Below are 72,089 nucleotides of genomic sequence, written 5' to 3' on the forward strand. Positions count from 1 at the left end.
TTAAAACCTCTCTTCATAGTGTATAAAATTATCTACAGAATTTTAAAGAAAATTTAATGCTAAAAATGAATAGCAAACTTTTAAAAGTCTTCTATTAGACAGGTGATTTTTCCCATAGCTTGGATAGCATGGATTTCGAGACCGTGCGCCGATCCCTTTAAAATATACCTGAAGTTATGTGAAACCTTTTGCCTCAACACCGGTTTGCAAAACATGTTGACAACTACTACTTAATCGGACATGCGCCTCATGAACATTCCTCTGCGGAATTTCTATAGAATTGGTCACATGCTAGAATGTGTGTTTTGAGTATATGTGTGACCTCTAACGTATCTGTCTTGTCAGAGTTGTGATTGGTTCGTGTTCTTGTTGGTTCTGCCACCTGTCTGAAATAGTTTCGAGTGAAAATGGTAAAGATGATATATGATGAGGCTTTTTCAAATCTGAAACCGACTCATATTCGTGCCTCGAGGTCGGTAAAAGACAGAAAACGAATTTCATCCCACCTTCACTGTGGTTCGAATCTAAATCCTCACGATGGAAGAAAATCACGATGACCCCACGACTACTACTACTACTACTCCATCGTACAGGCACCATGTACTAGTTCCTCTACGGAATTTCTAACGAATCGGCACATACCGGAATGTGTGGTGTGAGTCTATGTGTGGCCCTAACGTATTTATGTTGTCCAGCTGCACTTGTTTCATGTTCATGCTGCTGTCTTTCTCCCATTTTCTGAAGCAAAGATTGAAATGCTTGAATTTTCCTGTTATGTCAGTATCTCTGCTGACCACACGATGCACAGCGGCAAAAAAAATGCATTTTGATAAAAAACGTGGAAATAAAAGAACTATATAGTGTTCGGATGAAATTCAGAAATCAATGTTAGATGATACTATACATTTTTTAAATAGAAATGCTTATGTGTGAAATCTCTTTTTTGATAGCTTTTGAATGGATTTAATGTTAAACGAATTGATTGAAATATAATTCTAGCATATATTTTACGTAACTGAATAAGAGGATAAATCACTGAAGACATATTATGTGTGCATTCGGTCCCAAGGGAAAACAATCTTATTTATCCTCTCAGAAAGATTCCGATGCACTATGTTTCATGAAATGACATGCTATTCTAATCATTGCTAGAGAGAGAGAGAATATACATTATAACGTATTTACTCCCCATATCGTTCAAATGCGCCATATCCTCGAGGCAAATGGACAAATACTGATGAATCATATATACTCGATTTGTTATAATGTCTTGCATATCTATCATTTATTGATGACATGTAAAGATTTATGTACTAAGTGACCCAAAATCCGTTCAACTGAGTGTCATTAAATATACTTCCGGTAACAAAATAAGCATAGGTACTCGTGCAATTACGGCGGGTCCTGTTTGATTTTTTTTTTCCAATGACGCTAAACATATAAAATGTCATTTGTCAGATATGATACTTTTTTCGTCATAACAAATGTTTCACACGTCAGCCCTCATTCGTTAGCAAAACTTTCAACCATAGTACAATGTTATCGGGGCAGCATTGTTAATTCAGTATGGCCCTAATTAATCGTAACATTATCATAATTTTTTTAAACAGCGTTGTGAGTATTGTCATTACTTCCTGGAGGAGTTGACGAAGTAGCTGGGAAGTTTTGGTACGGATCGTTTCATACACGTTTTACATTTCTCACCAGCTTCACCTGGTGGGACATTATTGAAATTATTTATAATTCATATATATACTCTGCTATTATTACTTAAATTATTATACCAACTACGTCCATTATAACGACTCCTCTCGTTCCATGAAAAACGGACGATATAGGTCACTATTTACATCAAACTTGAAAGAAAAAAACTCTATTGGAAGGAATATAAAAAACACTAATATGTGTTATTAATTTTGTTATAATGTAAGCAGCTGCAGTGAAAATGTATCAGGATAAAAATGGTGATGAAATTGTAATAGTTAATTAGATGTACGCGCAATAATGTGCAGAATTCTTTGATATCAGGCGTCATGGTCAAACACAATTTTGGCAAAAGAAAAACACGGATTTTGTACTTTGTTTGCAAGAAAAGAAGCGGGGCAGGGATGAGTTCGGACGTTTTGCTCGATTGAATTTCTTTTCAAGTCATTATATGGGATTGAAAATAACATGGGATGAATGCGAAAAAATGTAGAACGTATCATGTCGGTCGTTATAATGCAACCGTCACGCGCGCGCGCGTCGCAATAACACATGCAACGAGTATCGACAGCAAAATTTTTAAGGTAAAAGAAAACCGATATCATTTCGTGTGTGTGTCTCTTTAGTTTACCGTAAGTTCATTATCAAATTTTCATTATTACAGTTTTCATTATAAAGTATGAATTTATGGATATTATGTACTTGATTGATCTAAATTTTATTTATTGCTTCAAAAATAAAGCTTTTTTTTCATAAGCTTAGGAATATGCGTAAGTACTGTTTTCGTTCCGATGAGCAAAATATATACGCTCTTTCTTGAAGAATATATACAGGGTGGTCATAAAATAACTTTGCCGATATACAAGCCCCTAACAGCCGCAAAAATCAACTAATGCGAAATGAATTCGAGATATAGATATCTCAGAGCATGAGCTCGAAAAAAAAACATTGTAGCTTTGAAACGCTACCTGCTGCGCTACCTTTTCGAGTGGTTATAGTGACGGACTCGCGATGCGAGGATCCGGGTTCGAACTCCACAGTGGTGGTCGGCTGAAGTTGGTTTTCTGTGGTTCCCAACTTCAAGGCGCGAATGCGAGCCGATCTCCCCGTTAAAAAGTCTCGCCACAGAGAGCAACAGTCCTACAACGATAAATCATTCAATCATAACACTTCACTCATAGTTAGAAAAACTGGTGGCAGATGGCAGCACTACACATAACAAGCATTACAGAGAAACAAAAAAAACTTCACGTCAGGTTTCACTACACGTACACGCACATTCCCGCATGTACCGATTCGTTGGGGGGTTCCGTGGGGGGATGTGGGCGGGGTGCATGTGTGGTGTAGCAGTAGTAGGTAGGGCCTCCAAAAAATGGCTCGGGGATCCATGATGTTCTTAAGTTAGCCACCTCGTTGGGCAGTTTGCCTGTTGTGGCGTTGTATTTGTATTTGTATTTGTAAACGCCGGCGCGGGACGCAGACTAAGAAAAAAATCTGACTAAGAGGGTAGGTTCAATATAACTCCTCAGTGGGGGACCTTCTGCAAATCTGACCCAGATGCCTGACCGAGCGGTTAATGCACAAACCCCTTAGGGCCGTATCACCGACATGGTTTAAACTATAGTCACAATTTTTTGGATAAGCGATCGACACAGATTGGTTAAATTCAGGTTTTTAACCAATCTATGTTGATTTCTTATCCAAAAAATTGTGACTATAGTTTAAACCATGTCGGTGAATACGGCCCTTAGTGAGATCTTCCTTGTTTGCTTCCTGTGCCAGCGTTTATGGTGCTATTAACGCCATCCATGGTTTTTTTACTGCGCCGATCATTTCGCTATGTATAAAAATGAGTGTTGTCATTTTAATTCTTCCAAATCTTGTTGCTGTGATCGTAGAGAGAGCTTGAGCGAGAGCTACGAGATATTGTTTTTCCTTCTTTTCATTCTCGAGCACATACTCTGAAACATCTATATCTCGACTTTCGTTCGCATTAGTTGGTTTTTGCGGCTGATGTGGGATCTCGTATATCGGCAAGGTTATTTTACGACCACCCTGTATATTTCTGATCAAAACAAAACATTACTATAACGAAATGATTTTTTTCTTTTCTAGTGGAAATAGTAATTATATATAATTAAAAAAGAGGGGAATAGTTAGTGTATGTCGAGTTTCCGATGCGTGAACTTATCTCAAAAGACCGAACCCAGGCTTCGTCCCGTACATCCCAGAAATCGATGTCTTTTGCCCCTTGAGAATCACGGAATAGGAAGGAATGGACAGAGGTGGAAATAGGGGAAGGGGGAAATAGAATTTGCGTCCAGGAAAAGGGAGGAGGATATTAACGCGAAATTCGCTTTAAATCTGCTCCATTACCTCTCAACTTATAAATCATTCCCTGGTTACGCAGTTAACTTTGGTCCGTAGCTCATCCAATAGTTGATGGCAATATATATATATAAAAAAATGAAATTCGCCTAGCAGTTAATTTTAGTACGTGATTTTCTCTGCCAGAAGGGTTCGTATATAATTTATATGTGAGTTAGGCGTAGAAAAACATTCGAGTATGTTTTTTTTATTTAAAAAAAAAAGGTAATGGAAGAAAGGCCATTAACGGTATGGGAAGAGGGTGTCCTAGAAGGGTATAAAGAAGATGTATCCTCGTCAATCAAAGATGTGATCTGGGAATTCGAATTCACCGATGTCAGTTTCAAATCTGAAGCTTGCAGAAATGAAAGATAAAACTGGAAGAGACCTCTCCGATCTATCTTGCTAATACGATCATTTTTCAAAATACCTCCTTCAAAACATAATATCAGAATACAAAAAGAAGGTCTGGTATCGGTCATGATAGCCAATTCTGAAGTAAGGAATGTTAAGGCAGCGCAAGGAAGAGGTACGCGATGCAAGAATTGCGACTAGGATGGAAAAATCGCATAAAGGTGGAAGAAGAAATGTCCACAATAGTAAAGGAGGAAGAGGATAGAGAAAATCACCGGAGGGTGTGATGATGATGATCTCTTCACAGAAGCTCTTTTTTTAAAGAGGGAAAGGAAAAAAAAGAGAAACGAACCAATCAGCAGATCGAGATGAAAACGAACAGGTTTGTTCAAGTCGCGCACCTGCTTGAGTTGCCTCTTTCTTTCACTCGCCTCGCTTCTCGTGTACGTGCGGTGTAGAAAAAATCAATGCAAGTGTTTTCGTCTCTAATCTCTATTACACACACACCCGTATCTCTTCGTCACCACACTATGCGCCTAAAGTACCTAAGAAGTTTTCCCTCTTCATAAGAGACTAACCTCTTACGTGTTCAATAGTATTATATTCGTTAGCGGTTCCATGTTTAAATTGGCCATGATCTTTTTTTTTTCAAGTCAATCTTTTGTTAAACGTATGAAAAGTATTAACAGAAGAAATGAGATGTGTGCGAATTTGTTTCATAAAGAAATCCTGTTATCAGCTGCATATGATAATTTGTAATTAATCAAAAAAGAAGAAGGAAATCGAAATGTATTTCAAGATGTTATCTTTGATGATCACGAAAGTTTTAGTAGTATTCCTTACAAAAAATATAGTATATTCTTATCAAATTATTTCTGATCTTAACTTTTTCAGTATGAAGAAAAGTTATTAAATTATAATTATGGCTCAGACAAACTATACCAGGAAAACAAACATGGCCATTAAGAGAAAACCTCTTTTCAGCCCACCACATCAAGGAAATGATCTATTTTTTCGGATATTATGCCGATTTTAACTCCGAAATAAAACTAATCTGGCCTCAAACGGAAATCGAACCCAGACCCAGCAAACCGGGAAAGTGCGCTACCATATACACCACTGGAAACACGACCCTGGCTTCTTTGTTGCACGCACGGTGGCGTGAGTGGCTGAAGTGGTTTCCCGGAGGAGACCAGATGACTTTTCTTTCCGAGTTCACCTCGGCATAATATCCAAAAAGCATGTTTTCTTTAAATATGACTGTGTTCAGAACTGCACATATGTGGAAGTAATGTCGGTAAATTTATGCGGTTAAAAAAAAGTTTCAATTCTTCTGTAATTTGAACCTCTTCGAATTTGGCTCGGCATGTAAGCGCAAATCATTCATTTCACATGGGCGAAACAAACACCTAATACTGATTAAATTGAATACCAATTCGAGTCATTTCAATACAGTCAATGAATTGTCTATCAATAAAAGCTATTGGAGATTGTCACTAACAGCTATTTGCTGATGTTCGTCAATTCTTGGCATGTTTTCTGATTATGACAACAAGTTAGAATACCGTTTCTCTAAGATTGCAAAAATATTGAAATTGATTCTTGTATTGCGATTGTGAACTGTTGATAAAGTATTGATATCCAGATTAATGATTCAACTACGGACACCCAAATTTCATCAACTTCCTTCATTTCTACCCACACCTGGCTATGTTTAAACCTGCAGCACGTTGAAATTCGGACGCCAGAACGCTTGTACTTATGGCATTTTCCACTTTCTTTACCTGATCTGTTACCTTGTAAACTGCGATTCAGTGTAATGGTGGCTGAGAAACACCTCATCAATTACTTCACTGTTGAAGAATTTTTTTCGTCTTCAGCATTTTTGTCACGCAAAATAGTCTTTTATAGAAGCATTTCGTCTTTATACAGATCAGTACTTGATTCGGAGAAACGCTTTGAAAATCATACGAAAACGTGCGTTGATTTGCTAGACACCAATTCGTTTTTATTACGTATATCTATTAACCTGTTCTCTCTCTCTCGTATTTTACCTTCTCCTCTCCCCCTCCATTCTTGCAGGAGGGAGAAATATGTGAAATGGGAAGATCGATTTATTTGCACAAAAACAGATAAATACAAAAAAAAACCAGGGATTAATACCCAGCATTCATTTTATTCATACAATATCGACGAAATAATTAATTAGTTAGACAAATTAATTCGCAAAATAGAGATAATTTCAAACGAGAGTTTTTACCTCATATTTTTTCTCGAAAAAAAAAGAATTTGTGACAAAAATGTGTTTGTGTGTGCGCGCGAGCGTGCGTGCGTGCGTACACGCTTAGTCCTAACTTATTTATTTTGCTGAAGTTATGCTTGTTTCTTATTCTTGCTGGTGTGGTCATCTGTCTTCCATATTTTGATGTAAAGATGGTAAATGTTTTTTTAAGTTTTAATGTTATAAATTTCATGTTGACGGCATGCCTGCTCTCACATTTCAAAGTTGTAAAACCGCAAAAAACTATCTTCAGCTGACTTCCGCTGGACTATTAACGAGGGTTTGAACCTGGATCCTCACAACGAGCGTGCAGCATCGTGAGAATATAGGTAATTCTACTAACAAAATTTTGTTCTAAGCATTATCTGCTTTATTTTATATATGTGCCTCTCTTCCTTCCTGTAACTATAATGCCCTAAGGCAGTGTTTCTCAGAGGATGCATCGCGGCTCTCTGAGGCGTCACCAACCATCGTCAGCGATGTTGCGACGAGCTGGAGATATTGATGAGTATGTTTCTCCGTGCTTTGGAAGTGGTTATTTTGCGAATGGATAATATCTAATAGACTATTCTGGACACAGATCGACGATGGCTAGGCCAAGGGAGCTGTGAATGGTGAAACATTGAGAACCATTGCTCTGTATGATACTGGTGTATGAAGGGATAGAACTGAAGGGGGAGGGGCAGGGGGGCAACTGCACAGGGAGGCAAATTTTAAGTGAACACACAGAACAGCGTTATAAAATTATTGAATTTTGAGGGAGGGGGGCGGCGCAATCATGTTTGCCCCGGGCGGCAAGATACTACAAAAATCCTAGTTACGGGCCTGGGTGTATGTACTGTATGTACTGGGGGTGATATTTGATATTTCCCCCAAAACGTGACATTTGCGCACATGTGCGACAAACGCACATAAAAATGACTTGATTGTTCTAGTACTCTTTCCTCACCTTCAAAATTTGTCTAAGTCCTTTTAGAATATTGTGACTGTTATCAAAAACGACTGTGTCTTTTCTTGTGTATATCAAGAAAGAAACATCATAAAGAATAAAGTCAAACACACACAAAGAAAATAGCAAATACTTCAAGCGAAAAAAAAAAGATGGAGAAACAAAAATTGACCATTTCGAGGTTCTGCTCCATTAGTTCAGATGGTCGACTGAAACATTTTATACATTATATAAAAGAAAAAGTGAAGTTTCGTAATAGGCCATTGCTCACCTTTTAAAATTCAATTTATCTTTCGTCCTTCTTTAAAAGCACTTTTTTATTGCGCTGGAACATTTGCTTCCGAATGCTGGGATGTCACGATTTTTCCGGGAAATACGGTAAGATATTAATTCTCGAGAGCACGTACATTCGCTCGTATATCAAACTTGTACTTTTATACTGTATAATATATATCAGCACAAAGAAATAATATTGCCACTTTTTTTATCACTCCTTATGAGACGGCTACTGTATAAGGAGATATTTGAGATACTGGGATGGGGGTGGGGGGTAATGAAAAGCATTATATTAGATTCATGCTGGCTTTTCTTATTTCTGTATCTGATAACAGATAGGCTTTCCGTAGAATATGAAAACATACGAAGAATTCTTACTTACCCAACTTACAATCCCATTAATCAATAATTGGGAATTTTAGAAAGCAGTGTTCTTCAACCGCTGGTCCGAGACCAATGCCGATCCTGATTATGAGGCTGATTATATGTTGATTATATTATGGAGCATGAAATCTACACCAGTATTTAGCATGAAACTAAGCAATATGTGATATCATGTCCTGCACTCATGTTCATGCTGGACACCGATGCTAAAACCGATAGCTAATTTCACATGGAGATTTATAACAAAATATTTTGTTTTTATTTGATAGGTGGCAGCTGAAGGCCCAGCAAAACACTACTTTTTCTCATACATATCTCATGCATATTATTGTTATACTACTTCACCAAACACCAACTCTGGCCATATCCCTATATTGCATTTTAAATTATTGTTATACTGAAACCACTATTGTCGTCAACAAGAAATATATTTTTTTTAAAATTTACATTACAAAATATCCTATTTGTCCATTAGTTTCACATTCAACGATCATGTTCCGCACACGAAAAAGAAAATGGCGAAACTCTGTAAGAAACATGAAAACTATTGGTATTTCTGGCGCATAAAATTAACACCGATATACAGCATTAAAATGTAAAATTTATGATACTATATATCCCTTTTCATGCTGCACACCGATATTAAACCAACAACCGATTTTTCTTCGCGAATCATTACAAATACTGTGTGTTGTTGTGTTGTGTGTGTGTTTGCTTTTTTAATAGGTGGAAGCAGGATTCTCAGTTCGACATCAATTCTCGCTTGCATAACAGTAAAGTATAAATACGAAATGCTGTACAATTAATAATTCAGAAAGATCAGGAAATTTTCTTATCATTGTTTCTCTTTTCAAATGTTCGCAAATTTTATCCCCTATTAATGCTGATCCTCAAGAAAAAAAAGAATTTGAGGAACACTGTTAGACAGTATTTTTCCGAATCAGATGAAACAAGATTACACACTTTTTACAATAAAACACCGATATCTAACTTCACCAAACACCAACTTTGGCCATATCGAAATTTACTGCCATTAATGAGATGGGCTGAAAATGAAAGCGCAGTCTATCCTTGATCGCCTCAAGTCCGTTAGGTAATATATCTTATCTATATCCTCCCTTGGACTCAGGCCCGGACTTAGGCAGGTGCGAAAGGCGCGGTCGCACCGGGCCGCAAAATTTAGGGGGCCACAATTTTCCCTGAAAGAAACCTTTTTCTTCTAGAATGGGAAATATTTGTGAAAAATTTAATTTTCCCCCTGAAACTTACATTTGGTGGGAAAAGAAACAGCTTCCAGTTTCAACCCCAATACCATCAAAGAGCTGATAGCCATTACAATTAGTGGAGGAATTCCGAAGAGCATATGCGTAAACTTGTATTGGGATCAAATCCCTCCCCTTAATATTTTTAATATCAATGGAAACATTGGGTTTTATAGCCCCCCCCCTCTCTTCCCTCACAATATTTTTGAACCCTCCCAACATTTCCAATGAGGGCCGCAACTAGATTTTTGGCCAGCTGGGGGAAAGCACGCATTTTGGCTCTCCTCTCTAATATTGAAGAAGAGGTTAAAGGGTGAAATTTGTGGTCTCTCTGATCTGGCACCCGGGACACCAAAGCCGCCTACTTCCCCCCCCCCCACCAGTGGCGGCCCTGTTTCCATTACACAATGAAAATGAATATAATGATTTAAAAAAAAAAACACTTCTTTGTCACAACATTGTTTTCCTTTTAACATCCTGACTTTGATCTCCATCACACTGCCTGTACAACTTTCGTTGCACGCTGTAAAACCAAGACTGCCAAAATACTTCGGTTCACAACTCGGGAAGTTCGTATGAATCGGAAAATGATTATATATATTTTTTTAATGGGCAGCCCCAGCCCATCACCAATATAGAATGGACCCCAGCGCACCAATATAGAATGACGTAGAGATTTTGATACAGTTCGACGTAAAAATGGCATACATTTGTCGACGTAGTTCGACATAGAGAAATTTGGATTATTTCAGGTACTAATTAAGTTATGTAATATATATAATAAACGAAATGCTTATATGCAAACGAAATGCTAATTTCGAAATGCATTAAACGAAATGCTATAAAAATGAGAGTAAAACTATTTTAGAGAAAAAAGATGTTATGGCGTCTATTGAGTGAATACATTATTACTATATCATTCGATATCGGACACGTAAAAATTTCCGTTCGATATTCATCCGACGTCGGGCCGGTATCAGTACGATATCCTTACGATATCGTTGTGATAGTGGGGGGTAATTTTTCATCGAAATGTGAGTTGAGTTTCTGAAAAAAATAACACGTTGTCTTGAATGATTTAGGATCTACAGAATGTATTTGGAATTAAGAGTACTCAGGTATTTTTCAAGGGTGGGGAGAGGTCTCATCTTTGGTTTGGTTTTTTTTCTTTCAAAAATATTTTTACCGCAAACAAGCACACTCCCATTTTGCCCATCCCTTCCTATGTATGCCAGTATTAGGCATCAATCGATATCCGATTAAAATTTTAAACCAACTCATAAGGAGGGGAATTATAAATATGTCTGTTTCTTGTCATTAAATCAAGTCCTGCGTCTCATAATTTTCATCATTTCAGGCACTCTACGGAGAGAGCTGTCTTATCCACACCATTATAGGACCTGACCAAATGATTACCTACAGCGGCTTCGTGACAGCTGGAACAACCAGGACCAGCCCAATACACAAACACACTCTGGAAGATCATCGAACCAAATCTACTTATCACAGGGGTTCTTAACCTTTCTTGTTCCATGAGCTTTTTGTGCCGGTAAGACAATGCCAAAGGACTCTCTTATCAATAAGATAAATCATCAGGCTTCTTTACACACTATACAGTGCATAATAATAATAATAAACATAATGTTTCCTCATCCAAGCTCATGGACCCCCCCCCCCCCTCTTAAATCTCTTCAAGGTCCCATAAGCGGTCCGTGAACCCCTGATAAGGAGTTATTCAAGTATTACGTCATCATGGGGGGGGGGAGTTACGGATTTGCTGACAAGGGGGGTAGGGGGCCTTGAAAGTTGCTTACGTCATCAACTACCCCTTTTTGAAGATATGAAATATTCTAAGCTGCTGATGAAATTTTTCTGAAAGGGGGGAGTGTGCTCAGTGTTTTGCTAACAAGGGGGGGGGGGTCAAAAATGGCTGAAAATCTGCTCACGTAATGCTTGAATGGCCCCTAATAACTGTTGTGACATCTTGAGTTTTCTGTATGCATTGGAGGTGAAATAACTTTATAAAGTTTGTACGAAAGGTTATAAATGGTTAGATAAGTTAATGCAGATGCATAACATAAACTCAATTTGAATTTCGCGCCTTTAAAAAATAAATTTTCATCAAAGCAGAACTACTGCTGCCGTCTACTGAGTAGTTTAATAAACTTCAATCTGTGTTATCTTGATCAGTCGCGAGATGGCGGCATAAGTATTGTATCGAGAATGTGACACCTCTGTGTTCCGTCATTTTTTCACTTATAATTCTCATTCTTCAGTAAAATCAAGAACTGAAATTATTTTTTAAACTTATAAATTATAATATGATAATCATGACTAAAGATATGAATATCCCTTTCCCATATTTGTGATGTTTTTCATGTGGTGTAATTCATTTAAATCCATTTCGATTCGCATTGGTGCTTTATTTGCCAATAATTGGCGTGACGTTATTTCTGTAGACAACTGGTGATTTCCTTTTTCAGAATGTATGGTCAGCTACACAATACTATTTAGTTCACAGGTACTAATCCAGTAATTAAAAGACCTGTATAAAATAAGTCGAAGTACACAGTTTCACGACGATATCTCCTCCTCTTTCTCTACTCGCTTCAATCTTGAGCTTGAACTGTAAACAAAAACACACCACTCGGCTATATTCCTCTGATTCACCGGTGCCAAAGTATTTAAACCGTCCAAGTGGAAATGGCAAATGTTTTAGTAACCGGTGCCAATCGTGGTATCGGACTCCAGTTTGTGAAGCAGCTCGCCGGACTCCCGAAGACGTCCAAGGTGTTTGCGATTTGCCGCAGTCCCGACCAATCCCAAGTAATTATCCGGTCGCTTTCGATGAGCTCTATTCGTTGTATCATGTTTGTAGGGAAAAATTCAGTTCAGATTTGTTTGTAAAACCAAGTTTTTTTAAGCCGGGTTTTCCTAGGAGGAGGTTTCCTCTGCCGCGCGCAACGTGATTCGCCGAGCGCGACACGCCGTCCACTCACCAGTAAGAAAAGCAGCATGACTGTTTGCCTACAGAGCGCAATACGCCTCACGACAGCGCTTTACACGTCGGGCGTGATTGGCCGACTGCTTCTGGAGGAGTCAAATGCGTCGCGTTTCGCCAATGTTCTCTTCACTCTTGTGTGTTTTCTTTCCCTTCCCTTCAAACCGGAGCATGCAGACGACAGAGTAGCCGATGCCAAGGCCATATACTATTTATATAGCCGCTCTGATCTGATACGCCTCGCTAGGAAAACACAAACGCGTAGCGTTATTATGTAACTCGTTTCTGTCGGCGCGAAATAGTCTAATTCGGTTCGCGCTGCGCAGCAAACTTATTCTTAGGAAAACCCGGCTTTAGGAATTGGTTTTTTTTTGCGCAGCGTGAACCGAATTAGACCATTTCGCGCCGGCAGAAACGTTACATAATTATGCAACGCGTTTGTGTTTTCCTAGCGTGGCACATCAGACTAGGGCGGCTATATTAAAAGTATATGGCCTTGGCATCAGCTACTCTGTCATCTGCATGCTCCGGCCAATCACGCCCGACGTGTAAAGCGCTGTCGTGTGGCGTATTGCGCTCTGTAGGCAAAGTCGTGCTGCTTTTCTTACTGGTGGGTGGACGGCATGTCGCGCTGGGTGATTCATTTTGCACGCGGAACAGAAAACCTGCTCTTAGGAAAACCCAGCTTTATAAAAAGTTCAGAGACCAATCGATTGCGCTGACTCTGAAAGAAAAGGGACTCAGAAGTAGGAATCAACCTTTACCTAGGGCTGGACTTTTCCTATAGAAAACAGCTTTTGTATAATCCCTTTTGGCAATGGGTCGCCAATTTTTTTTTTTTTCATTTTGCGTGAAAATGCCCGAAACCACGACGAGAAGTTGCAAGAACAAAACAGAATCATGCTTTCGGACACCAGCGCTTAGAAATTGTGTACTCTTTATACTTGAGCACATTATCCATCTTCATTTTCTGAAGTAAGGATGGAAATACTTGAATTTTCATGTTATGTCTGTGTCGTGTTGTATATCTTCCTGCTCTCTGTGGAGAAACTTTTTAAAATTGGAGACCACCTCAAAGCTGGAAATCCGCCATCAATGGGGTTTGGACCTGGATTACTATCCAACACGATACCCACATGACTGCACAGCAACACCTATGATCAACTAGACTGTTCATGGTGAACCCATGATGCACAGGCCAAATGTGGCCCTCGAAGGCATCTGACATAGCCTGTGATCTCAAGTTTGAAAAACTAACTAAGCGGCACATTGTTTGGGCCCACCAACAGGCTGTCTTAGCTCTTGAGAGCCACCCTGCCACAGTTTCTCCATGCAGGCTCTAACTAAGCAGCACATTCTCAGATCACTGAAATGACTTACATCACATTTACAGATCGCTTAATTGGGCCTCAGTACATTTAAAAATTACTTATAAGTGGTCTTTTTTCCCTCTCCGCTGCTTTCAATGTACCCATCTAGCTTTTATAACCAGGAAAAGAAAGCATATATAATTTTTCCCCTATAGAGCTCTGGGGAGAACGCTCCCTTGAAAACCAGCATGAAAATTATTTTTCCTCATAGCTATATGCTTATTTTTCTTCCGACTCCATGTCCAAAGTGGCCATTGTTCAGAGGTTATCTGTAATGTCAAGTCTATGGGTCTGTTCCTACAAAATGTGACCAGAGTTGGGAGATTACCGTTGTTCAGAGGTGGCCGTTAGAGGAGGTTTTACTGTATCAGCTCAGGGTTTCTCAGCTTTTGCTCTTCGAAGCTCTAAGAGCTCTGTGTGAACTTTTCAGGGGCTTCATGGACACTCCAGTAAAACAAAATAAAGCAGTGAATTTAATGAATAAGTTTTTTTTTAAAAAAGTGGTCCTCGAGACTTCGCCACAGTACTGAATGGATCTCCCAGTCAAAAAAAGTTTGAGAATCGCTATATTAACTTGTTGATAAGGCTAAGTTTCCCAAAGGAATATGGACAAGGGACATGTGCGGTTTAGTAGTAGTCGGTCAAACTCTACTTCTCTCTTTCTCTCTGCCAACTGTTGTTTGTCTACTTTCCTCTTCGCAAATCACAATGTCAACAAATCGGAAAAGATTGCGCTTGACTTTGGATGAAAAAATATATATTTTGAAAGTAATTAATGTGGGAAATCTTACATTTTGCTAATACCTTGCAAATGACATCAAGGCCACCAGATGGCAATGTATGTGTAAAACACTCTCCCAGCATATGAGAGACAGGGGTTCTCAAGTCCCTATGAGGACAAATGAATTTTTCTGTCCTAAACATCAATATAATGTACCCTCTAGCTTGGTGTCCCTATTTGTCACAACATGGTTATTGTACTAGTGCTTATGCCGAAGGTTTGAAAATGTCTTTACGCTCATGCAAATGAATATTATGTTACATTTTGTGATTAGCCACTACAGTATTTGCTCGTACAAAACATCTCTCTCTTGAATGGACCAAATTCTTTTTATCGCCTATTTTAACATAATTTTTTTCCCATTATTTTCAGCATTTACATGACTTAAAGAAGGCTAATGACAAAATAAGAATCATCAAAGCAGGTACGCAGAATTGTTAAGTTTTCAAATGTTTACCACTGTATATTTTTTACATGAAAAAATATGTGCCGTATGAATTATCAGATATCAATAATATTAAATTTCTATTTATTTCAGTATATTTTTTCGTTTTTATTCGTGTTGGGAATGTTTTCCTGGTTTTACTTGTTTATTTTAGTATTTCTCACATTTAAGTGATTGCAAATTTATATTTGGCCACTTTCCTGTGCACAACTTCTTACTTTGTGTGTGTGCTTCTATGCCAGTGTAGGCTGGCAAGGATGCAGGGTGATGTTTTGAGAGAGACAATTTATTGTGAATGTTCGTAATGTTCGTGTTTGTCTCATATTTTACAATACAGACCAAATTTTCTCATAACTTCCAACACTTTGGAGGAGGGGGTGATCACCCCATTGCCTCCCTCTGAATCCATGCCTGAGTGTGAGCGCATCCGTGCTTTCTGGGGTTGAATGTAAATAAATTAGAAATATTTTTCTTACGTGAATGTCTCAAAAGTCAATGCCTTACCTCAAAAATGAAATTTTCAGGACTACGCCAGTCACAAGTGTCGTTTTTACTAGGATAGAATGCCCTGCACTAACGAGGAGCGGATCTATGAGGGGAACCAATCACCCCCCCACCCCAAAGCGAAATGCAATAATTCATGAAATTTTTGGAACTTTCATATGATAATTTTGCACCAATAAACTCAAGAAAACTTTGACTGGAAAAAGGGTAAAACCATGACATTTTTCAAAAAGTCCTGATGGAGAAAAAAAAAAGTAAATAAACAGACTGTCCAGCGTTCGAAGTCATTGGTAGTCCGCTGGTTCGAGACCACTGATTAAACAATCACACCACTGAGAAAAAAATTATGGTTGTCTGCGGGACAAGTGGAGTAAAAACTTTTCCCCCTCTCCCACGGTTATACATTGATCGTGGAAGAATCGGCTATAGGAAAATCAACGATCCACAGCAGATTATTTTATAGCTTTTTGCACCCATTGTATATCACTCTTTTAAATGCTAATATATTTGGGAAAATTATTTATAATTAATAATAATAATTACTATTATTTAGAACAGATTTTGTTTATCGTACCAGTCATGATGTCTGCGGACCAGAAGGTTCTCGTAGTCACTGGTCTAATGGACTAGGGAATTTTATTTTTCAATTCTAACGTTGCTGTCACAGAAAATGTGGGGCATATGGTCACCCTATGTTAAGGTCAGTCTTTTTAGTGATTCGTAACATCACCCTTCCCAACAGTGAGCTCTAGGCATTAACTGGCATGGCAAAAAATACAGTCATGTCATTACAAATTTTGGGTAATTTTTAAATTCTGAAACTGAAAAAAACTGGTTTGTTTCACCATCATCTGTTTTATGCATCTTGGCAGGACATTTCTGGTTCACCAGTTATGTTCAGATAATTCAGTTTGATTTTGCTACAATAATTTTGGTTTATTCAGGATGATGTGTTCATTCGAATATCTCTCAAATTAGATTTCCTGAAAAATTACGTAAGCTAAATAGGAATGTAAAAATAAGTCCAATAGATTTGCAAAGTATTTTTCTATAACTTGATAGTGTTTGCAAAATTTTACTGAACAGCTGAATGAATGAACGCCAGAACTTTGCCACTGGACTTATCCCGTTGCCGAGATCTCTTCCAGCCCAGCTTCGAGGCAGAGTCTGGAACATGAATGAACAGCTGCTTGTGGTAGAGCAAAAAATTGCACATCAGGTTATAATGTTGAAGCACAAGAATGATTTGGTACCTACATCTTCCAGTGAATTCTGAAAAAGTAGAAAACTGTGAGAAATATCCTTAACACTTTTTAAGCAAACACTTTTGAGCATTTCAGAGGGTATTATTAGAGTATTTGGTTAACATAAGAAAAAGCAGTTCAAATATTTTCTAGTTTTTGAACAGAACTTTGTGCCAATGAAATACAGTACACGCCAGGTAATGCAATCACATCGGTAGTCTGGGTTTCTGAAAACAATAACCAATTGATAACTATATACGAAAAAACAATATGGCCGTAAGTAGGATGGCCATATGTCCTATTCAGTTAAACAGAATGTGTAGGAACGGGACACTTATGTTTTTTTTTTGTTTTTTTTTTCAGAATAGGTTTCAAAATACTGAATTGCGAAATATTTTTTTCAATCATTTAAAAACAGGATTTATTGTCGTGTATTTCTTTGGAGCCCATAAAATATTTTCCTTTTTAGGTTTAAATTTGTTTTGTTTTCTTTGAATTCTGTGGGACATTGTCCCTTTCCGTGCTGGGAGTCACACCCAATAAATTCAGAAAATTTTATGTTGATTTAGATTTATCATACTTACAGCTCTTATCATACTTACTAAAGGAAGTTTAGAGGTGTCGCGAGTTCAATACCCACTTTATCCTTGTCAGAAACTTTCCTAACACAGGGTACAACATAAAGGCAACATGAACACGGACAAAAAATTGTTATCGCAGGGAGTCCCACATAGAGGGGTTAGCGCACCAACCCCTCAGTAAGTATAAAACAGGCTGGCTGCCATTTGGAATCAGCAATAAATTGTACGTCCCGGTCTAATTAGCCATTGTGTATAGAAAATGGCCATGGTGAAACAAAAATGGATCAATGATCAAGTTGCTCATATCAGTTATACAATGGAATTTGCATTTCCTTAAGTAGGGTTATTTTAGCCAGGGTAGTAGACGTAAGTGAAGTAATTTGGTGTCAAAATCGAAATGCTCAGATTCAATATTGGTACCCATAACTTATGTTAGCAATTTTGCGTCAAATTGACTGATTCATATCTTTTGCAGAAATGACTGATTTTGAAAACTATAGTAAAGTCAGCAAAGATATAGCATCTCAGTTGGACGGCGCTGGTATCAACATGCTGGTTAATAATGCTGGCATAATGTTGAAAGATACTTTGAATTCAGTGTCAGTTGAAAATATCACAAAGACATTCAATGTCAACAGTCTAGCGCCTCTAATGCTTACAAAGGTAAGATTTGTTTTGTGCTGTAAAATTTGTAAATTTTCAACCTATTGAGTTCCCATGTTGTTTTTAGTCATGTTTGATTCATATTCCTCTCAATCAACTAATTATAAAGCTGAAAAATTTATTCATTGTAAGATATGGTTATAATGACCATAATTATGACACCATAGATGGCATCTTTTCAATATAGCATTGCAAAAAAGTCTCCTCCGTGCCTAAGAAAAGAATGTAGATACAACACATGTGTCACTCTCCATCCAGAATTGAAAAGAGTAAGCATTCTAGTACTAGAACATGTGCAGAGATGCAAGAAGCCATGGATAGACCTTGCATTCCCCCCCCCCCCCCCCAGCACAAAAAATGTGTACAGGTGACCTAATATATACAAATTGATATCATCTTTCTGCAGTGGCACTTACGTTTCTAAATAAATGAAAAAAAATGCTTGTTGCACCAACATTAATTTTTGTTCCAAAAAACAATCTTGAAGAAATAAACCATGAAAATTCTAGTATTGTGCTCGGTGCTCTTCCATTATAACCACACCACTTGGCACCTTTTCTGTTTTGGTGAATTTTCTTCAAAATTTATGCCTCCTTATTTAGCATTTTTAGTGCTTATCCTTCTTAATGAAGCCCTGGAACTTTTTTCCCCTCCAACTTTCAACCCCATCTCATCTGCAATCGCCCCAAAATTTGTTAATCACGACAGTACCCAATTGTCTGGGGGAAATATGTTGTAAAAATTGTGTATGGTTTTTTTTTCTTTTTTGGCTCTAAATAAAGTATTACAGACTCTGCCAAGAAAGCTGGGCTGGAAGAGATCTTGGCAACGGGATAAGTCCAGTGGTAAAGTTTTGGCATTCATTCATTCAGCACTTTAGAGCAATGTCCATAAATTTGCTCTTTTTTAAACAAGGCACGAGAAAAGAAACATGCCAAAGTTATTCTATTTTGGTGTCGAAAATGTGTGGCATGGTAAAAATGGAACAATGCCTACCATTAAACTATTAATTAACATTTTAACTGCCCTAGATCAGTTTTAAACATTATCTTGCATTTTCCAACTAATACATGATTGAAGAATTCTAGAAAGCAATGATTATGTAGAAATTAAATTTGACTGTATTCCACAGTTATGCGGATGCAGCTCACAAATACAAGGCAACAACAGGTTAATGCCCAACACATATGCCTGTCATATATTTCTAAAATACAGCAACCCCTCAATTAAAAATGCTATTTATAAAAACTATGTTAAATTATACAAACTAAAAACTATATATACCAGCTGCTCCTATCTACTATACTTTATAAAGAAAATTAGCAGAGGAGATCTCCTAGGGATATGGCCGGCAACTCAACATGAAGTTATTGAAGAATAGCTCATGAGAGTTTGAATCATAGCAGAGAATTGATACTCACCATGAGTTCAGGTGTTTAGTATAATTAAGCACATTTGTCTTATTCTAAGTATGGATAACTTCTTGATTTACCCCAACATATGTATCATATTTTTTTAAACGTGTCAATTGTGTCAGAATTTACTACCCCCGTGGGTAAGCTATTCCATCTATTAACAACCAGCTATTAACAACCCTATTACATAAAAATTGCCTGAAACACAAAGCACAACCTAGAATTGTTCCATGCCAATCAATACTGGTGTCCCCTTGTCAAAGCAGTCAATTGGCAGTGTACACGTTGAATATTTTTTCCTGAACTGCAGTGCTTATACTCTTCCCAACTTCGAGGTGCGAATGCAAGCCGATCTCCTTATTAAAAAATCTCGCAGCAGAGAGCTATAGGCCTACAATATTAAAATCATCAAGCATTACACTTCACTCATAGTTTGAAAAATATGTGTTACATAGCAGCACTATAACAAACATTACACAGAAACAAGCTTCACATTAGGTTCACAACACAGACACACACATTCCAACATGTACCAATTCGTTAGACGTTCTGCAGAGGAATATGGACAAGGTACATGTGGGGTTTAGTAATAGTACTTATACTCATGTCACTAATAGGCCAAAAATACTACATTTATGATATTAAAGCACTCATTCAGCTTGGGAGAAAATAAGAATTACTCCTAATAATAGTAACTTGTTAAATATCTGTCACTTGTTCTGAGTACAGTAGACTCGCATTAATCTGGCACATATCAGACGAGGGTACACCGGATTACTGTAAGTTAATTAAATAAGTTCATTTAAGTAATATAAATGTCTGTGCATAGACATGCAGTGACGTTTTCCTCTTTTATGCTTGAAGCAACCCCATTAAAAATGCTGGATTACTGAACAGGCCAGACTAATGTACAGCTGAATTATCTCTCTCAGTCTACTGTATGTCCAAAAAAACATGTTTTAAATTTGCATTTTTATTCAAATAAATTTCCTAGTTTTTTCTTTGTTATTACTGTTATTTTGGAAAAAAATTTAGGATAACCGACATTTACAACTGAGATGATAGAATTTACTCAATGAGACCATGTAGCTTGAAATTCTTCAACTGCAATACTAATGATGGCAGTATATTCTTGAATTGTTTTTTCCCTTGTTATTTAAAAATCAATAATATATATATATTTATTTGTTTGTTTATTCATACAGGCATTGCTACCCCTACTGAAAAAGGCAGAAGTCCAGAACTCTTTGGTGTCCACGGGAAAGTCTGTAGTTGTGAATATATCAGCTCAGCTGGGTTCAATACAAGAAAACACTACCAGTGGATATATTTCATACAGAATAAGTAAAGTTAGTACTTTACTTACTATTTTCCTGATTTTAATATATAGTGATACCTTGGTTTTTGTCAATAATCCGTTCGAAACCAATGCCGAAATCTGAAACCACAGATAACCAAGGTAATTATTTCCATATGAATCAATGTAAATCCAATTAATTTGTCCTAGAAACTCAAAATTGATACACCAAATACAAAAAATAATAAGAAATTAATATAAAATGGATATAAAAGACTAATGTAAAGAATAAATGACGATTTAATATGGCACTTACATTTTTATACCTTCCTGATGGCGAGGATGGGGGAGAGAGAGGTGTAGATATTATTGTTTTGAAGGAAAATCCTCCTTCATAAGACCTTAGGTATCAAGGCACTATTTGGGATGAGTTTCCTTCTTGGTCTTTTGCCGCTAGAACCAGCTTCAGAGTCAATGGACCCATGTTGCACAAGGAAGTTGTCTAAAGGAGTTTGTTTCTGCCACCTCTTTAAGATTTGCATAAAATGAGGCAAAACATCATTAAACAAGCTGCAGCCTTCTTCAAAGAACTGCTGGCTCTGGAAACTTTCTTCAGTCCCATGGAATTGTTTCACTAGACATGCAGGTTGATGCTCAGACAATGAGAAACAATGCCACACTGAACAGGAGAATGAAAATTAGCAACAAGGTCATGTGAGCATCCTGATGAAATCCGAGGCCGCCAACAAAAATGAGACAAATTTTTTATTAAAAAATTTATGAAAACCGAAACCGATAATAAACTAAGTCAATGAAAACCAAGGTATTACTGTACTTAATATTCAAAGCTAATAACACGAGTCACAAAAATGAAAACACTGATATTAAATGCAGTAGCCGCTTGTCAGAGAAAATTCTGAAAGGGACACTGAAATCAGTTTTTGTTTTGTTATGATGCGGATAATCTCTTTATTTTATAAGTAAAATTATTTTTTGCATCGTCTATACATCTATTCCGTATAAAAATAATTCTCTATCAAGGCAATACTAACATATAAATTAGGCCCACTGCACAAATTATATATCTTTCATCATCAAAAATCATAGTTCCAGCATTTTTTTATTATGAATTGTGAAAATTCATACTCTTTTTTCAATATTATTTTCCAATTCAAAAAATAGATGGCAGCATCAATATCTGTGGGTGCTTTTTTCCAAGCGGTCAAAAGAAGTATAATAACCTATCTAACCAATCACTCCCTTTTTCCTTTCCCATATTCTCACTACCAAGGCTCTCTATTTTGGCGCTTGACCCTCTCCCTCCATTCTACATATGAGGTGATCATATAACCCATAATTTAAGATACATTCACATTACATGAATCAGAATTTTCAAAATTACTCATTTTTATATTTTATGTTTGATGTAATTCAAGGGCATTAATTTAGTATTAAATCCATTTCAAGAATTAAATCAACGACAAAATATTCACATTTTCATGGGAGGTGTGCACCTGTGCTCTCTGTTTAGGAATCCCTCTTTTCCTGATTGAATTAAGCCTTAAGGCATCCTTTCTCAATTTTAAGCATCATAATTCTGTTCTGTATTAATTTCATTTTGATTTCACACTTGAGAAGAACAATTGTGACACTTTTTTTTTCCAAACAAGTGTATTCAAAACATATTTTCATTCATACTGTTAATGTAATAAGCTCATTAATTGGTTGAAATCAACCATTAAAATGTGTTTATATTTAATTCCAGGCAGCTTTGAATATGATCACAAAATCCCTTTCTGTAGAATTGAAATCGTCAGGAGTATTCGTACTAGCGCTTCATCCTGGATGGGTGAAGACAGATATGGGTGGTACTAGTGCACCAATCACTGCTGAAGATAGCGTAAAATCAATGCTGAAAAATATAATTTCAGCGGAAAAAAAACATTCAGGCTGTTTGTTGGGTCATGATATGAGAATAATACCATGGTAAATTTTAAATCTGTAAATATGTATATTGCAAATGAGTGTTTTTTGGTTGGCAATGCTAAGTATATTCTCAGTGTTTGGGAATAGATATTGTTCATAAAAATTTTGATTCGACTTCACTGAGCTGTGTAGAAACCTGCATAAAATTTTTCAAAACAATTATTCATATTCACATCTGTGTGAGGTGAAAATTTTGTGTTGAAGTTGTAATATAGAGATTTCTTGAATCTGTTATTTATTATTTGCACATTCTGAATTCTCATTCATGTTTCGTAAAAATTCATGTCAAGGACGTCTATCTTCACACATCATGGTCAGATTTAGACATTGTCCAATTCATAAAATGACCATCCACTTTGTTAAGTGCCCATCAGTCATTGCATATATTCAGAATAATGAGTTATTCATCAGCGGAAAAAATCACACACATTTATGTAATGTGACCCATCTGTAATGAGCTTGCATTCAGCAAGGAAATTAATGGATACCTTCACTTACATCAGTAATTCTTTCCAAGACTAATAACTTCAGTCGAAAAAGACATAAGTTGAGGTTAATTTTCTACTGATATATATATATATATATATTGTAAAATGAGGCAACTAAATTTCATTGAAGTTCAATTGCAATAATCTATTGTATTTAACGATCATAATTTATTGTGTTTATTTCTTCTGATGCTGAAGCACTAGCATAAAAAAATGGTATTGCCAAATATACAGGAGCATCCCTAAATTTTAGTCACCCTATTTTTTTCTTATTGAATCATCTCTTTAATGTGACTTGCACTGAAAAACATTTCCTTTGTAAGAATGTGACGTCAAAAGCCACCTAGCTTTGCTCAATGTGTAAAATGCTTTAATTGAAAAAAAAATTTTAAGACAAAATGACGTAAATACAGGATGATGTAAGTCGGACTGTTTACTATACCTTTTTTTTCTAAACCTATGTACAGTGGTACTTACATTGTATAAACATCATATACAATGTTTATACAATGTAAGTACCACTGTATAGTATAAACATCATATTTTAGGTTTGCTGCACTTACACTGTGATGCAGTGTGTATGTTTATTTTTTGTTTTGAAAACAATTTAGCAAACATTTTTAACAAATATTTGCCTGTAAAATGCAAATAATCAGTATTTAAATGGAAATTAAGTTTCATCCTGGAAAAATGATGCATATGCATTGATGTCCATGTAAGAGTTATTTTGGTAAATATGATATTTGAGAAAAGACTTTCTCTCAGCAAAGAATTGTCATTAGTAAGACTTCATTTTGTTCTCAATGTTTCCCCCTCTTTATCTTGCGAAAATGTTTTGGTGGACAATAGCAACAAAAACCTTGTCAGTTGAAGTATTTTGTTTTGTATAGTATTGAGCAATGGGCAAAATTGCCCAAGCTCTTCCACTCTTAGGGCGCCAATGATTGGTGATGATTAGTACAGTGTTAATCATACTACAATTATGTCACTTTCAAAGAGCAAGTTTCAAATAATCAGTCATTTTTAACATAAGCTACTTAGAACAAAATTTAAATTTTGACATATATGCAAGACAAATAAAATTTGTGACTCAATCCATAAAAAAATTTATCGGCAATGATGTTGACATGAACATTCATGTTCCATGAATTTTGGAAAATAGAAAATGATGTGAAGAAAACAATACAATGTTGAAGAAACTTTGAGATTCAATAAATTGGTATGAGATACATGCATTTTTTATACAGATGAATCTTCAGTAAATCTTCGAAATCTGTTTAATGGCCATCCTTTACACCTACTCAGAAATCCTTCACCATCAGACCCTATGTGTGAGATATATGGAGTAGAAAAAAATTTGAGTTTTGAATTTTTTCACAAGTAAACTTTACTATGGAATATCCTCTACATGTTATTGAAAATCTATCATATTTAACGCTAGTTCAGTTCTTGACAAATCCCAGTTATACCAAGTCAATGTGATAACTAGATTGGCACACAAAGTTTTCTACATGTAAAATTTTCTGATTTAATGGCAGTGTGTCTTCCAGCACAGAATTGGGTCATAAATCTAGGAAAAGTGAAAAAAATATTCATTATTTTTCTCGAGGGGAGAAACCATGTTCAGCCAGTGCCGTCTTAAGGCATGGGCCCACTCAGGCACCTCAAGAGAATAGGGGACCTCACAAAAATTAGATCTAGTTGAAATTTTTGAGACTGCCCTGTAGGGCCTCAAAAAAATCACTTGACCCGGGGGCCCCCATGTTACCCTCAAGACAGCCCTGTGTTCAGCTACTAAGAAATTTGGCGGGCGCTTATTGTTTTTTCCCCAATTTGTCAAGCTCTGTGCTAGTCTGACTTCATATTCCCATAAGCTGTGAGAAATAATATTGTTCAACCTATTTTCCATCATTGTCAGTGTTAAACAGATGTGCTGAGTAGAATATGCATTTCAGATTGTGTGCATTATAATGTTCAATTATCAAAACTAGAATGGCACAGAGATTGAAAAAGGTGATCATTAGGACTAAAAGTTTCACGACTGCATACTTTTTATGATTTTGCATATTTTGGTATATTTACACGATAGAGCATTTTTCATTTTTTCATGATTTTTAGATATTTTAATTCATATTGTTTGGAAATTGTGAAATATGCAGAATAATGTTCAATGTTAAATTGATTTTTTTCTGAAAGACTTACACCTGATTGAGATGAAAATGAGAGTAATCTTAGTAGTCAGAACATTTGTACATTCATCTTAGTGATGTTACTAATTCCTATTCATTCAAGCTGGAGATAAAATGTTCAGCACTAGACCTGTTGTGGGTCTTGTCCCCAAGGTTGGCTGGTGGTCTATCCAAGACCCTTTCCACTGTCCTCCAACCTCACAATAATAATGTGGCTGTAAATTGATTCATCATCCAATTGATTCTTGGCAGGCCATATAGATAAAAGTCCTGAATATCTTCACATTGTTCATTATTTTCTTTGGACAAAGTCATACATAAAGAAATACAGGCTCTTTGAACTTAGCAATATAGTCCATCTCTACCCTCTCGCCTATGCGATAATAAAATTTTCTTAGTTAAAGAAGGAGCATCAACCGACCTGTAAGTTCCTAAGCAAGTTCCCACATTGAGTCCACCTGTGTTACTTACTGTTTATGTGATAATATTTCTGTCAATTCCCATACAAAATATGAAAGACTGGGTAACCAAGCAGAGATGAAGTTCGGAAAGGAAATTCACATTCCTCTGTGGGGAATTAAACTACCTACCTCTCACTGTCCAGGCGAGTGCTCGACCATTCTACCATTGAGCAACACAGACATATTTTCTTTCCTTAGAACATATGTATGAATGCTAAACGGTACTGCACATGGACAGCCTCCTAGCTCTTGCAACGTTAGTCCCCAGATGACAACATATAGGGAGAGAAACTATGTTACCCTCTGCTGTGTTAATATGAAGTACAAAAGCCTGGAAAGCCAAGCGGTGATGAAGTTCTGCATGTTGCCATCTGGGGGTTAACATCGTAAGAGCTATTATCTGAGCTAGGAGGCTGTCCATGTGCAGCCCTTTCAACATCCATACATATGCTCTAAGGAAAGAAAATATCTGTCCTCTGTAACTCAATGGTAGAGCACTTGCCCAGCGAGTGAAAGGTTGGTGGTTTGATTCTCCACAAATGTGAATTTTCCTTCTGAATTTAATCTTCATCTCTGATTGGTTATCCAGGCTTTTGTACTTTGTATGAACAGTGAAGAGTGACGCCATTTCTCTCTATAGCTTTGTGGCAGTTTGTAAACTGAAGAATTAGTCTAGGCAACAATTTTTTTTTAATGATATAAATTACGTCAATACTCCTCATTTTCACATTTTTATGCTAAAATTAATGATAACTGAAATAAAAAAGAAAATCTGGTCATTTTTTTTCTGCTTTATATTTTATCATAAGATGTATTTTTAGTTTTTTAGGTCATAAAAATCATGGCTCTAGTGATCATAAATGTTCATCATAAAACTATGATTCATAGCAAGGCTGTAAAAGAAGCTTTTATGTATTTCCACTATATTGCATTCAAGAAACTGCACATGTGTTAGAAATATTACTGCAGAGAGTAAATTTGAAAGAGTATGAGCAATAACGAAGCCAAGTGAAGCATACCGTAACATTTGATAAGACATATACAGTATAACAGTTGATTGGTAATCAAATTTGATCAGGATGGAATGATAATTTGTGAACTCACCTAGTTTGAATGACCAACGAAGCAATAATGCGATCCCAATCACAAAGACTATGGCGAAAAAAATTATTCCCAGCACATGGCCCATGTTGGTATCTGAAATTATTAATGTAATGATGAGGAACTTTAATAACTCAAAATACATGCAAAACGCTCTTAAGAATAAAACAGACAAGAGCCCAAAAATTTCAATTTTGCTAATAATTTCGCTGTTAGCCATTCAATTCAAGGTTAATGCTGAATATAATAATGAACTATTGGAATTTTTTCTTTAATTTTCTGATGTTATAAAAATCTATATCATTCTTTGAAATCATTTTTTATTTTTTGTTGATTCATGCAACTCATCAATGCACTTGATACATACAAAATAATTATACAAATACTTACCAACTCGTTCTGATGAAACGTAGAAACCATTTGTATGAACACTTTCACAACGATCCTTCAAAGTGTAGATTGTGATATGAACATGATAATACCCAATGTCTACATCCTGGAATTCAGTGTGCAGTGTTTCATTGTCTGATTCATGTTCCAATGATTTTTGTGAAACAATGCTAATTCCATTATCCTCTGATACCAGAGATACCTCATATTTTTGTACACCATAAAACAGTGGTGCTTTTGAAAAATGCACAGATACTTTTTTAGTTTCCAAACTTGACAGGAACACCAATATCAGAGGTTTCCATGTGCATACATCTTCTGGCTCTGCAATGGAGTTATTAATTAATTAAACCTAAGAAAGCAAATTTGTGTGGACATTGCAATCACATGTAAGAAAAATTATGCATACAAAAAATTGTTTTAAAATTGTTTTCTATGTTAGGTGAAGTCACTAAAAGTTTTTGAATCGACACTTTTTAAAAGATGATTTGAACTGAGTTTTCACCTCATTGGTTTCAATCACTTTTAAAGTGATATCCTTAAAACAATGCGCTGATTTCAGCTTTTCTGTTACTGCTTTTAATTCTTTTGAAGAGAGCCTTCGTGTTGCCCTGAATTTCTTTGTGTCAAATTCATACTCTCAAGTATCGTTTAATTTTAGGAAGTATCACAGACACATTTGGCCAAATTGGATTGGTTCAAAAAGGGACCAATTAAGTGTATTTCACAGCGAAATGTGTAACCTATTGTTAACGAAAACTGCTGCATTTGAACGACACAGTGAATTATTGTGAACATTCCAGTTCCTAACCTACAAGAAGCTGCCATTTTGACCCACCCATCTTAATGCATGAGCCCATCCGGCCATTGCTTAGGGCAGAGATCTTCAACCTTTCACACAGACATTGAGGACAAAATTTTAACTTTCTATGAAGCCCGCGGGCCACCACAAGTAAGTCATATGGCAGTATTCATAACTGTGCATGCATTTGGAACCCTGGGGCCAGGGCCAGGTTGTCCCATGAGTTAAGACAGCTCTTCCAGTAGGCAATCAAAAATTGAGAAAATATTACAAGAACGTGTGTATTGAAATGTTCAGTTTCTTTCGATTCAAGATATTTCGTGTGCCTTCCCTGTCTCTATCCAATGTGCGTTCAACACAGAAAAAAGATAACAAACATCTGTGGTCCGCCTTCAAAGAAAGGCCTTGCGTACGTTCCTACCCAATCCACCCTGATTCTTTTTGTTCATTTAGGCCGGGGTATTATCACGCTATAAAAGTTTGATAAAAGAACGTTTACAAAACTTTAAAAAAACCAATAAGCCTACTGTTTACATTCGCTCGAATAAGCAACAAGAAAAGCCATCGAGTTTCTCATAATTTAGTTATAAAAAACATGGCTCACAAGGTCATAGGTCAGCTTCCCTGCCTAGCTTAGGCCTTTTTATTTTCTAAGTACGAGTTGGGGAATTTTTTTTGGTTCACATCTTTCGTTTTAGTATATTCTACAATTCCTTCTTGAAAAAAAAAATATTGTTTGTCATTTTATCCAGAGCAGAAATTGGATGACGCAAATTGGAAATGGTTATTTTTCTCCCTTGTCACTCGTAGGATTTAAACCCAAGCCTGTTGAACCAGTGGTTGGGGCTTCAATAGTTTGGTTATCATGTGACTCAGGGCCGCAACTAGATGCTTGATTACCCGGGGCAAGCGTGCATTTTGACGCCCCCTTATAATGTTGAAGGAGAGGTTACAGGATGAAATTTGCGCCCCCCTCGGGTGTAGCTCCCGGGGCACGAGACCCGCCTGCACTCCCCTAGTAGCGGCCCTGATGTGACTAGAAAGAAAAACATCGTTTCTTATATCATCAATCATTGAATACATCCAATAGACTCACCTATCGCTGAAACATTTGGCAAGTACATTAAATACTGAAGTACTTCATTCAAAGGAAGAGCTTTTGCTGTGATCACAAATGAGTAGATTCCTGCTTCACCCAACGAATGAAGGCAGTCATAATATAAAGAAACCTTCAAAGATATTCAAATAGAAAATGTTACTGTAATTACCATCCAAAAAATGTAAAAACAAATCGAATATTATTCCCGACATTGTGGCGAAAAATAAAGTATAAAAAAATTAAAAAATCAAAATTTTCCAAATATATCGAAATTTTTTTTTTTTTTTCAAAGATGTTTGGTGTTATTTTACAGTTGCGCCATGCCCATTTGAAGCTTCTGTCCTACATATATAGCACAATGGTTAAATTTAGTGCGCACTGGGTAAATCATATATGGTTACCAAATACTACGTTTGTAATAAAGGTCATACGTCATTTAAAAATAACTTGACTAAAATTTCGATTAATCGAACAACTGAATAGAAATTTCAAAAGATTTTCCCACCACCTAGAAATTTTTTTTTTGAAAATTTTAATATAAAACAGACGAAGTAATTAGGAGAAAATAACGTAAAATAAAAAAAAAATGAAAATAATATAATCAAAGAAAATACTTTTTTCCTTTCGATGCGTGCAGCTTTACTAAAATCGAAGATCCTGTAAACTGTTCGGTTGGCTGTGGGGTCGCCAACTTCAATGTAGAATCCATTTATTTCTAAACAAAATATAAAAGATGGATTTAGGAAATTTACAGTAGCCGCCGCTTATAAGAATTATATTTTGTTCAGTCACTTTGATTCTCATGAGCGGTTGATTCTTATATCCGAAATTTTTTTTTTCTGTTACTCTTCCTGTTAACACTGGAGTACGCAGGGGGTGAAGGGGGCCTTCGGGCCAGATTATGATACTTTTAAAGTAAACATCGAAAAAAATCCTAAATTTCTTATTGAATATTTTTAATTTTAAATTAGTTTACCTTTAAACATCTATAGTTGTCCTTAGACATCGTTCATTTTTAGTGTAGACCAGTGATTCCCAACGTCGGCATTATGCCCCCTTGAGGGCGATGGAATGTTCCAGGGGCGGCGGTAGAAGCTACGGGTATAACATAGGATCCTATGGGTTAGATTGTGTTGGGGGCGATGGGAGAAAAAAATTATGAGGAAGGGGACGATGCGACAAAAAAGGTTGGGAAACTGCTTTTTGTTCCATCTCCCACTTCTTCAGAATCTTATTTTAATCATCGCCTCCCTCCACAACTCAAGTCAAACCATAGGATCCTATATTATACCCGTAGCACCCTCTGGACCTTTCTATTGCTCCCAGGGGGGCGATATTGCCCACTTTTGTAAACACTGCTCTAGACACACACACACAGATTCCTTATCAGTAACTTCTTTGACAAATGACCACCATTTTTGTTTTTTTAAATAAATCTCTTGCGGATAAGGCCCCTTTCACACGGAGCGGATGCGGAAGCGGGTCCGCATACCCTTTCACACGAGCACTGAAGATGCGGGTGTTTCGCCCGCATCTTTAGGTTGAAATTCGTGCATAAAAACTATTTTTTCGCAATTTTTGTAACTGTTTTTCTCCTTCACCCCTGATTCAGTGCCCATATGCAGCCTAGAGGTATTCTTTGGTGGTTTAGTCTAGAGCCACATAGAATATGGGAATAAAGATGTCTTCATTCCGATCCTCACAAGTAGTCGATGGGAGAAAATGTCTTCAAATATTTTCAAAAGATTTTGAAAACAAATCTGTCTTTCCGGAAAAATACGAAAGAAAAATTCCAAAAACATCCAATGTTCGAAAAATCCAATCCAAAAACATCAAAAACTAATATGTTCCTAAAAAAAAAATTCAGGAGATATCAAAGAATTTGCAAGTAGAAAAAAAGGGGAGGGGTGGGGACGTTCAAAATGTCTGTGCTTAGAAATATTCACATCACAATTCTGTCTTAGGCCGGGATTACAGTATAAAAGTTTTATAAAAGTTAGTTTATAAAACTTGAAAAATGCAACTGATAGGCCGATCAGTTAAGTTCGCTCGAATGTAACAGATGTGTTTATTGATTACATTTTTCAAGTTTTATAGTGTAATATCAGCATTAGGCCGGGATTACACTATAAAAGTTTTGTAAAAGCTCTTTGATAAAACGTGAAAAATTCAACCAATATTATCTTATTGGTTGAATTTTTTGAATGCAACATGTGTGTGCGTGTGTGTGCACCGGTTGCATTTTCTGGAATGCAACCGATGCGCCTATTGGTTGAATTTTTCAACTTTCATAAAAGTTCTTTTATAAAACTTTATAGTATAATCCCGGCCGGATTACACTATAAAAATTTTATAACAATTATTTAAAAAAAAGCAACTAATAAATTTATCGGTTGCATTAGAGCAAATGCAACCGATAAATTTATTAGTTGCTTTTTTTCAAGTTTTATAAAATAACTTTCATAAACCTTTTATAGTGAGATCCCATCCTTAGATTAGTCACTTCTTAAATATAAAATTTCATTTTTTAAGTTTATAGACTGAATATCGTGTAAAATAAACTTGTAGGTATCGGGGGAACCACCAAAAATATTCAAGTCTTCAAACGACTTAATCCGGCCCTGAGTGAACACCGTACGTGGATAACGTTGTTTAATAAAAGTATTTTTTTTAAAGTTTAAAAAAATTAACAGATTAAAAATTTAAAAAAATAACAAATATTTAAAATAATATTTCAGATATTTTTAAATAATTTTAAAAATTTAAAAAGAAAAAAATTAAAATTTTTAAATTAAATTTGAAAGTTATTAAAGTATGTAGTCAATTAAATATTCGTAATGAACAGAACGGCTTATCATTTTTGTTCCGTCAGTGGCCCTTGTTGGCAGGTTTTATTGTATAAAATTGTAAAGTATGGACAAAAGGCAGTTAAAGTTGCTATATCTCAATCTCAGAACGAAACAAAGGGATAGACGTATGTAGGTACATTATATTAATGAGCAGGGACCATCATATGGTGTTTTATGATGGTCATTTTATCATTATGGCAAATAATTAAAAAAAAATCCGTGAAAAATCACCTTCAAAAAGTACCCAAAGATGCGGACGAATTCGCTCCGCATCCGCATCGTCTGAATAGCTCCGAATAAACCTATTGTCAAAACTTCTATGTGCGGATGCGGAGCCCGCACTTAGGTTTTGACACATGCGGACGACGTCCGGACCCGCATGAACATTTCCTAGGTGCGGAGATTTTTCGGCTCGTCTGAAAGGCGCAGTATATTCCAATTGTTAAAACTTCTTCCGGACCCGCATCCGCTCCGTGTGAAAGGGGCCTAAGTTCTGTCATTCACGGAAGGAAGCACTTTACTACAAAGCTTTAATTTTTAATGTTTTTTGTTTTTTTGAGGGGGGGGGGGAGGGGAGAGAAAGACAATAGTCAATATGGGCTTAGTTTTATTACAAAGGTAAAAGTGACAATAAATAGTCCTCCAAATAATCTTGTGAATAACCAAAAATATTCTATACAAGTTCCCACTCATGCAAAATTCCCACGCTTGCATTCACGCAAAAATCCCACAATTTCAATGCATGTTGTTACATTTTGAAACAAACGCTGTTTTTGTATCAACAAATGTTGTCTTATTTGAACTATACATTTTTTTTTAAATTTATTTCTTGATAGCATTTTAAAAATTAAATATTTTTTAGAACGGATTGCGTGTGACTTTTGCATTAATAAAAGTCTTGCCACCCCCCCCCCCGGCTCATTCACCTCGGATTGGGTAGAAATTTTCCTCTTATTATTATTACTTTCTATTTTTTCTCGATCTTGTAGCTCTGACTTGGAAGCCCATGCGGCCGAACGTGTTGCACCGCCCCTGGACAAAAGCTTTTGTTTCCGTCCATTGAAAACTTTTTGGCAATCAATTTACAAATTTCGAACGTTTGGCGTCTTTTTTTGGTTAGAATTAGCAATGCCCTGTACTATTGCTGTATGTTTAGGATCTTAATTTACCGACGTATTTTTCGCGATTTAATATGGTCACCCACAATTAAGGGATAACGTGAAAAATAAATCGCAGATTTTTTCGGGAGCTGATAAGAAATTTCAAAGCTACAATATGTAGGTGTAAAATATTCAAGTTTAATCAGTGGTTCTCAACCGGAGACGCTCCGTGGAGCCCTTGGGGCTCCACGCACATCTCGGCTCCACGTGTGCTCGAGGAAATTAAAATAAACCACTTAATTTGAAAAATAAAAGAAACAGGCCTGCGGGCTCCGCGTGTCAAAAACGGTTGAGAACCGCTGGTTTAGAGAATCGAAAGAAACTGAAAATTAATAAGGACAATTAAAGAAAAAAAATTTACCTGTCGAACGTGATATCAATGATATGTTTATCGCAGATTCATGGTGTGTTTGTTCAGGATCATACTTTCTTTCATATGGTAACACAGACACTTGGAAATTTGCATCTTTTTCATATAACGGATATGTTACGGGAAATGCAGTCCATTCGTCGTCGATATCAAAGTCGAAGCTTGCTGAAAGTTAATCAGTGGGGAAATTACCTCGATTGATTTTTCTCATTAGAAATTCAAATACATACTGTCAAATCAAATCATTTTTTGGAAGTTATCGAAACTAATACAATGTATTCAAGTAATGATTAAAATGTGTGTTAATAAATGGGAGGAGCTTGGGTAATAAGAAAATTTTTTTAGAAACTATGATAGTTGTGGAGGGCTTGGATCTTATAGCCATTACAGAATCTTGGGCAAACGATGGGGATGAATCTTTCTTACACATCTCAGGATACGATACTTGTTCGAGAAATAGATATGATAGGAAAGGGGGTGGAGTGTTGATATACGTGAAATCCTGTTTGAAGGCTAGAGAGTGTAACGTGCAGAGAAGTGATATTGAAACCATATGGGTTGAACAAAAGACGTCATAAACTTATTGTTGGGGTTTGTTACAATCCACCGATTAGGGATCAAAACTACATTGCCAAATTGCATGATGAAATTTCCTACATGTGTAAGCGTAACAGGGTTCTCATACTAGGGGATTTCAATTGCCCAGGTATTGATTGGGAGAACCTTTCATCTGGAAATCAGTATGAAAGAGACTTTCTTAAGTTGGTGCTCGAAAATGTTTTGTATCAGCAGGTATCAGAAGCCACTAGGGGTACTGCTATTTTGGATTTAGTTCTTACTAGTTCTGAGGATCTAATTGAACATGTTTTGGTGGGGGAAGAATTTTCTTCCAGTGATCATCATATCGTCAGATTTCACTGTAACTTTTCCTCGGATAAGGTTGATAACGAAAGACTGGTTCCTTGTTTTCGGAGAACTAACTTTGATGTTTTGAGAGGAAGGTTAGCGGAAATTTTCAAAGACCGGTTGGAATCAGTAGGGGTGGTAAGTCAATGGGAAGAATTTAGTACGAAGCTGCCCTCTGTTTTGCACGACGTCCTACCCTTTGTTCGAAAAAAGCGTGTTTGTACATCGCACCCTCTATGGATCACGGATAGCGTGCGGAACCTTTATCTTGAAAAGAAACGAGCATTCAGAGTGTATAAAAGTGGACGAGGTGACCTATCATTGTTTACTGATAAAAGAAGACTGATGAAGAAAGCGATAAGGGATTGTAAAAAGAAAGTTGAATCTAGGTTGGCAGATAACATTGGCTCTGACCCAAAATCATTTTTTCGATACGTCAATAATGGATGTAAGGGGACAGTTGGTCCCCTCTCGATAGGAGGCCTAGGGTAGAGAGCAATGTAGGCATGTGTAGTGCTTTCAATGACTTTTTCGCGTCGGTTTTTAATGGATATAATGATATTCGATATACGGGTGTTGCATGGGGTAATAAAACCCTCAACGATATTCAAGTAGAAGACGTGGAGGTCCTAAATCTTCTAAGAAATGTATGTGCAAGCAAAGCACCAGGACCAGATGATATCTATCCCAGGATCCTCAGGGAATGTGCTAATGAATTGTTGGGGCCAGTCGCACAGATATACAGAAGTAGTATTGCTGAGGGTATCGTCCCAAGAGATTGAAAACTTGCTAACGTTGTTCCGATATTTAAGAAGGGTAGTACAGAAGCGGTGTCAAATTATCGTCCAGTGAGTTTGATGAGCTCCCTCTCGAAAATTTTGGAGATTATCATCAAAAGGCAGTTTGTGAAGTGGATAGACGAGAATAATGTATTGTCGGATAAGCAGCATGGGTTCAGGAAGGGGAAGTCATGTGTAACTAACCTCCTTTGCTTCTATGATCACGTGACTAAGGCTTTGGGTAAGAGCAAAAATGTAGACGTTGTTTACCTTGATTTCCAGAAGGCATTCGATCGGGTCCAACATGGCGAACTCTTGAAGCGTGTACACGAGATTGGAATTGGGGGCAACTTGCTGAATTGACCAGACCAGACCAGCATAAGATTTTTTCCCCCATGCCCAGCCCAAAGGGAATAGAATCGTGGTTAAGAGATAGGTTGCAACGAGTTATGGTGAACGGGGAATTCTCTGGTTGGACATACGTCACAAGTGGAGTTCCTCAGGGAAGTGTCCTTGGCCCCATACTTTTTTCACTTTTTATAGATAAACTCGATCAGGGTATCGATGGGGTTACTAGCAAATTCGCAGACGATGTGAAGCTAATGGGGGTAATCGGGAATGAAAGCGATAGGGGAGTTGCTCCAGACCAACTTAAACAGGATTGCAGCATGGGCAAATGAATGGAGCATGACGTTCAGCGTTGATAAGTGCATGGTCGCTCATTTTGGTTCGAACAACCCACGGTTCTCTTTCGAGTTGAATGGTGTCACTATCCCGGATGCAACTAGGGTCACAGATTTGGGAATTCTCATTGACGAGCGCCTTAGGTTTTCTGAACATTGTTCAGCGGTGGTCAAAAAAGCGAATAGAATGCCTGGTCTCATTTTCAAAAAGGTCTCTTCGCGTTCTCCTAAAGTCATTCTTCCGATTTTTCGAGGCTTAGTTCGTCCTGGGCTGGAGTATGCTGTAAGGTTTTGGAGACTATACCTACAGAGGGACATAGACTTGGTTGAAGGGGTGCAGAGAAGAGCTACGCGTGTCCGTATTGGCACACAGATCTTGAGTTATGAAGAGAGACTTCATTTTTTGAATATGTTTACATTGGATAAACGCAGGTGTCGAGGAGATATGAAAGAAGTGTTCAAAATTTTCAATGGGATGGATAGGATGGACCATGAACTTTTAGTGCACCGCCAATCGACTGCTTTTACAAGGGGACACTAGCATCGACTTGCATTGGACAATGCAAGGTTATGGTGTCGCAGGGAATTTTTCTCTAATAGGGTTGTTAATAAATGGAATAGCTTACCCCCGGAGGTAGTAAATTGTAACACAATTGACACGTTTAAAAAGAAATATGATAAACATGTTGGGGTAAATCGAGAAGCTATCCATTCTTAGAATAAGACAACCATAAGTATTCTTTATGGGCATTGTATAATATTTTATCATGTGTATATATTGTTTATAGTTTTTGTTATTTGCATTTTTAATTGGGTTGCTGTACTTTTTAAATATATGACATCCATATTTTTATGGGCATCTTTTTCTCAAGCACCTCGTTGGGCGTTTTGCCTGTTGTGGCGTTGTATTTGTATAAATGAAGAAAAAAAGTTTTATAAAAATTCGAAAGAGCTTTGTATAAAAAGCAAATGTGATTATGTCTGTTTCTATTCAAGGAAATAGATTGATACTTCAAATTTCATGTTACCTGAATTGTTGTACACTTGACAAGTGTTTGCTGTAGAACCAACCTGAAAAAGAAAAATGAAGAATATGAGCACATGTCGAGAGTTTCAGGTACACATATGTAATTACTAATTACAATCGAACCCCATTAACACAAAGTTAAAAAAAACCACACACACAGATTATTTCGCGCTAACCAATAAAACAATCAGACGTTTCTATCGTTTTAGTTCTTGTAGGGCGTAACCCGGAAACTGAAGGAAAATGCCCCCCCCCCCCATTTTTTTTTTATGCTTGTTTTATAAAGCATTTTGTATCCTTTACCAAATACGTGGAGCCATTTTGTGAAAGAAATAAGAACATTTGATGCCTACTCGAAATTTTTAGGTACAATAACAATTTTAATGTACCGAAAATGCGATTCAGTCAATAGACAAGCGCGGTATGTATCGTGAAAATCGGCGTACAAACTATAGCCTAATAATTTTTTGGAGGCTTTGGTACAAACCCAACTAAGATACCGATTTCGAGAAAAAAATTTTTTATATATAGTTCGTATATAGTCACAGAACTTGAGTGAATTTACACAAATATACTGTTTGTTAAAACAGTTTTACCTTTTAGTAAAACTAATTCCCAAAGTGTGCCATGGCAGTGGAAGCAGTGATGACGGATTAATGAAATTTTTTTTGAGCGGTGGAGGGGGAGCAGTTGCAAAGCTTCCTAGATGTACTAGTATCTAGGAGGCTTTGGCAGTTGGCTTGAAGACGAAACAAACCGGGTGGCCTGAGGGTATATCCCCCAGAGAATATTTTTTTTTGCTCACGGAAGGGGGAGATCGCTTTCTCCGCACTTCCTTTTACTCCGTCAGGGACTGTATGGTGGTGCCCGACAGGCGCAGTGGTAAGATGCTCGTCTTCCACTATGAAGGTTGTCGTCAAGATCCATGGGTTCGAATCCAACGAAAGAACATTATTCAGAGGCAACTTCTTTACCAACTGAACCTGGGGTGACTGCCGATAGATGGCGCCTTTATTTCTCACCCAACTCCACTTGGTTTAAAATTTCCTGGCGATATATATAGGGTTACAAGATTCACAAACGGTGAACACTGAGTTTGCGTATAGCACGCACATACGCAGTGAACCGCCCCCCCCCCCAAACAAGGAGCCTTTATCTGCTTATAGTTAGGATGGTATATAGCAGAGTTCCCACTTGTCCTACTTTTTGGTAAAATGTTCTACTTTCTAGATTTTGTCCTTTCTATAGGTATTTCCTTACATTTCCAAATTTTTTACCAAATCTTGTCAACAAAATTTGTGTAACTTTTGGTTAAACATATTGCCAGATAATACAAATGTAGTAGATTGCAATTAAAGACAAAAAAAATATGCTCATAGCAACATGAGGGGGTATAACTCATACCACCTCAGTTCGGGCGATGGGAGATTTACCAAAAACGGGACATTTTTGTCTCGAAGTTGGGAACCACAGAAAACCAGCTGACCACCACTGTGGTGAGGTTCGAACCCGGGTCGTCGCAATGCGAGTCTGTCACTATGACCACTCGATCACCACAGCGGCTTTTAGGAAGCCTGTGTTAATTGAGTTGCTTCTTCAATTGTTTCTAACAAAATTAAAAAAATAAAAAGCAGTATATTACAGTGCCGCTGTGGTGGCCGAGTGGTCATAGTGACGGACTCGCATCGCGGGTTCGAGCCCCACCGTCGCCACAGTGGTGGTCGGCTGACGTTGGTTTTCTGTGGTTCCCAACTTCGAGGCGCAAATGCGAGCCGATCTCCCCGTTAAAAAGTCTCGCCACAGAGAGCAACAGGCTTACAAACAGTACAAATATTCAGTCACTACACATCACTCACTTCACTTCTGAGATATAGATAGCAGCACTGAAAAATCATACACAACACTAGATACGCACTCAGACTGTTAGGTACACAAACTTACAATTCCGGCACAACTCGCTAGGTAGTAAATTGCCTATGGCGATAGACCTGAGTTTTGCTCGGTATGAAAAAAAAAAGTATATTACAGTGCCGTAACGAGCCATTAGTGCAAGAATATGCATTTAGGCGTCTTCTGGCCACCCTTCCAAGTGGGCCCTGTGCGGGTGCACTTACCTTGTTACGGCACTGGTACATATCATTCTGACTTTATTTTTAATTCTTTCGTAAACACGTTTATTTATTTTTTTTCTTCAAAAATATACCCAGAAAAAATAACGCACATCTACAAACAACGCCAGATTTTAAAAAAGTGTTAAAGGATAGGTAAACGCTGTGTAAAGTTCATATATTCGTGCGCTAAAACATGATGGCATGTAAACGTGATAGAAGCATTTGTCTTTTACTTCTCCTGCATTCTTTATAGGGGCCTACACCGGGGACACTATATAAGAAAGATCACGGAAAATGTTTTTTTACTATCCGCGATACGCACTAGAACCACCCAATCATAAATAGGTGTCCGCGGATATGGCAGTTCACGTAACGAGAAACGAAAGTTCTTTGAAACGAATGATGATTACGGCCTCGACTGAAGCGTGTTACGAAAGTGAAATTCCCTTTCATTCCGGCTGACCTTCATAAAATATTGTGTTGCGTACGTACTATGAAAAAAAAAAAAACTGAAACTAAAAGAGTTGAAACATAAAACCTGTTTTTTCCTTCAGCAAGAAACACAAGCCGCTGCGTTTTCTAGCAAAAAGCAACCTAATGCAACAAGAAATACATACTACAGCTGTACTTATTTACTTATTTATGCATGAGCAAAGATTTCAAAGACATGAACCCCAGAATGAAGTGTACGGGAATTTTCCATAGAACCGACATCGTGTCCTCTACATATTTGGGGACAATCTTCGTACAACTGAATTCGAATCTATAAAGGAATCATGGCTGAACTTGAACAATTTTCTCTACAGGAATAAATATATGTTACGGTGAATGTGATAAATCGGTTATTATACAGAATAACCGGTTATTATGTATTGCGTACTTATCAATCACCTTGGCGAGTTTAATAAATTTATCACTTTTTACCCTTTATCGCCTTTATCTGCGATTATGCATAATACCCTGGTGTAATTGGTGAATTTGATATAAAAGGGGAAAAAATCCAAAATGAGTCTAGTTGTGTGATGAATATAGTCGGACCTCGATATAAGCAACAAATAAGATAACAAAAAATTTTACGATCGCAGCCCAATATAATAATACATGTATGAATTATTATCATGTATAGCATCATATAGTGCGATTTATCATGTTTACTAACGACGTTGCACTTGGGTATTAAGCGTAATCGCCGGTAAACGTGATAATTTTTTAACTCTTATTAAATTTACCAACGACACTTAGGTACTATGCGTAATCGCCGGTAAAAAGAGATAAATTTAGAGAAATTTATCAAACTCACCAAAATGTTTTGGTAAGTATGCATAATAACTACAAATATATATATATATATATTTAAAGAAACGAAGTGATTTCATTATGGAGAAGCTTGATGTACGCAGGACTGTCTTCTGAAAACAGACTTCTTTCCCAAGTTAGGAAAACAAATGTTAAAGTATAATCGAATTATATGCTGAATCGCACTCTCAATAACAAAATTGATGAAGAAACGGAAGAGAACCATAATGAATAATACACATCAACGACGTGGAGCAGGTTCATACGCAAGACCTATACCTTTAAGAGAGTGGGCATGCAGGCGGACGGGAAAGAGGAAAAGCACAGGAAATCACAACAAAGATTTTGATTAACTGACCTTAAAAGACAATTAGCATTTCAAATATAAAAGAAATCAGTTTGAATAGAAATCCAAGATATTTCCAACTTTGTCAATTCTTTTTAAAATATATTTTTTTAATTACCTCCCTGCGTACGCTTCTAATTAGAAACATGTTTCTTGGGAACCATAGGCACCGGAACCTGAGGGGGGGGGGGGTCTCAGATAATTTAAGTGTCTTCCCAATCTCCTAATAAATTTTGTGAGGGAGTTGAAGCCCCTCCGCCCTTTAGGGGTATGCAGATGAAATTTTTAATTTTTTTTTAAAAATTAAAGAGGCGCCGAAATGAAGAAAACATTGGGGGGGGGGGGTGGAAGTTTTTGGTCGTCCCGTATATACGGGACTCACGCACCTACGCTGGAGAGGAAGGTGCACTGCATTGTTTTTCAGCAATTTCTGGGCTGCAAAATTTATTGGCGGGGGGGGGGGGAACCGGGAGCCTTCAAATGGTGTCAGTCCCTAGGTTCTTGCACCTATGACTATGAGGTCTTTTTCCATAAGAAAGAAGATGGGCGATTGACAATAACTGTCTCAGTCAAGTTAATTTGTATTTATTTGCTTCTTTTCAGTGTTTTACAGAAAAATGATCGACAGTGATTTTTGCATATAAAAGTTAACTGAAAAAAAACAATAGAACTGACCTGAGGACTGCAATCACCGACGTCTTCTTTACACAGATCCTGTGAGAAAAAATTCTTGCCGGCACCACACTGTGTTGAATGCAAACAATAACAAACGAACACCGCAATCAACAAACAAAAACTATCATTATAGAACCCCAGTGACATGATCTCAGGCACTCAATTGGCCCGTTTGCTCTCTCAAGTTAGGCCATTTACGTTGAGTGCAGGTGGACCTGGGTTAGAGCTACTGGAAATACCCTTTATAGGCACCTCACCCTGGGTCATTTCACCGTCGATACGCAATAAACGGGAATAACGTGGCAGTCGATTTTCCACACTTTGGGACTGCTGCTGCCATCTGTGTGAAGAATTAGGCAAGTAACTTGGAATACCGTAACACCTGAACGGCAAGCCGTTCCAACGGAATTCATGTGGGGAGGGGGGGGGGGGGCGCAGCAGAATTTTCTTCTCGGGCGGGGCTGTACGCCAGTGCAAAGCAAGTGCAGTGCACTTTCTGCTGCCCTCGAGCATACAATTCCTTTTTAATACGAACAAGAGGGAGAGGAGAGCCGTCGTATAAAATTTTATTTTAAGATGAAAATATCCGGATTGAAAATATGAGCCGATGAAGGTTGCTCACGCCAGTTACCAAGGAATCCTCATCAGTGTCATCCTAACACATGGTCCTACCCAGACCATGGGTTAGGAGAGAGAGAGAGAGAGAGAAGGGGGAGAGTCTCACAAAAATTAAAACTTGTTGAAATTTTTGAGAATATGCTAGGTAAGGCCTCAAAAAAATCACTTGGTCTGGGGGCCCATGATGCTCTTAAGCATCAGCCCTAACCCTCATCCTCAGTTTTTCAGTACGGGAAAAAAAAATCCAGTTTTGAAATAAATTGTGTGTAACTCGCTCTCCTGGTACAAAAGAGACGAACAAGAAATCCTACAGTGATAACTAACCACGTAATAGGGCTGTCTTAGTAGCATCATAGGTCCTCAGACAAAGTGGTTTTTCTGGGCCCTCACCTGGTTAGATAAACTTGCTAATCAATTTACATATACTCACTGTCAAAATTTTTGAGCAGATCTCATTGCTGCGGGGCTCACATTGGGCCCCATGCATTAAGCCACAGCTGCCACCAAATGCAAACAACACGACACAAATACTTGGAGACTCAGACAGGATTTCATACTATCTAGTGCCATCGATGATTGATAGATGGCGCAACAGACAACTGCACAAAAAATTGAGTCTTGAAATGTTCTAATGCTAATAATGTCTGCTTGTGTTGAGCTGGAAAAACATCTTTCTTGATTAACATACTATTCTCATTCAACTGGTACCCATATTAACTAACTTTTAATAACTGGGAAATATATTCAGCAGTCATTAAAAAATATATCTGAGGCTGTATTAGTAGCAATTATCATTATATATGTGCAGTGTGTATTTCTCAAAGTGTGTGTGTGTCGCTAATATTTGAAAGGGGAGTCCATATAATGAGCTGGTCATATTAATGTGCACCTCGTCAGTGCCTTGAAGTGGTATTTTTCTAGATCATTCTGGGCGGTCATGGAAAAACAATAGCTGGACAGGGGAGCTGTGAGTCAAAAAAGTTTGTGAACCACTGCTCTAGAGGTGTGTCCTTAGTCATTCAGGTGAGTGTGAAGTGTAATCAATGTAGAAAAATGATAAAAGTGCAAGACATTAGTTATGTTACAACATAGCATACATGGAGGAATGCAAGTTCATTATGTATTTGTAGAACTACACACGTTTTTTGCCTTCACATTCTCACTGCATAGATGATTTAAGTACAGTAAAACCTCTATTGCGGACACCAACAGGACAAAAATTTACCTGTAAAAGAGGGGCGGTCATTAATAAGGGGGTTTGAAATGCATACTTTTATTATACAAGGGGAAATTATTTGGCCATAAAATAAGGGTAACTGCATCTGAGGGGTTTTACTGTATGTTGCCTGTATGCACAAATTAATAATAATGCATGCATATATACAAGGTGTCTTGTAAGTGTGAGCACAGCCTTTATCTCATCACTCACCCATTATAGAGGCATGATTCTGATTTAAAAATGTTCGACAATCATTCAAATGTTACTCTGTGCCAGAGTGAAAATATTGTGTGTAACAAAGTAAAAAATCTAAATTCTATATGGTTCTCCCTGTTCTCTAACTTCCAATTAGAAAGTTCTTACCCTGTCTCTCTTGATGCCAAAAAAAAAAAAAAAATCTGTGTTTCTAAGTGCATGCATTCACAGAGATATTCCAACTTGAAAAACGGAGGAAATTGGGGAAAGTACAGTGTTAAATGCGGAAAAGCCGGTTTACCCTCATTTAACCCACTTCCATGTTCCTTTTGAGATTTTGTATTCCAGCACAAAACCTTTTGTGGTTCTATGTTGAGGTAGACTCTAAACGAATCAATGATAATTCAAACTTAAAAAGCTATACTTCATTGTTATAATGCCCATTATCTTAGGAGTAAAGGAAGGCTCATGAATTCAGCTTCTGAGTTCAACTTAATGCCTCCTTTATTAGGGGTGGGGGAACACAAACTACAAAACTATATCAACAAAGTACCAAAAAAGCCTTTGGACTGATAAGAGTAAAAAAAATTGTAAAAAATAATTTTGATTACAGATATCCTGGTGAAATTTCATCCAAATCAAGGAAACAGTTATTTTTCGGATATTATGCTGAGGTGAGCTCGGAAAGAAAAGTCATCACGTCTCCGCCGGGACTCGAACCCAGGCCCTCTTGCATACCGGGCAAGCATGCTACCATCTACACCACTGGAGACACATGAATCTGCCTTCCTAATTTCACGCACTGTGTCGTGAGGAGCTGAAAAGAAATTAGGAAGGCAGATTCATGTGTCTGCAGTGGTGTAGATGGTAGCATGCTTGCCCGATATGCAAGAGGGCCTGGGTTCGAGTCCCGGCGGAGACGTGATGACTTTTCTTTCCGAGCTCACCTCAGCATAATATCCGGAAAATAACTGTTCCCTTGATATCTCTGGCTGAAAAAAAAGCCATCTATATCTATCTTTCATCCAGTTGAAATGTTGAAATGTTACAAGTTGAATTTATTTTGGTACAATCGAAAGAACGACACAAATTTTACTGATTGACATTTTTTTACCACTTACGGGAAGGGAGCTAATTACAGAATAGATCAGAAGGATGCATACATTCATCTTTTAGAATGATTTATCACTTCAATATTGTTGTAGTTTTTTTCTTCGAGACACAACACGCTATTATCAGCAGTTGACTCTACAGAAATGTATTTTCTTTCCACAGCAGGAAAATGACTGATTTGGAAAATTTTGATTGATCTAAACTCTTTCGATATTTCAAAAAATAAAAGTTTAATTTGCGAAACATCAGTTTATAAAAACCAAGAAAAATTTTATTGGCCCTGATGTTAGCATATAAATATGTTTTTCTAAAAACACACTTTTAAAAACAAGAAAATAGTTCAAAAAATACTTGTATGATTTCAAAGGAACTTTGTGATAAAAAAACATGGTTTGTCCTACATCCATATTTAAACAGATGAATCTTGTGTGAGTCTTCGAGATTTGTTCAACGGCCACCCTTTACATTTTGAACATGTATGAAACAAAAATTTGTACTGGCACATATCATTTTGGCATATTGAGCAATCTACTTTACTGCAACTGATATTTGAGTCACCATTCGCAGCTTCTTCGGCATGCCTTATCCTCAACAGTAACTCTTGGCCTTCACAAAATGAAGCTAAATCATTGGATGATGAACGATAGCAACTAAAACAAGGCCATCTTGGACGCAGGTTGCTCAAGTATAAAATGAGTCTGTCAAACTCGTGGGGAAAATCAAATGTTTTCCCAAAAGATTTCAATTTTTTCACATGAGGATCATTTTTATCAGAGTAACTGAGAAATACTTTTGCAAGTTTCTTTTGGTCAGTGTAAAAGCTTCCGTCTCCAAATATTTTACTGCAAATAAACTCAACTGTAGGTCGAAAACGATCAGCCCAAGGATGCCATGGTGATAAAGTATTCTCTGGAATTTTTTGTGAACTTATAAGCACAATAGCAGTGGCTTCTTCATACTTTTTGCACATCAGTTCACCTGCATTGCCATCACCATATATAAGAGAAACTGTGAAGTGAAGATGCGCCAAGACCCATTCAAAGGCATTGACCACTGCCGCATGACATGGCACACATGGGTACACCAACAGGACAGAAGGTGCAGCAGTCTTTTTCCCTGAGAAATAACATAATGTGTATAAAAATATGATACAAAAATAATAAATGATTGATGATCTTTTAAGTAGGAATGTCTAGTTATTGTATACTAAAAAAGTGTTGTTCACAAAAGGTGGATTAGACATCTCTGTTTTAGGGTGTTTCAATTATAATATCAGCTTATCTACAGGGTTGCGCATGAAAAACCAGGTTGCATGACTCTCCCAACACACCCCCAAAGATAAGATATATCTTATCTCCAGCTGTCAAATGCATTTGCCCAGAATTTCCCCAAATTCACAGTAAACAAGGACATCTATTTGACTTTTCTGAAGGAATTTTATTAAAGTGTTATTGAAAAAGAATGTGAAAGAGGCTCTCATGCAGCCAGTTTATAGTCCCAACCCTGCATTGCCCCCACCCCCCATGAAGAGAATACAGTTGAACCTCGTTAACATTAACTTGCTTAAGATAAAAAGAATGATTGGTTTCCCACATTCTCTATTGTGATATGTTAAAAAAAAATATACTTAGTATATAAACCTCTTAAATGGAAAATCACTTAACGTGAAAAGATTTGTCAAACCTGAATAAAAATACATGCTTTGTAGAAACATTCCAGGAAGGAAAGGGTTGGGTGAATGTTGTTAATGAATGTTTGATGTCAGGAAAATTACAATCTTGCGATCAGGGGATCATCTGATGTTAGAAGATACACTACTGAAGAGGAATCATGCAGAAAATGACTCAATATATTGATAGCAATTTCAGCGAATTTGTTAGAACATTTGTTAGCAACATTGCTTATATAGAAGTGCATAGAAATCTGCCATTTCTGCAACAATCAAGAATTGCTTTCAGCATGGTGGATTCGTTGATTTGAAAACAAATGCTGTTGAAAACAAAACCGTAGCATAAGAACCATCTTTGATTGAAGAAGCTGAACATCTCAGAATTCTGACAGCAGATCGATTTAAAGAATACGCCAAAGTCCACGAAAACATTCCAACTGTTCAGACTGAGTGATATTATTTGTCTATTCAGACAAATAATATCACTGCATGTAATCAAGACCTGAGTGGGTCAGACGATGAACCAGAAGCTAACTTTCAATCCAATTTTCCGAGAAATAGAGCTTCAGAAGCTTTGAAAACACTTAGGAACTTTCAAATGGACCTTAAGAACGTTTCATTCATTTTGAACTATTTGAATGAAATTGGAAAGTCTCTGCAACTGTGTACTACAGAGAAAATGAAGCAGCACGCGATCACAGACTTTTTCAAAAAAAAAAGATTGAATGCTGCTGGTATGTAAATTTTTCGTTTTAAAAATTGTGAATAGAATTTGTGAAAAGAAAAGAAAGAGAATTCGATCAATTCAGTGTATTATATTTGCATAAATTTACACTGTGTTAAATTTCGCAATAGCACAAATAGAATGTCAACAATTTTTTGTGCCAAGTTTATCAGCAGGGGTCTGTTCAGACTTTTCTGTAGTATCCTGATATTGTGAAGATTTTCCTTATTTTTGGGAAAAGGGTTATTAATTTTGTGAAAATACTTAATTCTGTGGAAAGCAAAATAAGCTAGTTAATTAATCACAAAAGAAATTTTGTGAAGGGTCCATTTTTCATATCCAGAATTCCGTGAAGGGTCTGGGAAACAGACCCAAATTTCTGCTGAACAGATCTGAGTTACTGGTTAACATGAAATACTGCTAATGTGAAAAATTTCAGCAGAATCTTGAGTTTCATGTTAAAGAGGTTCAACTGTAGTTTTTAAGAGAAATAGAGAAAATATTAGCAACTCTATATAGTGTGGTAATAGAAATATGTAGTACAATAAATCTCATATCACAATGATTCCTTAAACCAACCAGGGTTTGAAAAATCAAAAAAATATTTAGGTGCCTGCCAAATTTCTTAGGAGTCAAACATGATTTTTCCTCAAGAAAAATAATCCTAAATAACGTTCTTTTGATTTTTCCAGACTTAACCTTTTGTAGTCCTATGTCGAGGTGAAATTGACATCATGAAAAACCGATACTTAGTTGTTTTAACAGACCCTTACAATGACAAGAGGGCCCCTCTGAACTTGGCTTCTTAGCAGAACCTATGAGCCAAACAAAAAACTCAATAGGATATAAAGTACAAACTGTGGTAAAATGGTAGATTCCCAAATATTGATCCCCTTACTACAAAAGCAAAGTTTGAGGGGAATAATCATTTTAATAATAAATAATTCAGGCTCAACAAACACGGAAATAACTTCCACCCAGGAACTAAGAAAAAATGTTTTCTTTAGTTATATAGTAAAAAAATAGATGCATTGTATTCTGAAATAACCTCTATACCACCAGACCTTGTGTTCTCATCAAAAGAATTAGCAAAATGCAGATATGCTGATATTCTACAAAAAACATTTCCTAGATGGAGCATTTATACATTTAATGCAGAGTTTGACAAATTGAAAAAAAAAATAAATAAAATAAAAAAACTGGCACCAGCCAAATGTCTTAGGAGATGATTTTAATGTAATAAAATAAAATAAAGAACGGTCCTAAACGATATTTCCAACTTTTTCAGAACTCTATATCCTTTACCTATGTGAAAAGCTACCCTGTCAGGAAATCAGAAAATGTTTTGTTGTTCATAGACTCCAATCTAGCAATCTCATACAGAAAAGCTTGAGCGTAAATAGCAATTTTATAGTCCTTATGGTGACATGGTACCTGGCTGTCAAGCCTTGATTAACATATCTTTACAAGCAATGTGTAATACCCCATTCAACAGTAATTATAACAGCACATTCACATAAACTATAGGAAACTATTTTTAGTCACTTCATTTTTCATTATCAAGAATATGAATGAATGAAAACTATACAGGGTGTTCTGTAAGTCCTATAATCAGGCTTTATCTCATCGACCATTCGTCATAAAGGTATGTTTCTAATTTAAAAAATGCTCAAAATGTGTCCAGGAATTATTCTGCACCAGTGTTTCGGTAGAGAAAATATAATGTGTCCAAAAAATATAAAAATCTAAATTTTTAAATTGTACCCTTGTCCTTGAACTTTCAAATGAAAAGTTGTTGCAATGCTCTCCTCTGAGCCCAACAAAAAAATTCTATGTTTCTAAGTACAATATTCACTGACATATTTTAATTGAAAAATTAAATGTAGATTCTTTATTTTATGAAACACTGTATTTTCCCTGGTACAGAGCGAGTGATTTCTGAACACATTTTGAGCATTTTTTTAAAAATTATAACCATAGTTCTACAATGAACGATTGATGAGGTAAAGACAGAATCAGGACTGAGAGGCAACCTGTCAAATAAAGGTTTGTGAACTCACCCATTCTAAATAACCAGCGAATTCCCATTGAGATGGCAATTACAAAGACTATACCAAATAGAATTATTCCCATCATCAGGCCGATAGTGATGTCTGAAATAATCAACGAACATGTATGTTACTATATGGTAATTTTAAACCGAAAAAAAAACAAGATCTATTCCATTTCAAATACTTGAATCATAACTCAAAAAAAACGTTTTTTTTCCTCTCTAATATAAGAAATTGTCAGAAATTTTTAAACTCATATCTTTCTTCAAAGGCACAGCAATTACATTGAAACATTTTGACTTTTTGCAAACTCGTATGAAATGCATACCCAGTCGTTCTGATGAAACAAAGAAACCATTTGAATGAACAGCTTCACACTCGTCCTTCCAAGTTTGGATTGTGATTTCAACATAATAGTATCCAATATCCACATTCTGGAATTCAACATGCATCATGTCACTATCTGATTCCGGTTCCAATGACTTTGAGGCAACAATGCTATCATCATTGTCTTCTGTGATGAGGGATACTTTGTATCCTCGTATGTCATGAAATGATGGAGCTTTTGAAAAATGTACAGAGACTTTGTTCGCTTCTAAACTTGAAAGGAACACCAAAATTAGGGGTTTCCACAAACATGGTTCTTCTGGTTCTAGAATGAAGAAATTTTGAAAAGAAAATTTAGATAGAAGTTAAATAAATTGTTAATGAAACATAAAATTGGGTATATATATAGTTACTATATTATAAATTACTTTTGGAAAAAGAGCATTAGATGCAATGGTGATTGGGTGTTGAAAATATATAGAGATTGTTAAAAGACTAGTACAGTGATACCTCAGCAAACAAAGATGATTCGCTCCAGAATCATGTTCATTAGACGAAATCATCTTTAACTGAAACACTGTCTCCCATAGGTTTCTATGGAAAATTGTTCAATTCGTAGCATCTCTCCAACATTTAACGATAAGTTTTTCAAAACACCAAGGAATGCTATAAAAAGGGCAGAAAATTACTGATGGCTAAAATAAACAGCTTCATAATGGGGTGAATGAGAATATACAGGAAGATGAGAGATGCTGAAGATCTTTTTATTTTACACCAATGTACACAACCTACACCAGCAACAGTCAATTTTGTTAGGTGTCCCCACCATTTAGGATTTCGTTAGCTCATTTCTGTGTCTGATACAAGCAGAAAGAAAAAAACTCCTAGAATGTGTCCAGACTGTTCAGTTTAATGCTTAGAGTCTTGTACTGAAAGAATATGTGCTCTGTGAATATAGGCTTTTTTCTTTTAAATGCATTTTCTATCGGCTAAACATTTTATTTTACATGAAATGGTTCAAAAAAATTTAAGAAAGAGAAATGGAAGTACATCTAGAAAAGATTCTGAATTAGATTTGAGTTATTCGGGCTAGAGACACAATAATTCTGATGATGATTGACAGTAAAATTCAGCTCACGATGCTGCTGTCCTATGTTTTAGCGAATGCATCAATTCCTAAAAAATGTTTTTAGCCAAGGCAGAAATATGATGAATAAAATTTGTAAGCTGAGGTGTTCATTAGCCGAGGTATCACTGTACATTAGTAGTAGGTGAGGGTCTCTTTCTTTCTTTCTTCCCATGAAATACTTAATCCTTAGGAAATGAATCTATTTATGCAAAAAGGCATAGATCCATCTGCCCAAAAATTTACTTTAGACATTTCTATGAGTTCAGTACAGGCTTTTACATGTTACATACCAAAAGGACATTATTTTGCACTACCTGGTGAAAGATATCCATAGCTCAAGTTTCAGAATTTATGTAGAAAAAGATTGGCATGGTAATAATTTGGCTGAGACCAAGTGATTGAAAAATTAGTTATTTTGTATCAGGACGAAATAGTCATTCAATGTATGCTATAAAACCCTACAAATAACTGTGCTACTATCATTCAATGTATCCAGCATACTTACCTATCGATGAAGCATCGGGCAAATACATCAAATACTGAAGTTCTTCATTTAAAGGAAACGCTCTTGCTACAATCACAAATGTGAAAATGCCAGTATCATCTAAGGAATGAAGACAGTCGTAATACAAAGAAAACTGCAAAGAAGAAGAAAAAAGGATAGAAACAAAAATATTTCACTGTTCAAAAAAATCATAATACACAAGTAGGCATATAAAAAATATATTTCATTCCATTAGAATGAAATGTATCACCCTCAAGGGCGTAGCGAGGGGGGGGGGGACTTGGGGGTCTGGTCTTCCCCCCCCCCCCGAAATGTGAGAAAATGACCGAAAAAAGGTTAAAAGATGGCCAAATCCAATGTTTTGTCAGTTTGGTCCCCCCCCGAACGAAATTTCTGGCTACGCCCCTGATCACCCTTATACAGAAATGAATTTCAATTTAAAGAAAACTAGCATAATTTTAAGCAAAATAGTAGAAGTTTCATTATGTGTGAAGAAACATTCATTAAATATAATTTCATTCCATAGAGAATCTGCAATATATAACAAAAATAGTACATATTGATCACTGACCACATTATATATATATTTCAGGAAGACAATATAAAAACGTTTTGTTGAATATCATTTTATAGAGAAATATACGGTAAGGAATATAATGATAGAAAATATAACAATGGAAAATCTATGTGCAAAAAAATTCATAGGAATGTCTAGTGTTTGTAGATATAAATAGTGTATTATATAAATTGGCATGATCTAAATCCAGTATTGATGTGTTATACAATGGAAATGAGCATAAAAATCAATATATTCAGCAAGACTATGCATGGAATTGTTGGATATTATTTGTTATTAGTCATTTTATTAAGTTTATCAAGTGCAGAGTTGGCATTTGCTTGTGTTGGCTGTATTGTGGGGAATCATGCAATTCACGTTGTATTGTGTTAAATTATGAGACACCCAGCACTGTATTTTAATGATTCATACAAAAATTTTATTCGTCAACGGTTAGATGTTTCTCTAACGAAAATGAAGAAAAATGACATGTTTAGGTTGAGAAATTTTAAACAGAATTTTAATAGCAAATCAAAGACAAATGAAAAAGAAAATCAACATAAATAAAATGAGGGAGAAAGCAATGTAATATAACAAAATAGCAAAACAAATGAATACATAAGTGAAGTAAATTAAAAATACTTTTTTTCTTTTGATGCGTGCAGCTTTACGGATATCAAAGATTCTGCAAATTGTTTCGTTTGACGTGGAATCGCTTACCTTGACATAGAAACCATTTATTTCTAAATAAAATGTAAAATATTCATTCAAGAAAAATAATTGCACAATATGAAACATTATCATTTCTCTTCAGCATGAAGAAAACAAAAACCAAGTGATGGCTATTGTGTTTCTTTACTAGAACTCAAAGCACACAAATAAGATTTTGAATGAATATAGTGGAGACTCATTTATACGTTGCTCAGTTATACAATTTTCACATTTATGTGACATTTGGCTACAGTTGCAATTGGTTCCTATACATTTTAAAATAATTCATTTATACAATGCAAAACCTCTACTACTCCACATGTTTCACTTTGACTTAAACTGCGAATCTTTTGAAAAAACATAATTTATATCCATCAAACGAGCCCAATTTTTGTATGCAGTGAAAACGTGTTGCTGCAAAAATTTTTCATGCATACTGTTGACACAAAAGCCATAAATTTTAGGGTTATCACTGACGTATATGAAAATGCATCTAAAGTGATTTGTTTATTGCTTGTTTCTGAGAATACACAGAATGCGGATATGGCAAGCCCCAAAAGAAACATGGCTTCAATTGTTTTCATGCCCATATGTCCATTCAGAATTTTTCTCTCCCAATGTTATCAGCGTTTATCCCCAGAAAGTAAGAAAGTCCATTGTAAGCATTTGGAGGGTACAGGTCAGCAGATAAGTTACATGCACGTACGGTACACATACACACAAACAGTAAGTTCTTTTGATCATTCCTTGTAGAATTTTCTTTGATTGTGGTACTTTGCTTGCTGGCTGTGTCAAATCTGCCATTCTTTAATAGCACAAAAAATGCTTTCGCTAAAAAAATTGAAAATTTTTGAAGAATTGGACAAGAATTTTAAATTCATGTCGAAATTCGATCTTGCAAAAAAGTTGAATATACTTGTGTCAACTTAGAAAACCATTATAAAGCAGAGAAAAACAAAATCAAAGACCATGCTGCTGGTTGCAAATTATGTACTGCCAAAACAATTAGAGTCAATGATGGGAAATTTTCCCAAGTTGAGAAGATTTTGTTGCAATTTTTCACCTAATGTCATGTCCTAAAGGTAATGTTATGTTAAATTTCTCATTTCTTTTTTTAAGTTATTTCAAATGTAATTTAATTTTTTTCTCTCAAGTATGATTGAAATAATTGTGGAGATGCAATTAAACGCATTGAATTTTATAATGTTTTGTATGTCTATAGGGGAGAGAAGTAATTCTTTTTAGTCTCAGTTGTTTGACTTAAACATTTATACAACGTTTTGACTCAGCCTCTTCATTATCGCATAAACATAGTTCAACTGCACATAATTTGATATGTAATGAATTTCATTCAACAACAATGTGAAAATGTTAGAACTTAGAACCATGTGAAAATTATATTGATAATACAAGATATACGGAAGACTGGATGTTGTGAAGATATTTATTATTTGAGATGTTAATTTTTTAAGGAAGGAAAAAACTCATCTCTGCCTCTACCGGGAGTCGAACCCGGGTCCCTCGATTGCCGGACGAGTGCTCTGACCACTAAGCTACAGAGGAGATAGAGATTTTCCTTCGCTAGAGCGTATATATGCCGAACGGAACCGTGCAATGGACGGTGAAACCGATTAGCTAATAGCTCATGAACGACGAGAGGCAGAGATGAGTTTTTTCCTTCCTTAAAAAAATAAAAAATAAAAAAAGAAGTAACATCTCAAATAATAAATATCTTCACAACATCCAGTCTTCCGTATATCTTGTATTAACAAGTGGAGAGCGACATTCATGTCATATATATAGCCCTCTGGTGGCTCGTCGTCCATGAGCTATTAGCTGATCGGTTTCACCGTCCATTGCACGGTTCCGTTCGGCATATATACGCTCTAGCGAAGGAAAATCTCTATCTCCTCTGTAGCTTACTGGTCAGAGCACTCGTCCGGCAATCAAGGGACCCGGGTTCGACTCCCGGTAGAGCCAGAGATGAGTTTTTTCCTTCCTTAAAAAATTAACATCTCAAATAATAAATATCTTCACAACATCCAGTCTTCCGTATATCTTGTATTACCAAGTGGAGAGCGACATTCATGTCATATATTGATAATAAGTGGATTTTGGTTACATTTTCAGCATAGGATGTTAAAAAAAATTGCACATGAAATACTATACAAATACAATGGCACAACAGGCAAGATGTCTAACGAGGTGGCTGAGAAAAAGATGCCCATAAAAATATGGATGTCATATATTTCAAAAATACAGCATCCCAATAAAAAAATACAATTAATAAAAATTATAAACAATATATACACATGATAAAATATTATACAATGCCCATAAAGAATACTTATGGTCTTATTCTAAGTATGGATAGCTTCTCGATTTATCCGTATTTCTTTATATTTCGTATTTCTTTTTAAACGTGTCAATTGTGTTACAATTTACTACCTCCGGGGTAGGCTATTCCATTTATTAACAACCCTATTAGAGAAAAATTCCCTGCAACACCATAACCTTGCATTGTCCCTCACCAATCGATACTGGTGTCCCCCTTGTAAAAGCAGTCGATTGACGGTGTACTAAAAGTTCATGGTCCATCTTATCCATCCCATTGAAAATTTTGAACACTTCGATCACATTCCCTCGACACCTGCATTCATCCAATGTAAACATATTCAAAAAATGTAGCCTCTCTTCATAACTCAAGCCCTGTGTGCCAATAAGAACATGCGTAGCTCTTCTCTGCACCCCTTCAACCAAGTCTATGTTTCTGTGTAGGTATGGTCTCCAAAACCTTACAGCATACTCCAGTCCAGGACGAACTAAGCCTTGAAAAAGCGGAAGAATGAATTTAGGAGAACGCGAAGAGACCTTTTTGAAAATGTGAGACCAAGCATTCTATTCGTTTTTTTGACCACTGCTGAACAATGTTCAGAAAACCTAAGCCCCTCGTCAATGAGAATTCCCAAATTGGCGTGACCCTAGTTGCATCCAGGATAGTGACACCATTTAACTCATAAGAGAACCGTGGGTTGTTCGAACCAAAATGAGCGACCATGCACCTATCAACGTTAAACGTCATGCTCCATTCATTTGCCCATACTGCAATCCTGTTTAAGTTGGTCTGGAGCAACTCCCTATCGCTTTGATTCCCGATTACCCCCATTAGCTTCACATCATCTGCAAATTTGCTAGTAATCCCATCGATATCCTGATCAAGTTTATAGACAAAAAGTGAAAAAAGTATGGGGCCAAGGATACTTCCTTGAGGAACTCCACTTGTGATGCCTGTCCAATAAGAGAATTCCCCGTTCACCATAACTCGTTGCGACCTATCTCTTAACCACGATTCTATCCAATTCAGCAAGTTGCCCCCATTTCGAATCTCGTGTAAACACTCCAAGAGCTTGAACAAACTGCCTTTTGATGATAATTTTCAAACTTTTCGAGAGGGAGCTCATCAAACTCACTGGACGATAATTTGACACCGCTTCTGTACTACCCTTCATAAATATCGGAACAACGTTAGCAAGTTTTCAATCTCTTGGGACGATACCCTCAGCAACACTACTCCTGTATATCTGTGCGACTGGCCCCAACAATTCATTAGCACATTCCCTGAGGACCCTGGGATAGATATCATCTGGTCCTGGTGCTTTGCTTGCACATACATTTCTTAGAAGATTTAGGTCCTCCACGTCTTCTACTTGAATATCGTTGAGGGTTTTATTACCCCATGCAACACCCGTATATCGAATATCATTATCTCCATTAGAAACCGGTGCGAAAAAGTCATTGAAAGCACTGCACATCCCTACATTGCTCTCTAACCTAGAGCCTCCAATGGAGAGGGGGTTAACTGTCCCTTTACAACCATTATTGACGTATTGAAAAAATGATTTTGGGTCAGAGCCAATGTGGTGGCAACTATCAATGAGGATCAATCTTATGTAATTGAATATATCAAATTTGTGTATAACCACGTCTGTTTTTAGTACTTAATATGTACTGAATCGCTACACACATCGTCTACTTTCAAACTTTTAAAGTTTTTTTAAAAAATAGAGGCAATGATTTTTCGCCATTCTTCACTTTATATTTCTCTTATCTATATATTTTTTCCCAGTACAAAGATAATTCCTCTTATTATTTTTGCCAGCCCTTAAATTATTTACTCTGTTCATGCATTTTTTACTGATCTAGAAAACATTTCCTCTCATTTATTTATTCATTTCTGGCCGATCCTTAAACTAATTCTCCTGTCTATGCATTTCTTGCTGGTCTGCAAATTATTTATTTCATTTATTTTCTGCAGATCCTCAAATCATTTCTCTTACCTTTGTATATTTTGTGTCCTCAAATTATTATTATTTTTTTTTTTTGCCACCTGCAAATTCTCTTTTATTTATTTTTTTGCTGGTAATAAAATTATTTTCCAATTTCCGCTGGTCCACAAGATTTTTCAACTATATTCAGTGCCATTGGTGTAAAATAGTTAAAGAACACTATTCTAAATCAACATAGCAGTGTAAAAAAAGTTACTTACAACTGTTTTTCTAAGTGGGGGCTCTGGCTTTTAAGAAATTAGGCTATATAAAGCCAAATTTTCTTTTCCCCATTTGTTAACCTTGATCTAAGTATGTCTTCTTTTGAAAATCATTGGAGAAAAACCACACTTAAAGTAAAAAAAACTGTATGATTTGTGTAAAATTATAGGAAAAAACTACAGTCATTTCAGTTTTTAAGCCCAGATTTATGTTAAGCATATCTATGCTACTTATATTCTGTTTGGAATACATAAATTTTAAAATTTGTGGCCAAATGTAATGGAGTAATGGACATCTTGAATTCTTGAATGCTATCAATGGAAACATGAGTGGAAACAAGAGTTTGGGAGCATCTCAAGTTTAGAGTGGCAATGAAAACTGAAAAATGATAGCGATAACTTACCTTTTGAATCAGATATCAATGAAATGTTTATTGCAGAAACAAGGTATGTTTGTTCAGGAATATACTTCCCTTCGTATGGTAGTACAGAGACTTTGAAACTTGCATCTTTTTCATGTAGCGGATACGTTATTGGTAATCTGGTCCATTGCTCAAAGCCAAAACGCTCACATGCTAAAACGTAATCAACAATAAAATTAATTTTAGTTGAATTAAAACATTTTTTTTATTGGAAGATCTTGATGCTTTAACATAAAAAAAAAAAAATATTTTCAAGATTGGTCAAGACAAAATGCATTTTAAAATTTGAGACCTAAAATTAAATTTGAGATATTTTGTTTAACCTTTAACTGCCATTGTGGAAATAATTCTGAGCATAACTGACATCATTGGGGTAATTTTGACCCCAGAAAGCATTAATGCATATAAAAAAAATCCACAAAAAAATTTTTCATAAAAGCAATGGATTTTTCACATGACTCCATATGTCAAGTCAATAAAATTTAAATTTTGGTTGTCAGTAATTTCTTTTTCAAATTTCTTTATAATTACTTTCTCGAAATGATCTTTTACTAAGACTCACATTCGAAAAAAATGGAAGGGTACACAACTTATGCATTTTTTTTTAATTATTTATTAAATTTTTTATTTATTATTTATTAAACACAATTTTTCATGATTAAAAAATGAACAGATATGATTAAAATATACTCAGAAAATAAAATCAGAAGAAAGGGAACAGCCCCCAACCAGCGTCAAAGGGTGGAACCACACACACAACTTATCTAATGTATATGCACATATATGAATTCAGGGTTCCCAGCAAAATCCACTTGATCATTTCCCTGACTTTCCCTGACTCTCCCTGACCAAATTCAAAAATTTCCCTGACCAAATGCACGTACTCTGTCACACGCATATATAATTCTAAACCATCTAATATCAGTAAATCAGTGATTCCCAACGTGGGCGATGGAATGTCCCAGGGGGCGGTAGAAGCTACAGGTGTAATATAGGATCCTATGGGTTAGATTGTGTTGGGGGCGATGGGTGAAAAAAATTTCTGAAGGGTGGTGATGGGCCAAAAAAGATTAGGAAACTATGCTCTAAATTATAGTCGACCCCCCTCCTCCGTATTTGTGGGGGTTACATTCTGGGGGTGGGGAAAATATGGGAAATTGCAAATAACTGAAACCATAGATTTTTTGTTTATCTTGTTTATTGAACATCATGAGAAGAGCACGGTAACGCAAAATTATAAGGAAATATAAACAAGGGTGCAGTGATTGATTGTTGGTGATGTTTTTTGAAAGAACATTGTAATTTCTGTTTGCCGTTTCTTCTTCATATCATCAAGTATGTTGGAGTATGTTGACAAGACTTTCTCTACCAATCTTTCTACATGTGAAGAACGTAATATAGAGGGGATCTATATCATGAAAATCATCTGGTGGTGAGCCACAGCAGCAACTGGCTTACTTTTGCCAAGCATAGTCAATACATATATAATTTTTTTTTTTTTTTTTTTTGTATTTTCGGAGCATTATCAGTAGCACTAGACAAATGAGCCATCCTAAACAGGCACAACTCAAATTTTGTAAACAAAACATGTAAATGACGATTGCTGAGGAAAAAATCCAATAAAGGGAAAAAAACCACAAATACGGGAACCACGAATACGGGGTGGGGCAACTGTATATCATTTCACAGTAATACACCATTGAAAAGCACATTACAGACAGATGCTAATATTTTGCCGCCACCACCACTCCTTCCAAAATCAAACAGTGTATATGATCTTGTACACAACACTAGTTTCCTTGGAAATTTCACAGAGATAACTGAATTCAAATCATTCTTCAACATATAAAGGTTAAGGGCCCTTTTACACGGAGCGGATGTGGACGCAGGTCCGGAAGAAGTTTTAACAATTGGTATATACAGAGCATTTCAGACGATGTGGAATGCACCCTCACCTTTGAAGTGTTCATGTGGGTTCGGATGGCATCCGCATGTGTCAAAACCTACGTGCGGGCTCCACATCCACACATACAAGTATCGTACATTAGGTTATTTGGAGCTATTCACACGACGCGGATGCGGGTCAAATTAGTCCACATCTTTGGCTACTTTTTCAAGATGATTTCGCATGGATTTTTTTAATTATTTGACATAAATATAAAAACACCATATGAAGGTCCCTGTGCATCAATAGGATGTACCCACATATATGTCTATCCCTCCATTTCCTTCTGAGATAAAGGAGATATAGCAACTTTAACTGCCTTTTGTCCATACTTTACAATTTTATATAATAAAACCTGCCAACAACTGAACTTTAATAACTTTTAAATTTAATTACAAATTTTAAATTTTTTCTTTTTAAATTTTTAAAATTATTTTAAAAATATAAATATTTAAAATTGTTTTAAATATTTATTTATTTTTAAAACTAAATACTTTTATTAAACAACGTTATCCATGTACGGCGTTCACTCAGGGCTGAATTAACATGTTTGAAAGCCCTAAGCACTTGAATAGTTTTGGTGTGTGTGTCCCACCCCCAATACCTACATATATACGTTACATGATATTGAGTCTATAAACTTAAAAAAAAAAGTGACTAATCTAAGGATGGGATTTCACTCTAAAAGTTTTATGAAAGTTATTTTATAAAACTTGAAAAAAAGCAACCAATAAATTTATCGGTTACATTCGAGAAAATGCAACCAATCAGCTTATTGGTTGCATTTGTAAAAGAATAAAATTTTTATAGTGTAATCCGGGCTTAACACAGAATTGTGATGTGAATATTTCTAAGCACAGACATTTTGAAAGTCTTCACCCCTCCCCCTTTTTCTACTTGCAAAGTCTTTTGATATCTCCTGATTTTTTCTTTTTTGGAACATCATTGGATGTGTTTTTGGAATTTTATTTCATATTTTCTAAAAAGACAGATCTTAGATTTTTTTTCAAAACCTTTTGAAAATATTTTGAGATATGTTCTCCCATTGACTAATTGTGACGATCAAACTGAAAAGGCATCTTTATGTTAAGGTTAAACTATTAAGATTATTCTATGGGGCTCTAGATTAAACCAAAGAATAGCTCTAGGCTGCCTATGAGCACTGAATCAGGGGTGAAGGAGAAAAATAATTACAAAAATTGGGGAAAAAAAGTTTTTATGCACAAATTTCAAACTAAAGATTTTTTAGAACTTTAGTGCTCGTGTGAAAGGGCATGCAAATCTGGGATCTGGACCCACGTCCACTCAGTGTGAAATGGGCCTAAAGGTTCTCTACCCACAGGCAGGAAAAAAAACAAGAAAATAAAATGTTTTTTTCAGAAGAAATAGAAAAGAAGTTAAGCACTGATATATTGGCTTTGCTTTCAACAATGGAAAGGAGGGTCTCTCCACTTTAGATCCCTTCATCTATTTACTCAGAGGGCAGATTGTTTCTTGGCCAACATTGTAAAATCCCACTCTTAAACTGATAAGACATTTCTCTCAGTAGGGGATCTGGAGGAAAATGCTGATAAGGATTTTTTTTCCTCTCCCTGGGGGATCTGAAAAATAATCTTCCATGGAAAAAAGTGAAGGTAAACCATTTGAACGTAGATTTATCCTCTGATTTTTTCCCCTTCAAATTTCCCCTGACTTTTCCCAAGTATTTAGAATTTTCCCTGACTTTTGACAAATATTTCATATTTTCCCTGACTTTCCCTGACCGTTTTCCGATTCCCTGACTTTCCCTGATTCTCCCTGACTTTCCAGGTTGCTGGGAACCCTGGAATTGGCATCACCTTCATCATGCCTTCTCCCAGACATTCAAGTCTATTTCCGCACCCCTGGTAAAGATGAACATGTTGATTTGAGCAGATCTTAAGTTAGCACGGTTTCATTTGATCTCACGCTCCCAATTTTTAAACATAATTTATGTCATGCACTTATAATCCCATTGCATCATTTATAAATTTAAAAAAATTATCAGCAATTTTCAATGAAAAGTTTCAGAATAATGAAGAAAACAGCACAAGTATATCAAAATATGTTATTTGTCAATGTGATTGTTCCAAAAAATAAGAAAACTTCTATAAAATTTCTTTTATAAAATTTCTAAAAAAGTATTTTCAAAAAACTTTTATAAAATTTCTTTAACTAAAAAATTTCAATCCAAAAAAAACATTTTTTATCTTATTAAACCAATTTCAGATATCATCTGCATATAGATGTGAGGTGAGAATATTCTCCTGGAAATAAAACTTATTATATTCATTTTCCTTTTAAATAATTTCATTTTTTTTACTAATCTTGTTTATATTATGAAATAGTTTTCATTGCCTGAAACATTTAAAACAAAGCTATTTTCGGTATAATCACCCCACAATGACAACTTTATATTCTAATATTCTCCTGGTCAAGATGAGAGGTTTTAAAAAAGTTTGGTTATGAAGATTTTAGAAAAAACCTTTAGATTAAAACCTTAAAAAGTTAGTTAAAATTAGATACATTTTCAGAAATTAGTTCAAAGCAAAGCATAAAACACAAAGTTGATTGACAAAGGAAGCTATTCTTATACAATCACCTTCATTCTAAGATACAGAACTGTTCTCTTCAATGTACACACATTTAAATTCTGTATCACTCACATTTCTTAAAAAGTTGTGCAATTCACCCATGTTGGGTTCATTTTCTTGCTTTCAAACTTTAATATTGTGAGCTACAAACTTCAATATTCCATGTCTTCTTGACGTGAAGAGAGATGGGGACAGAATATTTTCTCGAAGGACTACACTATTATAAATTACCAGAGAATATTCTTATTGTAAAATAATAAGAATTATTCTCAAGTTATTTATAGAGATTATCCGTAATAACATGTATTATAATAAGTATTCTTGAGAATACTCTCAGGAAGGACTTCTATAACTGGAGAATATTCTCATAGAGGAAATATTCTCTGGAAGAATCATTATTAATAACTTGAGAATAATTCTTATTATTTTACAATAAGAATATTCTCCAGTAATTTGTAAGATTAGTCCTTCCAGAGAACATTTTCAAGGATATTATATATATTTATATTATAAATAACATGAGAAAATTCTCATCATGAATAATAAGAATATTCTCATCATGAATAATAAGAATATTCTCATCATGAATAATAAGAATATTCTCATCATGAATAATAAGAATATTCTCATCATGAATAATAAGAATATTCTCATCATGAATAATAAGAATATTCTCATCATGAATAATAAGAATATTCTCATCATGAATAATAAGAATATTCTCATCATGAATAATAAGAATATTCTCATCATGAATAATAAGAATATTCTCATCATGAATAATAAGAATATTCTCATCATGAATAATAAGAATATTCTCATCATGAATAATAAGAATATTCTCATCATGAATAATAAGAATATTCTCATCATGAATAATAAGAACATTCTCAAGTTATTTATAATAGTAGACCTTTCAGAGAATATTCTCCTTGATGAGAATATTCTCCTAAAGATTATTCTTGAGAATTTTACACCTCTACATCTGTGCTTACCTGTGACTTTCATAGTTCACAGGCTCCAAAAAGCAAAAAATGACCATACTCCAAAGGTATGAGGAAGTATTTTCGTCCAACAGATAATGAAAAAAGTAGAAACTAAGAATTGTTAAAATATATGAAAGAAATGTTGCAAAAATTTATTAACTGGTCAATCAACAGGCAATTTTTGTGATTACAAGATGCAAATCGTAGTCGACTTAAGCAGGGTTTAGCTATTTCGCATCAAGTTAAGAGGTTTCTTCCTCATTAAATTTGAGTATTATTTCAACCAAGAGAACAATACTTGTCGAGCTATCAAGGTTCTAGTGTGGTTCGGAAATTTTTCATTTGTATCAGGTGGTAATGCTTAAAATTGAATATTACCTGAAGTGTTGAAAACTTGGCAGGTGTTAGCAGTAGTATCTACCTAGAGAGAAAATGAAGGGCGTAAATATGTCATGTAGCATGTATGCCAAATGTGCAATTATAAAGCTATGGGAAAATTGAAAGTAAAAAACTTCTATGAGTACTTAGAGAAACCATACAAAATATTTTTTAGCAGAATGTTAACTTTTTATGGGTCGAATTCAGATTTTGATTGCATTAATACCCTGACTTAAGATGCCAGGTATTTACAATGTCTTTTTTCTTGAATAATAATTTTTTCTTAGATGCACTTTAGCAAAGTTCGAGGACTTTCTATACTATTTTCTTCCCTCACATGAGTTTTATTTCCTTTTATGTATTCTTCTCTGTCATATCAGAGACGAATACATAAAAATGAATAAAGTGACCCCATAAGCTGTATTTTACTGAACAGCCCAGTTTTTTCTCGTATTTTCGTGACAAAGTTTATTTTAATTTGTAATCTTAACTTAAATCACACATGAAGATAATTTTTACTGCTCACAAATGACATTAATTATGACTGGGGCTGGACAAATAACAAGCGTCAAGTTGCCACAGCGACTAAAAAATTGTATTGGCACCTAAAATTTTCTTTTTGTAGTTATTAAAATTCAGGCTGACAGCAGCACAAAATGTATGGAATTTATCAGAGCATGACTGCATTGTAAACATGAAAGAGGGTCAATCAGGGCATTAGCATGCCTTTCTCGGGACCCCGGATCAGACATTTACTTAGAGGCCCCCTTAAAAAGGAAAAAAAATTAAGCAAAATAAGTGTAAATTTTTTATGGGACCTCCATTCGGCTCGGGGTCCTGGGGCATTTTCCCAGTTGCCCTAACCTAGTTACGGCACTGGGATCTCTATGCCCTGAAAAGGGCAAAAGAAATATTATTATAGACATTTTTCTGGTGCCTAGATTTCGTTTGAGCCTGTACAACCATGATTATGACAATAATACAGATATTTGCCATGTTCAACATTTTTTTTCTTTCTTCATGAAATACAATTTCACTTCACTAAAGTGTTGCTTCGTGTATTAGCACATTTTCCGCTCAAAGACAACTTATTAAACCATCCAAGTCATAATCGGGCAAGAATTGGTGATGTTCTTGTTGAATGCAATGGTTGGATATTTCCTTCCAAAGCGGAAAAAACTAATTTTCCTTCAATTGAATTTACCCCCTGCCTAGGGCCCCATTTTAACATCTTCCAGGGGGGGGGGGGGAGGCAAAGAACATGTAGTCAATGTACGATTTGATATATATATATTTTTAGTGTATTTTCAAAAACCGGCCCCTCCCTGACCACCCCCCCCCCCCAAATGACGAGTTTGCTCCCACCTGACCAAGCTTCTAGTTGCGGCCATGCGTTAGATTAACATTACCTTAACATTTCATTATTCCATTAATTTCCTTCAACAATTATCAGGAATGTCCGCCCATTATTAGGCATTAAATGGCCTTCAGGAATGTTGTCTTTCCGCAATAATCAAGACTTGAAAATGAAATTCGACCTAAAGTTGAATGACAGACCTGAGCACTGCAATCACCGATGGCTTTTTTGCACAAAATCTGCGAGGAAATGTTCCTTCCGGCTCCACACAGTGTTGACTGAAAACAATGGCAAACAAGCAGGATCAACAAACAAAAGGCATTGTTGAGCACGAGAGCCATGATCGCGATCGGCCGCTCTTCTGTTTGTTTTCCTTGTCTCAATATCAACAATAGACGCAATTAAGAAAAATCAAGCCACTTGTGTCCTGGTGATATTCTGGTAGATGTGCTGCTATCTATGTGATAAATACTAAAACCGAAGCTACATGACGTAACTTTTCTTTGCTGATATATCAACAGATGGCAGCATAAGTGAAAGTTAAGATACATGTTAAAAAAACTGAATTCTAATTTTGTTTGCACTGTTGGTCTTTTTCTAGGGTTCCCTCCAACAGTGCCTCTTAATGCATGGGCCCAACCGGGCACGGCCCGAGGACCTCAAGAATAGGGGGGGGGGGGCCCTCATAAAAATGAGATCTCATTAAATGTACTATAATTTAACAGGTGGGGCCTCAGAAAAACCGTAATTGACCCAGGGGCCCATGATGATGATGCTCTTACAGGGCAGCAACTGGGGGGGGGGGGCAGGCGGGTCTCGTGTCCCGGGCCCTGGACCAAAGGGGGCGCCGAATTCACTATTGGACTGCTCGTTTAACATATAAAAAGACGGAGAGCTTCAATTACCAAAAGTTATGAAGGAAATGCATAGAAAGAGAAAAAGGAAAGTAGAAGTTCCACTTTTTTTTACAGTAATAATTATAAGAAAAGGATGCTTAGGACACACAAACTGGAACAAAGGCGTTTGTCCAGTTTCTTTGATGAACAATGATTCCTTTAGCTCTACCCTTTTCTCATAGTGCAAACACAACGATTTCTAGAAAGAAGGCAGGAGCTGATGGTGATTGCTTTCAAAATACCGTTCGTCATTATATTCGGATTCCCATCTTTCCCCATCTGCATAGCGTTTAAGCTCTAATTGACGATCTGACATATATCTCTTTCTCGTTAGCCCCGGCATGGCCCCCACAAGGGGTGGGCTGACAAGGCTCTAGCCCTGGGGCCCGGGAGGATTTTAATAATTTTTTTGTTTTTTCACGCTATAAATTCATCATAAAGGAGGCCCCGTGAAAGTCTGGTCAGGGGGCCCGTAAAAGATCCCAGGCTAGGGGCCCTGCTTCCGGATGTGGGGGCCATGAGCCCCGGTATACAGAGGGTGACGCCATTGTTGAGATTGAAAAACTGATACAAAAAAGTTTAATTTAGGAAAGGTTAGACATAAAAAAAAAGTAAGAACGACTTGCATCGCAGTGGGTGAAAAAATTTTTTATTTCAAAAAGCCCGACGGGAAAGTTAAAAAACGATAATTGCCTCTTAGCGTTGGAAACTTCTAGGGACTTTGAAAACTTTTTAGGACATAAAATAGGTTAATTTAAGAAAGATCCCTCTACTGACATAAAAAAAAGTTTAATTTAAGAAAGATCCCTCTTAGACATAAAAAAAATTAATTCGGGAAAGATCCCTAAAAACAGAAAAGATCACAGCGCCATCTGGTGTCCCTTATCTTCGTCATCCTCCTATCCCGTGGCATAAAGCGGTTTATCAGATTTCATAAGGTGTACTGAATTATAGAGAAAGCGGTCGTGGTAATGGATGATTTTCTCCACACACACATTTTTCTTTTTTTGAAAAAAAAAGTTTTTTCATTGACCAATTATGTACGAGGTATACTAAGAAAGTTAAGCGTGTTTTTGGGAATTATTATTGAAATGAAGGTGAGAGAGAGGGATTGAAAAAGAGAATTTTTTTGTTAATTATTATACGCCGAGTTTTGATAATTTGTTTGAAGCATTCCCTTGATAATTTTGCCATCGGTTTCATTGTATAAATTTTTCTCCTTACGTAATAACGATAACAGGTGGAGAATATTTGACACGTGCTGACTGTTTAAAATTAATTCAGACTTTTATATCAAAATTTAAGGCAAGTATTTCTAAAAAGATTAAGATTTATTCCAATTGAAAATGTTATGTAAGATTTACAGAAAACTCTCTGGTTGTTATGAGAGATATAGGCGTACGCAGGATTTTCATAAAGGAGGGGGTTGGATTTTTTCCTGAAAAATAACACTATACTCCCGGCTCAGGGGGAGAGGTTAGACCCCCCTTTCCGCGTATGCCAATGTGTGCAGATGATGAATTTTAGAAAGAAAAATTATTTTGTCTCTACGGGGAATCGAGCCCACGCCTTCTTGAATTTCGGACGAGTGCGCTTATTAATTTTCGTGAGAGGTCGTGAATTCCAAATTAACCGATTGACACGAAATTTTTAGTATTTTATTTGCAATTGAATGAAATATTTTTTGTAGTCATTTTTGAAAATTTGACTTTTCAAGTCGAGAGAGTAGTGAGACCCCTTAACTTTTTATGTAAGCTAATCAAAAAGACTAGTACACATGTTGGAACAGTTTTTGCACTTTCATACTTTTCTTAATAAGTGTGTATACTCGAAAGAAAGCTGTTGGTTGTAGCATTTTATACATTGGGGAGGAGGGACACATCTTGTGTGTAGGATTGCATAAAAAATAGTATCTTAAGAAGTGATGAAATGTTTACTGTGTTGTGTGGGTGTGTGTGGTTGCATGCAAATTCGTTTCAACAAATATAATTACAAAAAAGTCAGTCTGAGATATTAACTTATTTGACTAATAACAGGAAATATAGCAATTAATGTTTAGTAATTTAATATTCAATGTCCATCACGAGGAATTACTATTAGTACTAAAATTATTATTTTTTTGGAAATCAAATTTACTGAATTTTGAACTTTTTAATTTTAATATGTTTATCTTATTAGTGTTCACAAAATTGTGATTTCAAGTACAAAACAATCATAATTTTAAAAATATTCAGATAAAAATTATTTTTTAAAAAATTTACAAATTTATTACTATTTTTTAAAATATAAATTTTACACAGTTGCGAGAAGAAAAACCGTCCTTGTTTTTTCTTCATTTCATACATGATTAATGAAATTGGTATATATGCGGATAAATATTTTTTTTTCTTCAAAGCAATGGAAATCACATATGCTGATTATACGTGGGAAAATACAATGTATGCGATTTAAATTATTTGCTGATAATGATATATATATATATATATATATATATATATGTTACCGGCAAAGTATGAAATCCAGGCATTCTATACAATGCCTGGTCGTTTCAGGCAAAGTATGAAATACCGGTTTTATTCTATACTTTGCCTAGGCATTCTATAGAATGACTAGTCATTCTATAGAATGCCTAAACACAATCCAGGCAAAGTATGAAATATCTTCTTCCAACAAATCTCTTTAGGGGCGGTATAAAATATTAAATAAAATTAAAATTTTTCCCGGAAACGTTTCCCCTTTCGCTCTCGTGAAAAAGGATCTGTTGAGGGGCGGTATAAAATATTACAATTTCATCGCATTAAAATTTCACAGAATTTTCGCCATTTTTTCCCGGAAACGTTCCCCTTTCGCTCTCGTGAAAAAGGATCTGTTGAGGGGCGGTATAAAATATTACAATTTCATCGCATTAAAATTTCACAGAATTTTCGTCATTTTTTCCCGGAAACGTTCCCCTTTCGCTCTCGTGAAAAAGGATCTGTTGAGGGGCGGTATAAAATATTACAATTTCATCGAATTAAAATTTCACAGAATTTTCGTCATTTTTTCCCGGAAACGTTTCCCTTTCGCTCTCGTGAAAAAGGATCTGTTGAGGGGCGGTATAAAATATTACAATTTCATCGAATTAAAATTTCGTTGAATTTTCGTCATTTATTCCCGGAAACGTTTCCCTTTCGCTCTCGTGGAAAAGGATCTGACGAGGGGCGGTATAAAATATTACAATTTCATCGAATTAAAATTTCACAGAATTTTCGTCATTTTTTCCCGGAAACATTTCCGTTTCGCTCTCTTGAGAAGGGATCCCTTGAAGGGCGGTGTCGTCAAATTAAACTTTCGCACAGTTTTCAATTTCAAACGTTTTCCTTTCGCTCTCGTGGAAAAGGATCTGACGAGGGGCGGTATAAAATATTACAATTTCATCGAATTAAAATTTCACAGAATTTTCGTCATTTTTTCCCGGAAACATTTCCGTTTCGCTCTCTTGAGATGGAATCCCTTGAGGGACGGTGTCGTCAAATTAAATTTTCAAACAGTTTTCTTCGATTTTTCCGGGAAACGTCTGGCTCTCTAAAAAAGGGATCTGTTTATAGGGGTGGTATAAAATATTCAATTTATACGATTACAATTTAATATAATTTTTCTTAATTTTTTTTCTGTAAACTTTTCCTTTGGCTTTCTTGACAAGGGATCTGTGGATGGACGATATAAAATGTCACATTTTCGTCAAATTAAAATTCATTCGTCAAAATAAATCACAACTGAATTTAACCGGGTAATTTCTTTTTGGAATTTCAAATCGGATACGGACAACAACATTTTATCGCTTTCGGACGTTTTTCGTGGAATATGTTACTGTAAACAAAATGGCATAAATCTGTAATTACGCATAATCGCCGGATTTATATCGATTACTATGGATAATCACTGATCAAAACGGATGAAATTATTGTGCATAATAACCGGCGATTATGCATAATCACCAGATTTATCATAATTACTGTATTTTATACATGGCACCAACCTGTAAATGCTGTCAAAATTAGTGCTCAATGATAACAATTCTGAAAAGTGCCCCGTGACGTAAAAAATTTTGGAACCAGTTTTCTATCACTTTGGTCAGTAGTATAAAAAGGACAGTTCAAACACAGGGGGAGGCGCGGAGGCGCGCGCCTCACATCCGGCTCCCTCACGCACCTCACATCCGCCCCCTCACGCGCCTCACATCCGCTCCCTCACACACCTCACATCCGCCCCCCCACGCACCTCACATCCGCCCCCTCACGCGCCTCACATCCGCTCCCTCAATCCTCTTATCACCCTAGCCAATGCACCGCTCCCAACAACGTAGACTTTGATTTTTGAGAAACAATTTCATGCAAGCGGTAAACGCCAACTTGGTGTAACTCGTCACATATTTATTTAAACGCGCCGCTGTTGCACTGCAACCACTTCATTTTACTCAACGTTTCGCCTGTTTGAATACTCTCAGTCTCTACACTCCACAGCTAGCATTACCTGTAAGTAAAGTATTTTCCTTTTTGAATCGTCATGTCTTGTGTGTTAGATATCGAAGGTTTTAGATTGAATTCACGTGAATTCATCGTGAAGGAATTAAGTTTTTCCAATTTGGAATCAAGTGAAACTTATCACACCGTTTATAAACCATAATAACAGAATTGATTTTTTTAGAATGAACGGAAGAAAAAATTCTAGAATTGATGAAAATTCGGAATTAATGCAAGAAATAATTTAAGAATTGATGGAAGCCTCCAATAAGTTACCGTGAGTGCGGGGCCCGGTGCAATCGCACACCTCTAAGGGCGGCTCTAGACTTACAGAACCATGAATTCCGTTTGGGACGCATTATAACCAGATTGCTTTTCAGGCAGAAATTTCGAGTGCTTTGACACGTAGACTGCTCAACACTACTTTTATTGAAAAAAACTTTTTAGTGATTTCAGGGTAATTTTGAGTGCTGATTCTGTGTGTGAATCTGGCATTATTTTTTTTCAAACGCTGTAATTTTTAACATAAAGTGAAAACTAAATTTCAGTAGTACTGCATAAGCAGCACACAAATCGCATTTAAATCTGCGAGCGGAGTTTACGTCACTAGAAAGCTTGAATCAATGGAATGAATCAATTTAATTATGAAAAGTAATCAATACATAAATTGCAAGATAAGTCAATACTGATGATTGATACTTAGGGCCGGACTTGGGCAAGTGTGAAGGTTGGCCGCAACCGGGGCGTTAAATGTTAGGGGCCGCAAAAATGTGATGAAAGAAAATACTTTGATTGCATTTTAATTTAAAAACTTCGTTTTCAACAAAGCGAATGCATTTAAACCTCACTACAACGATACTCAATATAACGGTAAATTACTCTACAACGATATTTTTTCAAGCCTTGTTTGAAAATGCCTATACTCTAATGTTAAACTGTTACCTCTCGACATAACGATATATAATCCGTACATAATCTACAACGACATTTTTTCTTGGTCTGCAGAGTCGTTTTATCGAGGTTTCGCTGTAGCTTAAAATTTTGTCTAAAACCTTTAAAATTCAGACATCGAACCCTATTCCTCTTGCCTAGGGTTTTCACAGAACCCCTTCCTCCAAGTCAAGTAAAGGATGGAGGTGGATCTAGTGCTCCGGATGATGGGTTGCTAAATTCTTCTTTTAAAATTTAAAAAATTACACAAGGCATACATAATGCATACTTGCCCGGCCGAAAGAGTATGAAGTTGAGGTCCTGGGTAGGTAATCGGTTCAATTTCCCTGACAGCTCTCCAACCTTTAAATGTCTGGAAGCAGCGGGCAATATCGTTTAAATTTATTGTCGAATAATTTTTTTCTCTGTGACCATGAAATAGTAGTTTGATGTTCATTCTGCCTATGTAAACCTGGCGTGCTCCTGGGTGTTCATGGTTACTCAGGGATTAGGAAACTCCGTTTTCGAGGGCCACAAAATGTTTAAGCCCATCCTTGATAATAAAATAATGCGTATTTGTAAATCAATAAATGCACATCTTTAAAAACACTCCACTCAATTATCAGATTTCAATATGCAGGCAATGCACGTCATATGAAATTTGTGGTACATTTATGTTCAGAATAAAAGTAAAACAATCATGTATACATTTATATATCGTATAATATATGTAATGAAAATTGAGGGAATATATTTAGGATATCAGAATAGATCAATGCAGTAATGATATGCTCTATAATGTTGCATTTTGTCCACTAAAATGAACATAAAATGATATTAAATTACAAGATATACTGAAGACTGGATGTTGTGAAGATATTTATTATTTGAGATGTTAATTTTTTAAGGAAGGAAAAAACTCATCTCTGCCTCTACCGGGAGTCGAACCCGGGTCCCTCGATTGCCGGACGAGTGCTCTGACCACTAAGCTACAGAGGAGATAGAGATTTTCCTTCGCTAGAGCGTATATATGCCGAACGGAACCGTGCAATGGACGGTGAAACCGATCAGCTAATAGCTCATGGACGACGAGCCACCAGAG

General features: G+C 36.1%; 3 protein-coding genes and 1 non-coding gene across 4 annotated transcripts; 2 read left to right on the top strand and 2 right to left on the bottom strand.

Annotated features, from left to right (window-relative positions):
- The first annotated feature begins 12,140 nt into the window (after positions 1-12,140).
- LOC149075773 (uncharacterized) lies at positions 12,141-23,091 on the top strand. Its single transcript, XM_089243285.1, has 5 exons — positions 12,141-12,403; positions 15,102-15,153; positions 17,979-18,166; positions 20,787-20,930; positions 22,644-23,091. The coding sequence occupies exons 1-5, from the start codon at positions 12,281-12,283 to the stop codon at positions 22,866-22,868; spliced, it is 732 nt and encodes a 243-aa protein (XP_089099411.1). The 5' UTR covers positions 12,141-12,280; the 3' UTR covers positions 22,869-23,091.
- Positions 23,092-24,434: 1,343 nt separating this feature from the next.
- LOC149075774 (uncharacterized) lies at positions 24,435-41,882 on the bottom strand. The gene is made up of 8 exons (XM_089243284.1): positions 41,597-41,882; positions 37,170-37,212; positions 33,765-33,938; positions 30,009-30,109; positions 29,392-29,524; positions 27,494-27,817; positions 27,107-27,199; positions 24,435-24,677 (listed from the first exon to the last, which is right to left on the bottom strand). The coding sequence occupies exons 1-8, from the start codon at positions 41,741-41,743 to the stop codon at positions 24,592-24,594; spliced, it is 1,101 nt and encodes a 366-aa protein (XP_089099410.1). The 5' UTR covers positions 41,744-41,882; the 3' UTR covers positions 24,435-24,591.
- A 2,594-nt stretch (positions 41,883-44,476) lies between these two features.
- On the top strand, positions 44,477-44,550 carry TRNAI-GAU (transfer RNA isoleucine (anticodon GAU)). The gene has a single exon. It is a non-coding gene; the product is annotated as a tRNA-Ile (tRNA).
- Positions 44,551-44,667: 117 nt separating this feature from the next.
- Positions 44,668-65,172, bottom strand: LOC149075776 (uncharacterized). The gene is made up of 8 exons (XM_089243286.1): positions 64,860-65,172; positions 63,303-63,345; positions 57,364-57,534; positions 52,345-52,445; positions 51,147-51,279; positions 49,514-49,837; positions 49,195-49,287; positions 44,668-45,857 (listed from the first exon to the last, which is right to left on the bottom strand). Exons 1-8 carry the CDS (start codon positions 64,998-65,000, stop codon positions 45,151-45,153), a joined length of 1,713 nt encoding a protein of 570 aa, XP_089099412.1. The 5' UTR covers positions 65,001-65,172; the 3' UTR covers positions 44,668-45,150.
- Between the last annotated feature and the right edge of the window lie 6,917 nt (positions 65,173-72,089).

The sequence above is a fragment of the Pholcus phalangioides genome, unplaced genomic scaffold (assembly GCF_987345545.1).
Source record: "Pholcus phalangioides strain wild (caught in Gottingen) unplaced genomic scaffold, Ppha-v1.0 ptg000015l_1, whole genome shotgun sequence".
Classification (NCBI taxonomy): Eukaryota; Metazoa; Arthropoda; class Arachnida; order Araneae; family Pholcidae; genus Pholcus; species Pholcus phalangioides.

Coding starts and splice junctions, on each gene's coding strand:
- LOC149075773 (XM_089243285.1), top strand. CDS start 12,281: ATGGCAAATGTTTTAGTAACCGGTGCCAATCGTGGTATCGGACTCCAG. Junction 15,154..17,978: donor AATAAGAATCATCAAAGCAG/GTACGCAGAATT, acceptor TATCTTTTGCAG/AAATGACTGATTTTGAAAAC. Junction 18,167..20,786: donor CGCCTCTAATGCTTACAAAG/GTAAGATTTGTT, acceptor TTATTCATACAG/GCATTGCTACCCCTACTGAA.
- LOC149075774 (XM_089243284.1), bottom strand. CDS start 41,743: ATGTCACTGGGGTTCTATAATGATAGTTTTTGTTTGTTGATTGCGGTG. Junction 33,939..37,169: donor TCAAGTGTACAACAATTCAG/GTAACATGAAAT, acceptor ATTAACTTTCAG/CAAGCTTCGACTTTGATATC. Junction 29,525..30,008: donor CACGCATCGAAAGGAAAAAA/GTATTTTCTTTG, acceptor ATATCTTTGAAG/GTTTCTTTATATTATGACTG.
- LOC149075776 (XM_089243286.1), bottom strand. CDS start 65,000: ATGGCTCTCGTGCTCAACAATGCCTTTTGTTTGTTGATCCTGCTTGTT. Junction 52,446..57,363: donor ATTGATATCTGATTCAAAAG/GTAAGTTATCGC, acceptor CATTTTATTTAG/AAATAAATGGTTTCTATGTC. Junction 51,280..52,344: donor CACGCATCAAAAGAAAAAAA/GTATTTTTAATT, acceptor TCTTCTTTGCAG/TTTTCTTTGTATTACGACTG.